The 72,089-nt window shown below is 33.1% G+C and overlaps 2 protein-coding genes, 1 long non-coding RNA gene and 2 pseudogenes across 5 annotated transcripts; all 5 read right to left on the bottom strand.

The window, feature by feature from the left end:
• Positions 1–18,696: 18,696 nt before the first annotated feature.
• Positions 18,697–24,181, bottom strand: LOC132629206 (uncharacterized). Of its 3 annotated transcripts, XR_009578146.1 has the most exons (8): positions 23,984–24,181; positions 22,179–22,259; positions 21,185–21,443; positions 20,686–20,927; positions 20,398–20,603; positions 20,204–20,296; positions 19,997–20,098; positions 18,697–19,300 (listed from the first exon to the last, which is right to left on the bottom strand). XR_009578146.1 is itself a non-coding variant. In XM_060344921.1 (6 exons), the coding sequence occupies exons 3-6, from the start codon at positions 20,401–20,403 to the stop codon at positions 18,857–18,859; spliced, it is 645 nt and encodes a 214-aa protein (XP_060200904.1). In that variant the 5' UTR covers positions 20,404–20,603; positions 20,686–20,927; positions 23,984–24,180; the 3' UTR covers positions 18,697–18,856. The 3 variants fall into 3 exon arrangements, 1 of the variants encoding a protein (XP_060200904.1); XR_009578145.1 differs by lacking the exon at positions 22,179–22,259 and having other exon boundaries at positions 23,984–24,179; XM_060344921.1 differs by lacking the exons at positions 21,185–21,443; positions 22,179–22,259 and having other exon boundaries at positions 23,984–24,180.
• Positions 24,182–41,912: 17,731 nt separating this feature from the next.
• On the bottom strand, positions 41,913–47,063 carry LOC132625818 (uncharacterized). The gene is made up of 2 exons (XR_009577001.1): positions 43,628–47,063; positions 41,913–42,357 (listed from the first exon to the last, which is right to left on the bottom strand). It is a non-coding gene; the product is annotated as an uncharacterized LOC132625818 (long non-coding RNA).
• A 9,361-nt stretch (positions 47,064–56,424) lies between these two features.
• LOC132625816 (receptor-like protein Cf-9) lies at positions 56,425–66,411 on the bottom strand (annotated as a pseudogene).
• On the bottom strand, positions 58,482–60,416 carry LOC132624364 (receptor-like protein Cf-9 homolog; the record flags this gene model as incomplete). The annotated part of the gene is made up of 1 exon (XM_060339158.1): positions 58,482–60,416. A coding segment is annotated over one exon (1,770 nt), but the record flags the coding sequence as incomplete, so codon positions are not given.
• Positions 66,412–67,066: 655 nt separating the features above from the next.
• On the bottom strand, positions 67,067–70,250 carry LOC132625817 (receptor-like protein Cf-9 homolog; annotated as a pseudogene).
• Positions 70,251–72,089: the final 1,839 nt, after the last annotated feature.

Genomic DNA, 72,089 nt, shown 5'->3' with positions numbered 1-72,089 from the left:
TCTCCATTCCAAACAAGTTGGAGTAGATCATAATGTGCAACTGCAGCAGCTAAGCTAGGAGGCGTATGGGAATTCATCCATATAAATCAATTGCTAAGAACTTTCATTGTTTATGTAAAGTTAAAATTATATATAATTTTTTTACCTGACTATTTATACATGTAACATTTTATCAATGTCATTAATTTCACAAAGAAAAAGGGCCAAATGCCCTTGAACTCTTGAAATAAAGTACAAAAATGTCTTATCGTTTGCCAAATGAAGCAGATATACCCTTCTCCACTAATAGACCACATCTAGATTAGCATAAAATAACACTATCACTTTTGCCGAGTTGAAAATCTAGATCGAAATAACGTAATACTGTGTAACAAAATTATCTATCGATGTACTCCCTCGGCTCATAATAAATGTTCATTTAGTTTTTTTTATTTTGATTCAAAATTAGTGTTTATTTACATAATCAAGAAAGAATTAACTTTTTTTTTTCATATTTTCCCTCATTAAGTGCTAAGTGACGGAATCTCAATGTGTCAAGTTAATAATAATTGCAGATTCTAATTAAGGAGAGTTTAGTTAAACTACTTATTTATTTTAGAAATTAATATTCTCTGAAGGGATGTGCTTAAGGCTAAACTAACATTTATTTCGCACGGAGGGAGTAATATTTATTAATTTCTTTGTGGGTTTTTAGCTACTTGTATTTACTGATCCAAGTAAAATTAATTATTGTGACATGCCACTAGCTTTTATGATTTAGTTCAAATCTGTATGATTGTGACTCTCCATTCTAAAAGCAGGGAAGAAACAACTTTGAGTTCCAGCTTTTATTAAGGCAAAGGCTTTGTATTGGTTATTCATTTGATGAAACGAATGTATAACGACAGCTCAACTGTCACTAGGCTTTATTACTGTCGAACACTAGCAAATAGGCCATATATATAGGTTGCAAGATTTAATAATATCTTCTTTTACTTTTAAATTTAAACTTGAATTTGGACGGTTTTGTCTTTTGCTTTTGCTCTGTTTGAATTTGTTTAAAAGATTGTTTTGATTTAGTCTTAAGAACATTATATATACTATCTTATATCTATATAGGAACAGAGTTAGAAGGGCGGAAAGTTATACCATATATATAAAGGTTAATTTTTTTTATGCATATATAGCAGTTAATGAACTCCTTGATAATAAAACTTGCCGCCGCCATTGTGAGCGTATACAAATCTTCTTTTATATAAATTGAAATTTGGACGATTTTGGTTTCGTTTGAAATTTTCTAATAATACAGTCGAAATACCAATAGATATCGGTACCGGAGAAACTTGTAGCAGGGAGCGTTTTTCAGGCTGATTTACATATGTGTCCCTTTTTAGGTCACCATTTAGATTTTGTCCATATTTTTAAAACTTGTGTAAATATAGCCCTTGAGAAATTACCCCAGCTTCAGGATGAAGTTAGACTTGGATCTAATATTTGCTCATATACTGCTCAATCTTACTTTAGCCTAGAGCCCTCTGACTCTGTTTTATATATTTATGTTAATAAATAAAAAGGTGGCGTCACTTACTGGTTAAATTGTACTCCCTCCGTTTCAATTTATGTGAACCTTTTCGGAGTACGAGGGTCAAACTTTATAACTTTGAACATAAATTTTTATATAGTTTTACAAGTTTGTGAAAACAAAATTTATATATTTAGAAACTACATAAAAAATAGTTAAAGTCATGATAATTTATAGTTCAAAATATTTAGAAAAAGACTATGTGTCCATGCTGAAACAATACTTTTATGATCCCAGCCGTGTAATTGTTTGTTGGGGAGATAGGCAGACACTCCCCCGTACGTGTTGCCAGACCCTTATGTACGCAGGACCATTATGTGAAGAATTTTTATTTAGAAAGATTATCTCTTTAAAGATAACTCGGTTTTCAGCTTCAGTTTCAATTATCGGTTTTATAACTCTGTTTTTGTTTAGCTTATAATAGTTTCAGACTTTATGATTCACATGCTTGCTTGTGAACGTGTTTCCTCGTTTATTAAGTTTTTATCCCTGAACGTCTAGCTCCGTCTTTATAGGAGATAGTCTATGAGATTCAGAGGGTATCCTTCAAAGGTACTTAGCCCGTTTGGGCCCGTCACCTTGTGTGGCAAGTCTTGAATACGTAGGGAACAAAGCACGTAGCTAGAGGCAAACGTTCTAGACTCATTTGGTTGGCTTTGTTGACTCATCTAGCGGTAACGGACCTTTGGTCCTTTACATATTTAAAGACATTCATGTTATTCCCGGAGAATGCCACGTTGATTGTGTATTAAATTTCAGTTTCTTAGAGGCTCGTGACTGTTAGTGGGTTATGTTTTAGACAGTATTAGATTAAGTTTATTATTCAGTTTTGTCATTATTAAATAATTCGTTTATTGGCTTTTTCATTAAGGGTTGAGTTCGAATGTGCCTCTTCGTTAGCGAGAACATGGTTCACCCAACAAGTAATAAGGGTTGGGTGCCAATCACGTCCTACTCCAGTTTGGGGGCGTGACAAGACAGTGGTGTAATGTTTGCAATTGTACATAATTTTAAATTGTGATCTAGCATTTTCTCATAAAATTTTCAGGTTGCTCAAAAGTGATTTTTAGACCGTAATCTAAAAGTTCCATATATTGAAAAAGAAATAAAAAGAGGGTCATTTACTAAATAGGCTTCCCAAAAATAGGAAAACTAGCGAAAAATTCACCATTTCTCCCTTATGCGCCTTAATTTACGTGGTATTAGCCGGGCTAGTGATTTTCCAATATAAGTCGGTTCAACAAAAAATTCTATTTCTACTCGAGCATAGAATTATGATGTCTCTAACTTTTGGCATTGTTTAATTAGTAAAGCACTCCATAAAAAATAATCTACCCCATTACTGTGTACAAAATAATATAATGAAAATGTAAAATTTAAAGTATTTTGAATATGCATTAATAGGTACAAATACGCATAAAGAGTTAAATGGTCAATTGCCCAGATAAGTAATTAGTGGTCAAGGACCACTCAAGATTCTGAAATACAGTTTCTGGAATTAATATCCTGTTTATCCAACTTTATTAATGTGACCGCCATTTTGTCGTATCTACTAACAAGAGCAAGGTGATATAAACGTGAATAGATTTTGAAGTCAAATCCTTCTCTTCTTTCAATGAAGCCATATATAGAGCCTTGCTTGCTCAAGAGTTCAAACAAAAATGGTAGGCACAGAATTGCTTTATTTGAGGGCGCTTTATCCTTCAACGTGTATTTTTTTATGCAAATTTAAAATTAATTGAATTTCAATATGAATATTGAGCATCGAAAAAGAGTTGGAAGTAAAATGTTGTCTTCATGTAATTTCATACCATGGTATTTGATTGAGTAGCGAATTGGAGATAAAGTTTTGATTTGTACAATAGCATTTTTGATAGTGAAAGAAAATATTAAAGTAATGATTAAAAATTTAGTTTAATTTTTATCCTTTAAATGGGTTAGTTTTTAACTTTTGCTCTTGAAAATCAAACTTATATACGTAGTGGTGTCTAAGTTTTTTAAAGACACAGAGCATAACTTGTAAGATAATTATTTTATTTCGAAAATATATTGGTCCGCGAAAAAATGATTGTCTCAACGAACAAAAGTTAAAGACTCGCACAAAATTTAGGTTAAAAGTGCAAATGACCCATCCACTAATAGAGGATATCATCACAGGTGGAAAGCCCAATGGGGGGAATCCAGTAACTGGGGCATAGGCACAGGCCTCAAGTAGAGGCTTACACTTTATCAAATAAGTATTTGATAATATTTGTTAAAAAAGTTATTGACGGATAAATCCTATAACTAAATAGCAAAATTCGTCGCTGAATCTATTCATAACTCATTTCAGTTTTTTTCCTTAGTACTGCAATTACTTAAAGTTATAACTTTGTATCCCATACACGTCATATGGAGGATACAGGGATATCTTGGCTTTATGTATGATTAATCATCTTGTAATTAAAGATTGCTGTACCGTGTACATGTGAGAATGCTATATTTCTTTTTTTTCAATCAAGAATACCATGTATGAAAGGTAGCTTTGCTCTGACATTCCTTTTGTCTTGTCTAGCCATCATCCCGGGATAAAAGCAACAGTTCAATAAAACCCACTATATAAAAAATAAAAATTTAATTATTATAATCATTATATAATTAGTATGTAGTTATGTACTTATTATACATTTGTGATACACTAAATATACTACGGCGGTTACAATCTATTACGACTAGACGGGTGAATTTTTTTAGTTGGTTGGCTAAAATTCTTTAAATTGCCCTTTTTGGTAATTATTTGATAGTCTTTACAAAAAAAAAAACTTTATTTTTATATTTGAATTCGAAATTCTGATCGAAAATGAGAGGGATTTCGTTAAGGAAAATTTACAGCTCATAACTACCTCTAAGACTTATTTATTAGTAATAGCTATCTTTTTTTTTAAATTATTTTTGGTAGCTTAATTATTTATCAAAATTATGATTTATAACTTTTTTTTGTAACTGCAGTGTATTTTCCTAAAAAGAAGGTACCTCTCTCCCAATTACCCACAATTTTTTTTTTTTTCAAATACTTTTCTCTCACATCTTCAATTCACAACCGTATTTTACTCCCATTATTCTTCACCATAATTAACACGATTTCTTCTTCTTCCTTATTAGTTACCCAATCTCTATAGGTAACTAATTTTCGTTTTGTTATTTGTTGTATTTCTCTTCAATTGTTCATAAATTTCATCGTCTTTACCTTTACTTTTCATTTTTTTTTATATATATATTTTCAGTCATTGTTAGAGTATCTTCAACAAGCCCTAACTCTCCATTTTAATGGCGGATATTGATACTCCTAAAAAAAATACACTAGTGGCAACGAGAAAAGCAGTGGAGGATCTCCAGCCAATGACCCAAGCTCAGCCATAACAATTCGTTTGCTAAATCTCCATGGATAGGCCGAAATAAAAGGAAAATCTTTCTTATGTTTGCTAATCATGTGGTGTTGCTTATCTTATGAGTAATGAAGAATAGTATTGATTATAGCAATATGATATTGTAGCATCATCTAGCAGCAAGAGAATAGGTTGTTGTTGTAGAAACATCATTGATGAGAGTTGTGGAGCTTCATACCCACCAAGTATTTGATAAAATATTTCTGTGTATCAACAAACAATATATCTAATTTTTCAGTATATTTCAGTGTATTATTTCGCTGTATTTAAATGTATTTATATTTTTTTTGTTTGTTGGTGTAGAGCCTATTTTTACTCCACCTTATTTTCACGATTTTTGTATTTCGCTGTATTTCAATATATTTCTACATTTTGTATTTCTAATTTATAAAATAGTTTCTGATATATTTTCATTGTATTCCATTGTATATACGCATACTACAACTTTATATTTCCTAAACAATCAACCATATTTTATTGTATTCCAGTGTATATTTTTCTATATTTGGAAATTTTCAGATCTTTAGTGTTTTTTGAATTCAAAAAGTTTTGATTGTGATAAAAGTCGAGAGAGATTCGTGAGCTGTTATGGAATGCGTGAAGTATGATTGATTTAATTTAACTTACCATTTAAAAAGAAAAAGAAGAATCTGTTATAAAAATATAGCCTATTTTTACTCAACCCGATTTTGTATTTCATTGTATTTCAAAAAATTTGTTCCATAAATATCTCCTGATTTCACTAGAGCGTGTTTATTGTTCACTGTATTTCTCTATATTTTAAAAAAACCGAAATACACGCGTTTTTAAAGAAAAGTAGCTACGCTTGGTAAGTTTGCATTTTATAGTTATATCTAGTTAGAAGCCAATAAAAGCTAGTTATTTATGTAAATTTCACTTTCGTTAATCCTTTGATGGTTGACGCAAATATAACCTTTCAAGTGATTGGCCCAAGGCTTTCCACATTACTTCTTGAACAATAAAAGACTTACTTAGTATATATTATGCGTCATAACAAAATACAGGATCACACCAAATCAATTAAATTAAAGTACGAAGTCGTGTAGACCACTATTATTACATGCCCAAATATTTCCAAGGACTTTCCACATGACTTCTTCTGGATGTTGCCACAAACGACTTAAATTTAATTCAGGTCAACGATTGGACGGTCTCATTTTAGGTTAATGACGTTTACCCTTTGTATATATTGTAACGTATGATAGTCAACTATTTTTGTCCAAGCAAGACTGTATGACATGTATTTCTTAGCTCTGGTCTTTAACCATTAACACCCGACACTCAAGCTATTTAACTCTTTGTATTAATTAGTTCATTTGCACCTTTATTATGATTTAACTTATACATACATTGGTATTGTACAATAATTTTTGTATTATCAACATAATTTAACATGTTATTGTCAAGAGAGCTAGAGGGTAGAAGGGATTCATTCGAACTCTCTTTGTTGGAAAATCATATTATATATACGAGGTTAAATTTTTTGTGTATAAATATAGTAGATAATGAATCAGTTCTTGATGAAAATCTTGCCTCCGCTATTATCGTATTTTATTCCTTGTTTTATTTTCAGGTATGCAGCTGGATTTTACTTACTACGTACAATTAGTTCTCTTTTAAATGACTTTATAGCTTAACTAATAGCTTAATTTTTTATTTTATTTTTTTATCATACACTCTATCTGCTAGCTACAGTTTATGTGGCAACATTTACTTGCAGTCGTTCAAAGGAGAATGATAGCTTTTTAAGTTTAAAAATAATTTAAATTAAATTTTTCATAACTAGAAATTTTCAGTCACACAATTGTTATAGAATGTTAAAGGCTACAAGATTAAGTTTTTATAACCTCACAAATGTAATGACATATTTATAGTTACAAATCTTAGAAATATTTTTAAATTCTTTAAAGTTGCGTGTCTTTTCAAACTTGGTCATATAAAAGGGAAGGAGAGAGTATAATTTTACAATTTTCTCTTCCACTGACATCCTGAATATAGCTAACCTTATGTGAAAACAAGTAATCTTGAAAATTACGTTGAAACAAGTATAATCTTGAAAATTGATTTTTCTGTCTAAAATACGTTCCTTAAAGAGAATGTAAATCCCAAAGTATAATTTTTTTAAACAAAGGGTAAACAAAAAAAGGTATACCAACAAAACATTGGACAAAAACTAGAATACTTGCCGAAAGAAGAGTCTTAGTTACACTTGCTGATACATTAAATTTTTATATCATACAAAAAAAATTATACCATCAGGACATCTTCAATTGTCATAGCAGGTTATTTATCTTATTTTCAATATTACAAATCTCATATTTTAAGGAGATAATTACTTGTATATATTATTTGAATGACCTGATAATATAAAAAGTTTCTTACACTTACGATAAATTTTAGCTTAAACTATGATACATTTAGTAGCTAGGAAAAGTAGATAAATACTAATTAATTATCTATACAAACATCCTCTACATGATGGAATCAAGTAGTCAGATCCATTATTACACTCACGATATATTTGAGGGGTACATGAAATCGGCACTAAACAAAGTCCTCTGCTACTCAGATCAACTTCTTTTCTCTCAAATCCTCCCCAGTACCTATCCTGAATTATTAACAAACTTTTTTATTAACTTCGCATAATAATAATAATAATAATAATAATAATAATAATAATAATAATAATAATATTTATAGCATTTTATTATTATAGTTGAACCCAATATTTAACTGTAAATATCATCTTAAGAGGTGAGTTTGTCTACTATTAAAATGTATTAATTAACTAAATACTTATCATTTATCCTTATGTTAATTAACCAAAATAATACATTAATTTACAAGATTTTGACCATTCTAATAATTATATTTAAAGTTGTTGGGTACTGAATTAGCTCACCTTGCATGAATTGCTCTTTCATGTAGGCATGGCTCGGAAGCTGCAGAAGTTGCAGGATAAAAAGAAAAGGTCAAATCCATTGACAGACACCTGTGGTCGTCCATTTATTTCACTTGAACACCTCAAGTGCCCCTTGTTCCTGTGGAGCACTTAGACTACCCGAATTTTGTTTCACTTAGGCACTTTTTGCTGAGTTGGCAAGTTGCGTGGGTTTCACATCAAACAAGCACGTGAAGAGCTTCAATTTTACAATTTTTTTATTTTTTTAATCTCTTCCTCCTTCTCGCTCCTTCCACAATTCCTCCACCATAAATCACCACTCTGCCACCGCAACGCCACCAAAATTCAACCTTCCCTTCTTTCTTACTAACATGGCCAACTTTTCAGCAATCCCTTTCTTTTACTCCCGCCATTTTTAGTTTCAAAATTAATGAAGAGAGGAGATGGTGAACAAATTATTGGCCAAATTCAGTTCAACAATGGAGATTTAAAGGGCAATGGTGGTTATGGACGGCAGCAGCAAATTGGTGTTTCTAACGGACTATGGTAGTTCTTATAATTCCAATTGATCCTTACAACCTAAATCTTTAATCCAATACTATTTCCACTAAATTTTACGGATTGGTCCTTTCAAGCAAGGATAATAGTGGCAGTAGCTTCAAAATGCTCACTTAAAAAGAATATGACAAAAATTCAAGCAATACAACACCAACAAGAATGGCCAATTCATGGAACTTCAATTAATTCCTCCCCTTTAAATTGAATAGAGGAAACTCTAAAGTAGGTGTACAACAATAAATCGTTTCAAGCTCGCGAATCCGGACTGGTGACCTCAAATGGTAAATCCCAGAACAGATGCGTCTGGCCTGAATTTAAAAAGGAGATGTCGTCGGATTCGGGTGCTTCTGGTGGTTCTCATAGGGTGGTTGTCAGAGAAGACGTGAGGCAGAAGTAGAGGATAGAAATGGGAACGAGGATGAGGTAGGTGGGGCTGTGGTGGTGCCGTGGTGGGTTTAGAAAATAGTTTTTTTCTTTTTAATGATTTTGCTGGAAAAATAGTTTTTTCTTTTCTTTTTTTCTTATTTTTGCACAAAATGCCACATGTCCTCTTTTAATTAGTCATCATGCCACGTCACCGCGAGTGTCTTTCACACACTTTGTAATATTAGCTGAGTATAAAAAAAGTGCCTAATTGGAACAAAATTCGGATAGTCTAAGTGTTCAATAGGAACAAGGAGCATATGAGGTGTTCAAGTGAAAGAAGTGAACGATTACTGGTGTCTGTCGATGAGTTTGGCCTTAAGAAAACGTTATTTTATGTATGGGCACCTAAAACTTTTCAATATGAATGAAACACAAGTGTAATGAATTGTCTGAAATGTATGACTATCTTATCTAAAAGCTTAGACTATTATTTGATACACCTTTTTGTTAAACTATTACTATTTGATACACCTTTTTGTTGACTTAATTATGTTTTAGGACGCCCCTCATGTGAGACAAGCACAAAGCAATCTTTTTTGATAATAGGTAACAATGAGACCGGTGATGATTTAGAATAACACTAGTGTCACATCTAGAATTTGAACCTATGATTTAAAACAATTTTTAAACCCCCTTTTATTTGTCACTATACTAGAATCTCCATTTTTATCAAGAGAATTCAACATTTCGTATATATAACAAAGAAATCGTTTTTGCCCTATGCAACATGTACAATTTTTCGGAAACGGATTTACTTGAACCGAGCTCCTAATTACCTCCCTTTAGCTTTATCTTGAGTGAACTCAATCTCACCCTATTTTGATACCATGAAAGAGTTTGCTATAATTCGAAAACATAGAGTTAACTGTACTGATTTTGCAAGACTTGTATTAAAAGTGCTTACATAAATATTAAAAAAATAAGATGTAGACTTGTGGGGTTATTTTGATAAAACTAAAGTTTATTCCATTAGCACTGTCAAATCATACCTGTATTTGCTCTTGTAAGAATCTAAAACATAGTTGATAGTTTCCCACAAAACGGATGCCATATCAGTCTAGACAAGTAAGAGAATCTTCCATTAGAGATAATTAATACTCGAGTTGGAATAATGACAAAAGTAATATTATTGATAATAATAATAATAATAATATAAATTAGTATTAGATTGTGTGAGCAATTACATTATTATTACTAGTAGTAGTAATAATGAGCACAAAACTAGCAAAAATTGTAAACGTGCATAAATGGGGTGGAATAAGATGACTTGCGCATGCATTTTACTTTATCAAAAAAGATTCACTAGCACATGATATTGTTTGATAAGACACAAACTTGTAGGACGAATGATTTTTTTTTTAAAATATAATTTTAAACATATTTTTGGAATTTATGTGGTTATTAAATAAAAAATTACATAATTAAGTTGGTAAGAGTAAATATCAATTGGGAAAGACAAAAAAGAGAAGCATTTTAGGCTAACCTTTCCAAAAGGTTAGCCACAATTTGTTGGAGAGCTGTGATTTTGTCTGCAAGCTTCACTTTTGGAACTTGTATCTGTAAATAAAATATATAATCCACATAAAATAAAGTTCCTAAACCAATTGGCTCATACAAATTATTACTCACGCTTTTAGTTGAACGTTAATTTAATCGTTATTGTTATAAGGCAAACTTCAAACTGACTGAATTTATTTTTATATGAAAGATAGGAGTATATATTAATTTCAAAAGGGACGATATTGCTACTATAAATATAAAGGTTTGATCCAAAAAGATACTAATATATAACAGACAACAGTTTCTGACACATAAAGTATGTAATATATTCACTATAAGTACCGTTGCAGAGGAAATTTCACTCTTTTGCCTTTTTGAGTTTGTGTCTGAATTATCTTCTGACCTCCTCTTTTTCCCTTCACTTATCAATTCTTGTGCTCTTCCATTGTTTCTCTTCGAAGTGTTGCATGTTGATATTGTACTTCTAGACTTGGTCTTAGAAAATTATTTTCTTCAGAACAAAGAGATAGTGTTAGTTTGAGTATTTAAAAAGGTAGCTAGAAAGTAAAAGGCTTTCTCAAAATTCCTTGTGTACGCGGGGTTTAAGGGAGAGCTGGACCATATAGAGTTTTAATGTATGTAGATTTAGCTTGTATTTCTGCAAATTGTTGTTTCCGCATTTTAACTTAAATAATTTTTATCTTATTTAAATTTTCAAATTACACTTCAAGAAGAACAGATGAGGATCGAGACCGGAATGTCAACCCCTCCGGATCCTCAGTACGAAGAAGGGTGGGTTTCAGAGGGAATTGCTCCAATCAAAGCTTTACTGCGAGAGTATAGAGTTCGTTCCTTTATACCACAAACTTGTAACACTCTTCTTTAATCCAAATATTTTGTATTTTGTACTCCATCCGTTTAATTTTATGTGTCTTAATTTGATTGAGGACGGAGTTTAAAATGTGTATAATGTACCAAAATATTTTCTTAATCTTGTGATCTTAAATATATCATGTGAAATATCAAAATTAAAGTGTTAATACTAATTATAAGAAACTAAGTAATTAAGATGCATTTATTTCATAATACTCTATCAAAATAGATATCGATATAATAAATCACAACCCACTAGAAAAAGATAAACCTACAATATAGCAAAGTATGTCCTGAATTCCTTCGGCCATTGCAACAAATTTATCTCCCCAGTCACATCCCTTTTTTTTGGGGGGGGGGGGGGGGGGGGAAGGACATACAATGGCCAACACGCCAAAGAATCCAACATTTGACCCACGTTTGGGCCTAATACCGTGAGCTGGCCGGCCTGCCCAAACTATTCTCAAGCGCTGGCTGGTCCAGCAGCCCAAACTCCTTTTTTTTTTTTTTTTTAAAAAAAAGATCAACTTTTTTTTTTCTTTTTTTAGTGGCAAAAGTCTCCAATAAAGGTTAAAATTCATATTGAGGCTTCAACAAATGTTTCAAAACATGTTTAATATGTGTATACTTATACAGTGATTGAACTTTCAAAAAATATTCTAAAACATGTATAATATATGTATATTTATACATTGATTGAGCCTTTAAAGAAAAATCTCAAAACACTTTTGTGGCGACTTTAGAGGTTCGCTGCAAACTATCGCTTATTTTTCTATTTTCTACTAGGGATTAAAAAAGAATAACCAAATAAATAAACTAAAGTAACCATCATCGAAAACTTAACAAACTAAAATATATCGACTGCAAACTAATAAAATTAGTAAGTATACATTAATTATACATTTATTAAACATAACTAAAAGTTAATTATACATAAATTTTACATTTATTATGCACATATTATACAATAATGATACAGTTTCTATATGTATGATACATTTTCTATACATATTCTATACAACAATGATACGGTTTATATACGTATATGTATGATATTTTTTTTATATGTATGATACACTTTCTATACAAGAATGGTACAATTTATATACATATGCTGGAATTATATATACACTTTCTATACAAGAATGATACAGTTTACATACATTTTATATACAAGAATGATACAGTTTATATACATTTTCGATACATATGTGAATCAATAGTGTATAATCAATGTATAATGTACATACTAATGTATAATATATGTATGATTAGTGAGTATACGTTGATGATACATATTATGTATGGAATATGTATAATATGTGAATCATTAGTGTATAATCAATGTATAATGTACATACTAATGCATGTTGATGATACATTTATTATACACAAATTACACAACAATTATAAAAACCTATGATACATTTTCTATACATATACGGTAGGAATACATATTCTATACAACAATGATGCATTTTTTATATGTATGATACATTTTCGATACATTTTCTATACATATTTGATCTTTAGTGGCTTTTACCAAAAAAAAAAAAAAACAATTAGTCCTTTTTTCTTGCAGCGGACTTTTAGTGGCGACTAAAATCGCCACAAAAGATCGCGTTGGTTACACTTTGGGTTTGTTGAAACATGGGCCATTCGGTGCGAATAGTTTGGGCCAGACGGCCCTTTATGTACTTTTCCTTTTTTTTTTCACGAAATAAATAAATTATTAAAAAGATTTTTTCCACTTGAAGTGACGTTTTGAGAAGGAGTTATTTATTTATTTATTACAGAGTCGCCCCTTGGAATTGAGTTTTGGTATTCCAGGTCACTTTATTGAATTCCTAATCAAAAGGAAATGACTCTATTAATTATTGGTCCGCGAAAATAAAAGACCGGGTAAGGAATTCTGTTGATCGGGGAGAAGGTATTAGGCATTCCCCGAGCCTCATGGTTCTAGAGCGGTCGCTTTTATAGACTAATATTCGGCTTAAATTAATCTTGGATAAATCATGCTTGCCTTAATTCTTAATTACGTTTGCCCAATTTATTCGCTTAAACTGTGACTTATATTTTTGGCCTAGGAGCCTAACCGAACACAGAGCCTTTTTATAAGAGTCGACCAAGGAGCGTATCCGCACACGTGGTTGAACTCAAATTGATTTAATTTATTGCTGTCTTCTCTTTTATATATTTTATTATTTTTCTGCGATGAGTGTACAACTCGTCTCACTCCCTCACACATATTCTTTCCGCTCTTTCTTTTTATGTGATAACGTGATTTGAAATAAATTTGCAACCCTTCTCGCTCAAACTCACATTTAATTAATTAATTGAGCCTTAAACTTTGTAGAGACCCGAATTATTCTTTGTGTTTTCTCGTGAAAAGTCTTCAAAATAATCAACCAAACGCTTGAAACGACAGGAATTAAACCAATGAAAATTCAATCCCCAAACTTATGGACGGGCATATAAACTCATTGAATTATTTCTGATTGAAAAAAAGTTTTTCTCATAAAAAATGCTATTCATGGCTTATGAAGAACCCTTTTTAACAAACGTAATTTTAAAAGACCAACTCAAAACGTTCCTTTTAGAATTGATCACTGTTGGCACCCTCGTAAAGAATATTAAAAAAATCACTATCCTAATCATCCCTCCATTTTTAAATATCTAAAACTTACAGATGTCGAGTTTGCAATAAGAATTCTAAACCCAAAATAACTAACACTACTAAAAAAAAATGCTGAAACCGACCTAAAAAAATTGATTTTTCCGACCTCATGAGGTCAATTTTTGAAAAAAAGCGACCTCAAAAGTAGGTCGGGTATGAACATGTCGCAAATATTTAGCGACCTCACGAGGTCAGTAAAAACCGACCTCACCTGGTCAGTACGTGATTCGTCCCAAAAAAAAAAATTAATATACCAACCTCAAGAGGTCGATATATTATTTTTTTTTAGCAAAAGTATTAACGACCACGTGAGGTCAGTAAACCGACCAATTGAGGTCGGTAATTATAAATTTATGAATAATGATAATCAAGAAGCGACTTCATGAGGTCGGTTATGCAAAATGTAATTTATTTATCGATCTCATGTGCTCGTTTTTTTTTTAAATCTGAAAAATGATATGAACAGAACCAACCCCATGAGGTCAGTTTCATTAAAATCTGGAAAATGAAATTAAGATTACTGACCTCATGAGGTCGGTTTTCTGCAAAAAAAATTGGTAGCATTTCGTTACTTTTGCAGCTGCCCACCTACCAAAAATCATAAACAATTCTATATTTTTCCAAAACCAGCTCAAATAGCTGCCAACAATCCAACAAATACACATCATAACATGCTACAAATCGCACTACATCAAAATCAACTCGAAACTACTTCAAAATTGAATCAAAACGTAATTAAACGTTCTCAAAAGACATTAAACTACTTCAACCTTTACAAGCATCCAAAACATTAAACTTGTCTACATTAAGTTAGTCTACAATATCAAACTACTTCAACATTCACAAACAACCACCAAATACTTTTACATTTTTACAAATCCACCAAAAAATTCACAAGTTAGTGAAATACTTAAATTTCAATCATGCCGTTGTGTGTTTGACACGTGCTCCCCATCCTCATCACCACTAGCAGGCTCATCTACAAGATTGTTGTCTTGACCAACCTCTCGATGTCGTGACCTAGATCAAGAATGTGTATTAGTACAATTTTTTTTCCTTATAGATATTTTACATCATACAATTCGTAACCTGCATGATATAAAAATCAGCCTTTTTAAGTTTATTGGATAGTCACGTAATGTTATTGAAATCACTAGCTTGCTTGGATGGTATAGCTAAAAGCAGCATATTATTTAATTACCAATTGGGCTTAAGCAGTGTTGGAAAACACCAACTTTACATGAAAAATAGCAACTTTACACTGAAAAACACCAACTTTACATGATAAGATCACTTACCCAAGTTTTTTTTTTTTTTTGGTCAATAAGTATTAGCAGTAGTAGTTAAACTAGAAATTGAATGACTAACGCACTGCTATACCTGGTCTAATAATGTCAAGTACTGTTTAAATTTTATTGTGCTAAACACCACTAAACTAGCAAAAAATGTAAACATGCATAAATGGGGTGGAAATAAGATGACTTGCTCGTGCATTTTGCTTTATCAAAAAAAGATTCAGCGGCACATGATATTGTTTGATAAGACACGAACTTGTAGGTCGAATGATTTTTTTTTTAAATAATATAATTTTAAACATATTTTAATATTTATGTGGTTATTAAATAAAAAATTACATAATTAATTTGGTAAGAGTAAATATCAATTGGGAAAGACAAGAAAGAGAAGTATTTTAGGCTAACCTTCCAAAAGGCAACACAATTTGTTGGAGAGGCTGATTTTGTCTGTATCTGTAAATTATATGATCCACATAAAGTAAAGTTTCTAAACCAATTGGCTCATACAAATTATTACTCACGCTTTTAGTTTGAACATTAATTTAATCGTTATTGTTATAAGACAAACTTCGAACTGCCTAAATTTATTTTTATATAAAAGATTGGAGTATATATTAATTTCAAAAGGGACAATATTGCTACTATAAATATAAAGGTTTGATACAAAAAGATACTAATATATAACAGACAACAATTTATGACACATAAAGTATGTAATATATTCACTATAAGCACCTTTTCTGAGGAAATTTCATTCTTTTGCCTTTTTGAGTTTGTGTCTGAATTATCTTCTGATCTCTTTTTCCCTTCACTTTGATATTATTGTGCTCTTCCAATGTTTCTCTTCGAAGTGTTGCATGTTGATAATGTACTCCTAGACTTGGTCATAGAAAATTATTTTTTTAAAAACAAAGAGATACTGCTAGTTTGAGTATTTAAAGAGGTAGCTAGAAAGTAAAAGGCTTTCTGAAAATTCCTTCTATACACGGGGTTTAAGGGAGGGTTGGACCATATAGAGTTTTATGTAAGTAGATTTAGCTTGCATTTCGGCAAATTGTTGTTTCCGCATTTTAACTTAAATAATTTTTATCTTATTTAAATTTTCAAGTTACACTTCAAGAAGAATAGATGAGGATCGAGACGGGAATGTCAACCCCTCTGGATCCTCAGTACGAAGAAGGGTGGGTTTTAGAGGGAATTGCTCCAATCAAAGCTGTACTGCGAAAGTATAGAGTTCCTTTATACCACACACTAGTAATACTCTTCTTTAATCCAAATATTGTGTATTGGGTACTCCATCCTTTTCATTTTATGTGTCTTAATTTGATTGAGGACGGAGTTTAAGATGTGTATAATGTACCAAAATTTCTGATGAATCTTGTGATCTTAAATATATCACGTACGTGAAATATCGAAATTAAAGTGTTAATACTAAATATAAGAAACTAAGTAATTAAGATGCATTTATTTCATAATACTCTATCAAAATAGATATCAATATAATAAATCACAACCCGCTAGAAAAAGATAAACCTACAATATAGCAAAATATATCCTGAATTCCTTCGGCCATTGCAACAAATTTACCTCCCTATCACACCCCTTTTTTTCACAAAATAAATAAATTATTAATTATTTATTTAAAAGAGTTTTTCCACTTGAAGTGACATTTTGAGAAGGGGTTATTTATTTGTTACAGAGTCGCCACTTGGAATTGAGTTTTGGTGTTTCAAGTCACCTTTTTGAATCCCTCATCAAAAGGAAATGACTATTTATTACTGGTCCGCGAAAACAAAAGACCGGGTAAGGAATTTTGTTGACTAGGGAGAAGGCATTAGGCATTCCTGAGTCCTATGGTTCTAGCACGGTCGCTTTTATTGACTAATATTCAGCTTAAATTAATCTTCGATAAAATCATGCTTGCCTTAATTCTTAACTACGTTTGCTCAATTTATTCGCTTAAACTATGACTTATATTTTTTGCCTAGGAGCGTAACCGCACACAGAGCCTTTTTATAAGAGTCGACCAAGGAGCATATCCGCACACGTGGTTTAACTCAAATTGATTTAATTTATTGCGGTTTTCTCTTTTATATATATATATATTTTTTTTTGCGATGAGTGTACAAGTAGTCTCACTCCCTCACACATATTCTTTCCGCTCTTTCTTTTTATGTGACAACGTGATTTGAAATAAATTTGCAACCCCTCTCGCTCAAACTCACACTTAATTAATTAATTGGGCCTTAAACTTTATAGAGACCCGAATTATTTTCTGTGTTTGCTCGTGAAAAGTCTTCAAAATAATCAACCAAACACTTGAAACGATAGGAATTAAACCAATGAAAATTCAATCCCCGAACTTATGGACGAGCATAAAAACTCATTGAATTATTTGTGATTGAAAAAAAGTTATTCTCATAAAAAATGCCATTCATGGATCATGAAGAACCCTTTTTAACATACATAGTTTTAAAAAACCAACTCAAAACTTTCTTTTACAATTGATCACTGTTGGTACCCTCATAAAGAATATTAAAAAATATCACTATCCTAATCATCCCTCCATTTTTAAATACCTAAAACTTGCAAATGTAGAGTTTTCAATAAGAATTCTAAAACCAAAATAACTAATGTGACCAATATTAAGCCCTTTTAATGTGAGTTTCTTTAAACGAAAAATGCTAACATCAGGAATTTAAAATAAAAATAAAAATTTAACCAATTGCTATGGTTGAAGTCTAAACCAATACAGGTATAAAGCTACTAAAAAGAATTTGAATATACCCAAATGTACACGTGTTTGGATAACTATTCACCTTTCTATACTGAAAATGTCTCTTTTTTATACTATTATGAGCAATTTTGAAGAAACATGCGATATTTACTCTAAATTTAGCAATATAAAAATTTGACCATACATCATATTATTGATGGAATACAGGCATAAACAGCAGAAGCAAATAGCCAGGATCGAACTTGTGTGTAATATAGATAACACATACACTACAAAAAACGCGGCATTTAGCCACGCGAAAAATCGTGGCTAAAGGGCACCTAAACCGTGGCTACCAGTATCTCGCCACAGTAAGTTAGCCACGGTTACAAGCGTGCCCATCAGGGGCGTCGCTCGCGCATTAGCCACGGTTTTTGCGTCCGTGGTAACCTTTATTTGGCCACGGTTTATTTTATCTTTAGCCACGGTCCAACCATGGCTAAATTTTGCAGCAGAAAAATGAAAATATATTTGGAATTTTTAATTACCCACACGAGAACCGTGGCTAATTTAAGGGATAATGTAAGTAGTATACAAATTCAGTTATACTTTTTAGCCACGGTTGAACCGTGGCAAATGTGCTCAGTTTTTTTTTTTTTTAATAGAATTATTTCCCTACATTTTCCTGGTATCAATACATAATGATAAGCATTCACTAATACATTGGGCATAATACACAAGATCAAAGTTTCAATGTTCTACTTATCATATATCTCAAATTAAACATAAGTTTCAAGCGTTGAATAGACAAAAAAGCCACCACAATTACTAGTGTAATGGAAATACAAAAAGTTATGTACACTACATATTTAGTGGTTCAAAAACATACTATGCACAAAAGGCTAAGAAGAATCTAAGTTGAAACTAGGCAACTCACTACCAAATTTAGCTTGTAAAAACCTATGAAGAGTTGCCAAGTGATTCTCATTTTGCGCAAGCCATTCCTTGGTCTCCACAAGTTGTTCCTTGGTATCCTCAAGTTTTTCTTTGGTCTTTTCATATCCAATGAGCTTCTCTTTCAAGGTTCCTACATGCTTCTCTAGGTCTTCAACACGTAGATGAGACATATTACTAGAACCACCAAGATTCGCATGACTAATTGAATGTTTAGGCATTCCAAAAGCAGTCGAGGGGCAAATATTACCACCCAAACCACGCACACGACCAGAATGTTCAGCTCCATATACTTTTCCAATATCATCATTAGGATGAGCCAATATCTTCAACGGAACACCTAAAGTGGCAGCATGTTCTTGATCTTGAGATAGATGCTCCGATATTTTATCCTACAAGTAAAAGAAAATAAATGAGATATTTCATACCAATGCTGCTAACATCCCAGGGGAAAAGAAAGCATTATCACTAAACTAGAAGTCCAACTACAAACTAGGAGAAAGCAAAGCAATTAGAAGTGTGGGGTGTTCTGGACATTAGAGTTATTAGAACTGTACACTGAATGTTTTCTATATATATTGTAACTGTACACTGAATGTTTTCATAGAAATAGTAAGTATTAAGTTTGTATTGAATCCTATCAGATAGATGGCAAGAGTGTGGCTAAAACCCAAGGACAGACTGGTACTTAACATATTTTAACATTCTAGAGCCTAAAACACAGCTCATGCCTTAAGGACAACAAAAAAAAAGGACAAACACACACTCCCTATACATTTAGCATGTCAAAATGCATAACTGGTGAGATAAAATAGTAGTTGCACCCAAAATCCTACTCCTATTTTTCAAGTTCAGCACTCCACACTCACTTACTTAGTCAGCTATTGAGTTCAGGAGGGAAACCAGAGTTGATGCATTTTTTACACCATTAAGGACTTATAGTTGAGCACTAGAAGGTTCACAAACTCATTGTTCTCATCAGATACACATAATAAAGGGAAACAAATAAAGTCCATTTTTGAGAAAATTATCACCAGAAAACAACATTATAACTGAAATTTGAAAATGGATAAGTGTTTAGAACTTACAGCTATAATCTTCCCTTCTTCATTCACATAGTTGCCATTCTTTTTCAGTAAAGTTGACAAAATAACCTCACTTCGGCACACAGGCCTTCCATGTTTTTTCTCCTATCATTAATCAAGTATAGATTAAAAAACAAAGTAGCATGCAACACATTTTATTTGGTATAATAAAGTGATTTTCAAAACAAAATTCAAGGTAAAGAAACTTACCATTTGACGACCTCTCCTTGCATTGGTTTTGCTACCACCGGCATGCGGGACTTTAAGTTTACTTCGATTTCTTGTATTTTGTTCACTTTGTTTCTGCGATTCTCAAAGATCAATTTAATTAATTATATATATATATTGATTTTATTGGACATGAATTAAGTGAGATAACTAGACTTTTATGAAAGAACAATTACCTTCATCTTCTCTTCTTGATAGTGATGCACAAAAGCAGCCCACTCAATAGAATCCACGATTCCGGAGGATTAGCAAGTATCTCTTCCTTACTTTTGTTAGGGTAGAAGGTTTTATTTCTTAATGTATATTTATAGGCCTTCCATCTATCGCGTAAAGTATGCATCACCCATTTAATTCCAACAGCATAATCAAACTCAAAATTCTCCTTCAAATGAATTTACATTCATGAACCAATATTTAATGAAAAAAGATATACTAATTGAACCTGAAAAAATTAAGATAGTTACCTCAATAAGCTGCCACTGTAGGCGATTTTTCGCGTCTGGCATTCTATCCCATCTCTCAACTGATATTGGACAAATTATTGACTTTTGAGAAAGTTTGCCAAGAAATCTAACAAGCAAGTTTGAACCATTATCACTTCCTTGTCCATCCCCGTTGAGTTCCACCATAATTTTTTTATTTTTTTCCAAGTTCCAAACTCGATCTGCTTGCATCTTTTGAGTTGTAATTTCTCCAGTCGAAATATCTATCATTTAACAAGCAATCATCAACATTAATGAGAAAGCGGAATTGCATTCTTATGTTTCCAGGAAAGTGGAATTCAATTCTTTTGTTAACAACAACATAAGATGAAGAGTTAGAGTCTTCATTTCACACACAAACACACATTCCATACCTAAACAAGAACAAGCAAACAGAAAAACTTCCAAGATATAACAGTTTTAAACAACCAATCAAACTCCATTATTTCAATTCAACAATTGCATTAAGTTTATCTCTAACCTCTGATATTGACAAGTAAGGGATCCTCTTTCTCTTTCTGCTGTGAGTTAGCTTCATTAGAGCTTGAAGAAGAATTTAAGTTGTCATCACTGAGTGTAGGGGTTTCTATGTTCTCATTCTCATGTTGGGCATCAAGTTGATCACCACTAATTTGTTGCTGCAGATTTTGAGAAGTTGGGCTATTATTATCAGCTTGCTGTCCTCTTAGACTTTCCAACAGTGCTTGAGCTGAATTCTTGCGTTTTCTTTTCATGGTCTCCTAGAATATGATAGTTTTCATGCAGAGGTTACTTTAAAGGATACAAAACTTTAAGTTACTTAAATCTATTGAAAAGAGGGAGAAGAGAACACTACAAGGACAACTAGAATAAACTGAAACAAGCCAAGTAGATTAACAGGTCCTAGTTCTATTTCCATGACACAATTTTGTGTGAAGATAATTTCACCAATTAAAACTAGTTTCCTTAGTATGCAACTTGATGATCTTAGAGAAATTTCAAACTAAATGAGTCAAATCCTTGCGCAAATACAGAGCATAAATGGGTGTGACTATCACTGTATTAAACCAATATCAGTACTAACTAGGGAGTGACCAGCAAAGGAAGCTACTAGCACTTGAGAAGACTCACCAGATGTTTTAACCAAAGAAGAAAAGCTAGCTTTTTAACAGTGACTCACCCCTGATGAGCCTTTATAAGCACCTCTTACCCGCACAACAAGGAAAAGAAAAAAACTTCATCAAACTTTACAACACCTATTTCTATTAACACAAATTAAAATCTAGAAATCACTAATCTGCATCCCTCAACAACCAAAAAAAGAACAAAAAGAGAGAAGGAAAAACAATTCATTCATGGTAATGTTTGCCTTCTTCTATACAATACAAAATAATTGAGTTTAAGAAATTTAGGGAGCATTCAAATGATATCAAATGCGTAAACTAAGGCTGAAAACTACAACAAAGGAACTGATATTACATCGATGCGATACTAACCAGTTGAGAAGAAGCAGATTAAGAATAAGAAATCCAGCAACCAATATCCAATAGCAGTTCAAACCGTAACTTCTCGAATCACTATCCAAAACTCGATGAACAGCCAGCAAACAATAAGAAGTAAACAGAGGTATGCTCTTATGAAATATGAATAAATATGCTGCATTCATACTAGGTATACAGATCAACAGTGGAATTAATTAATAACAATAGCTAGACAACAGTAGAATCGCATATTATAACATATAGCGCTAGGAATTCTCTCCGGCATTTCATTTAACTGCAGGATTGCAATTCAAATAACCCATTTAACACAAAATTTCTTCATTCATGACTTGTATGAACATATAAGACATGATACTTTTAATAAGCAAATCTCTGATGCTAAATACACTGCTAAGTGAGGAAAATAAGAAAAAATCAATTTTTATTCCGTTTTGACAATTTGAACTCCCTATAATAATGTTCATAATTAAGGTTTATGGTCTATCACTAGTTCTATTGCTTGCAACTGTGGAGTCTGGTTCTGTTGCTATTAGGAAGAGAGTCTTTCAGGGGAATATTAAGCAACCACTTATCTTTCCAAAACTTTACAGAGGTGCCATTTCCAATCCTAAAGGACACTTCCTGGAAGAAGTCATCCTTCATATTATTAATGTACTTCCAGCGACCAACACCATGAGGGGCTGCATTTTTCTTGGTGCACCAGTTGTCAAGTTTCCTATACTTCATGTTGACCACTTCTTTCCAGAGGCTAGGTGTCTCCTGGCCATACCTCCACCACCATTTCATTAGTAGGCTCTTGTTGTATTTGTTTAGATCTCTTATTCCCAACCCACCCTGATTCTTTGGTAGGATAACCTTTTCCCATTTCACAAGGTGAAATTTGTGGTTCAGAACTTTACACTTCCAATGTATATAGCTTACTTAGAGTACAGTCAAACCTTTCTATAATAACATCGTTTGTTCCGATATATTTTGGCTACTATAGCCAAATGTTGTTATAAAGAACATATATTACAACATAACATAAACAGTCTGTTCTAGAACAACTTGGCCCTTACAGTGAAATGTTGTTATAGAGAATGGATACTATAGAAAGTTCTGACTTTAATCTGTATATCCTTATTTTATGTTTATCAGTTTGCCAGCTAAATAAAAATACACGAGGTAAATTTCTGGAAAATCTTGATTCTTAAAAAAGATCAAAACTTTCTAATGAAATCTTGAATTTTGATTTCCAAAAGTATAAATATTTCATCTTCCATAAACCAAACGGTACAAATTTCAAAATATTTCATCTTCCAGAAACCAAACGGTACAAGCATCGCATAGCACTTACTCAAAGTTCAGCAAAGACTCAGTAGCTAATATAAATCTGTGATCGAATAGTCGAATAGCTTCTTCTAATTATCTAATACCATAATAAAGTCACACTTTCTCAACTCACTTCTCAAACAGTTTCAACATAGGCTACACTTGCCTATAGTTTAAATCCATTGAAATTGAGTTATGAAAACAGAGTTACACTTAATCCATAGTTGGTGTTACATATAGATGCTTCGCTCCCAGTAGTGGTAGTTTTATTAATCAAAAATCACAAAAGCAATTCCACACACAAAAGTACCTCAAAGTAAAACTCACGAACACAAGCGACCAAAGCCAAATTTCTTTCATGCATAGGGAATTTCTTTCCAAAATTGTTCCTTTCCCTAAAAACTTTCAGATTTTGCACAAAAAGAAACCCTAAAAGGAACCCATTGAAGATTGAACAAAAACAATTACCACTTTCAAACATTTGTTACCTGGAAGAAGCGATTCTACAATTTTCCGCTACTATTCGAAGCTATGCACGGTGAATCAGTTGAATTTTCATGAAGCAATCGAATGATTTTGGTGGAGTACGAATTTTGGGTGAAGTTTTTGGGTGGAAAGAGCTTTTGTTGAAAGAGAAAACTAATAAACACCAAAAGAAAAATAAATGGGGGGAAATTAAAATAAAGGGTGGGAGTGAAATTTAGTACCCGCCTTATTTGCCCACGAAATTTTGCCATCGGTTCTAACACCGTAGAAAATTTATCATTTTTTGGTTAGTTTTGCCACGGTTTTTGGAACCGTGGCTAAAAAACCGTGGCTAAAAGGCACTTTTTTGGTAGTGATAATTAAGATATTAATCAAATATAATACTTATCTCTTGAAGCATGACCGCGATCAAGAATCGAATCTTCAACTACGAACACACACCATCCACGAGATGATCATCCTTCAGTTCCACAGTCTTCTGCTGTGTAACCCGAATAATACCAGAATTTGTGAAATTCGTGTGGGCGAATTTCTATGAAAAAAGTGTAGAAACTTGTAAAACCCTTAGCCTCCTTATGGAATAAGACCCCTACTTTATAACTACAAGTTTTAGGGTTTTCACTCTTTTCCAAAACCTGTTGGGTATTTATTTTCCACCAAGAAATAATATTCCATTTAATTCTTTATTATTCGGGCACAACAGGGACCACAAAATTTAATTAACGAGGCTTCCTATTATGAAATTATTTCGAAATATCTGAATTAATTCTACCATAATAAATTACGAATTATTCCACTAAAAAATCGTAACTACACTCCTCAGTTCAATTTCGAAATTTTTCATTAAATCTTATTTAACTCCCCATGTTAAGATTACAGATACCAATCAATTAAATTAAATCATTGACAATTTAATTCATTGACTAATTGAATCCTTTATATTTTCGCTTAACTTATATCATGTGACAGATACAAAATCCACTTGCAGGGTTTTCATATGAGACTTATAAGCATTCATAAAGGGGTATCATCAATCTCAAAGTCGAGACATGGATTCTATCAACTAATTATTATTTCACAAATGTATTTTGCCACTATCCAATTTATCAGGAATACATAGACCCGCAATAATCAAAATATTGAACAAATCACATTGATCATAACAATTATATCAAGATTAAGAGTATAAGTAAGTACATTTAATAAACTAGAGAATTTGTTTTTATATATTCAGTACAAAAACACTTATCTCTACTTGGTTCGTTCAATACATACAAAATGTACTAGCACAAGAAGACGCAACTATACCGTTCCCATAATGAAGATACATTATATTAATTTTGTGCTACAATCATACCGATGGCTTTGTCCAAATTCCATCTTAAATTGTGAACATAAACTTTATATTTATAAGAACCGATGATTTAATCTTCCATGTATAAGCTAAACTCTATACACTAAATCATCTACTATATAAGTAAAGGACACACATACTAGTACGTGATCTATTTAATTCTGTATTAAAAAATGAATAAATAATTGTTCTATAATAAATACTATATCCAAATACATGGTTAATAGTATATATCCCAACAATCTCCCACTTAGACTTTTAACCATGACAATTGTTAGAATATACCATGTCTAAACGCATGGTTAATGGTATATACCCCAACAATCTCCCACTTAGACTTTTAACCATGCATTTACAACTTTCATATGTATTCCTTTTGCACAACTACCAAAAGTCTTAGCCAATAAGTTCTTTGCAACAAAAACTTGATACAACTTCGTCTAGTAGTGCTTCGCGTAATTGACCGGTTCTGTACTAAGATCTTCAGGAATCCTATCATGAAACTCTCCCAGAAGTGTATTTCTCTTCAGGATCCTATCATGAAATTATCTTAAGAGTATACACCGAACCGATCTTTATTATTGTTCTCCCACTACGACTAAGTACTACTACTATTATAGTCACACTATTATATTCCTGAATCTTAATATTTCTTCATTGCCTTTCGGTATTGAAATATTAACTACTTCATATAGTGTTATTTACTCAACATCACTCTCACTACTTAAAAGTAGTGAATTTCCTTACACCTATTAACGTTTCTCCCACTACTTAAATGCAATGGAACGTCAACCCTGACTTGTCGGTTAGATGTTCTTGAACTTTTGAATTTTTAGATGACTTATTTGCTATTTCTTTGCTCAGTTCCTATAAAACTAGTTTACTTCTAGGAACTTGGTTTATTAAATAGCCCTTTCTAGAAATCTAGCAATTGTATTAATAATTACTTTATTTTTTTAGGACAGTAAATAAATCTCCTTTCGTTCTCTTTGGATATCTAATAAACATGTGTACATCCGTTCTTGATTCCCACTTATCTGTTTTTTGCCTTTGAACACATGTGCTAGACAACCTCATATTAGAACATGTTGCAGATTTGGCTTACATCTTATCCGTTGTTCTATGGGTATCAAAGGTACTAACTTAGAAAGAATTAAATTAAGAAAGGTACTAACTTAGAAGGAATTAAATTAAGAATGTAACTCGCAGTTTCTAAGACATATACCAAAACGAAAAAGCAAATATAAATAAGTCAATCATTAATCTTAATGCCTTCAAAAGAGTCATATTTCTTTTCTCTTCCACACCAATCTATTGTAGAATACTTGGTGTATACAATTAAAAATGCAATCCCTCTATCTAATAAGTAACTAATGAACTCTGCAGAGAGGTACTCGCCACTACGATCAAATCGCATGACGCTTTTCATTTTCGCCTTAAATAACTTGAAATTTTCAAAACAATCAGGCCTATAGAGCATCAAATAAATATATTCATATTATGAGTAATCTTCTATGAATGTCACAGAATACTCAAAATCACCTCTTGCCTTGAAGTTCATTACACCACACAAATCAGAATGGATTATCTTAATTTATCATTAACTTTATTTCCTTTTAAGAGAAAAGATCCCTTAGTCATTTTTCCTTCTAAATAAGACTCACAAGTTGGTAGTGCCTCCACTTTCAATGAACCTCAAAAGTTCATCATTTGACCAATTTCGAAATTCTATTCAGATTAAAATGACCTAGACACAAAGTGCCATAGATAAGTTCATTCAATTCACGAAAAAAAAAAATTCTCTTATGGGACAGATTAGCATTATTCAGTTGAGAAGAGTTATTAATTTAAAGTGTCCACGCATCAATGTACCACAAAAGATAAAATGTTTATCAAACTCAATAACAAAGGAGTTACAAGAAAAATAAACTAACTATCCATCTCTCTTTTGGTTAGAACTGAAAATAAATTTTTTCTAACAGAAGTTACATATAATGCATTCTTTAAATTAATGTCTTATCTCTATCAGACGAAGTTCCTGACTAGTAGTAAGTGGGCTGGATAAAGTCTATTGAGAAGTTGAGATATAATCATTAAATATATCATTAGTTATGTAGTAAGAATAATAAAATTCAAAACACACATCACACATACAACCATGCATACAACATACCTAGATTCGATAGGGAAACTTAACTATTCATGCAAACTATATGAGTAATGCCAGATAATTCACCCCATAAATTAAAAAAGGATGGAGAGTAAACTGCTAATTTAAGTTAGGTAAATATTACTTTTAGTAAACCCCAGTTCCATTTAACCAACGTGTAACTCAATTGGAGAGTCAAGACAAGCTATCCACTAACTAGGGACTGAAGCACAGTAATTTACTATAATGAATCTATCCGATGGGGAAGAAGACCTACGTCAACATATAAAATAATTATATCACTGTTATGTACAATGGAGACCATAGAGAATGAACCCTACCACCACTGTTTGAAGAAATAAAATTTTTATTTAACAAAAATTTTTCATAAAACAGAAAAACGACCAAAAAACCCATCTAAACGCCCCTGGATGGCCAAAAAGGGCCTAGTTCACAAGCAGAGCTAGTGAGTATTTCTCAGTGGGTCATTTCTGATGAACCTGCCAAATGTCAAGTCAATCGAAATTCATCAAAAATCAGAATTCCGAAACCATGACCAATTTGGATTTAAAAAAAAAAATCCTTTTTTTTTCTTTTCCAGTCAAAATAGAATTTAAAAAACATATACATTTGTTCATTAGTTTTTATCACATATCATCATTAGCGTACTAATATACATGAATCAACAACAACGAACAAAATTTTCAAATATGTTTACATAATCTCAGTGTGGCTTTCTGGAAATTAGCATGTTTATGTAATCATTGAATATAAAATTCAAAACACACCACATAGATATCCATGCATCTTGAACAACAAATTTCAATATAAAAGAACAATTCATGCAACATATATATATGTGATTTCAGATATTCACTCTATAAATTTAAAACTAGAGCTAACTCAAACGAAGAGTATGCTGCTAATGATTGTCATTATCATTATCTCTAGTTCCATTAACCGAATATGTAACTCAGATGCAGAGTTAATACAAGTTATCAATAAGTAGTGATTATACCTAATGACAACCCATAATAAATCTATCCGATGGGGAGGAAGATCTAAAGTCAACACATAAATTTATTATTTCACTAGTATTTAGTCATGAAAACCATAAGGAAGAATCTCTATCACCATTAGATCATAGCCAAGTAATTTTTCCTAAAAAAATATTTTTTCAAAAAGCGAAAATTGCCCAAAACACCATCTAAACAACCTCGAATTACCGAAAAACAACATGATTCAGTGCAAAGCAGTGAATATTTCTTACTGGGTCGTTTTTGATGAACCTACTGAATTTCAGGTCAATTGGAGTTCGTAAAATTCTTGATCTCCAAAACTATGACCAAATCTGAAAAATAACCAATTCAGGCGATTTAAGGAAAACATAATATGATCTATATCCTTATCATATATCAATTTCATGTTGAATCATCATGTGTAATCATGTTCTAGATTTAACATAAATAAAATTGACATAAAGAGTAGTTTTTCATATTTAAAACACATTTTAATCCGAATGAACAACCTAAAACCCATCTAAACAGCCTCAAAGATTATTTTTTTACTGGGAGTTTTCAATGAACACACCAAATTTCAGGTTAATCACAGATCATGAAGTTCATGACCGCCAAACTATAACCAAATCTGAAAAATAACCGTTTTAGGCATAGCTAAGGATTAAATAATTTGATTTATATTCCTATTCTCCTTTTATAATTATCCCACGAACTCAAGGCATACATTGTGTCCCTTCTTTTGGGTAAGACACACAACACCTAATTACAACAAATTGTGCTCTCGATTAATACACCTAAGAATCAAAGATATTATATTCTCCCTTTCGGGCGAAAAACTCAATACCTCTTCTCATGAATTGATTAAGTGTTGTTGGTAACTAAAAGATAAATTTTCTAGCAGCAAATCAAACACCACCACTAGTATACACGTATTCAAGGACAATTTTCACAATACATTGAGAATATTTCAATGACTCAAATAAATAAATCATATTAGTGAATCCTATTTATTCATCATAACTCTCAATCCATGTGTCAATGTAATCTCGCATGTATAAAACTATTAAGAATTTCATGATTCCAAATAAATAAACCAATTTGACGGTACCTATTTACTAATCACAAAACCTTAATTTATACCCTTATAATAGGAGGAGATAATAATACCCATGAACGCAATATTCAGCTAAATAATCCCTTTAGCTAATTAATTATTCTGACGCTCAATCAAGTCAAAAATAACTTTGAGGAAATAATTAACATGCTAGTCAAATCATTTTGTCACGGTAAAACCGTTAGAAAAATATTATTTTCTATTTAATATCTCAGAAATAGAAGGGCTATTCCTAATGTCTACTTTGAAATAAGAGTATTAATTCTATAGTTTATTAGCCTTAATGACAGATTTCTTAATGAGAGAAATTGAGTGTCCCAAACGTTTTGTAACTGAATTTTGGTCAGCCGTTATGGTTGAAATTGGTCACCTTTTATGGTCTAGATTTATTCCTTAATTCTTTCACCTTTTATGATCTAGATTCATTCCTTAATTCTTTCTTTATGAGTATTTGATATACTAATAATATCAAATATATGTAGCTGTCAACTTTTGAAATAGTAACTGATGGCTAACGTTGATATCCTTGAATAGCATTAAGTGCTGTTATTTGTATTCAATTCCCACGTTATTTGCTGACTATTTTATTAGCTTTGATTAGCCTCTGGCTATCCATTCAAACGTTCAGTGATTTAAATTCTTAAGCCTATAAATTCCAATATCTTTTACTTTATAGGGGACACACAAAAAAGAAAAAAAAAACATTCTTCTACTCCTCACTTTCTTTTGCTGGATTTTATAAAATTATTTAATCTTTGTTAGATTCTGACTCCTAATTTTTTACTAGAAGAGCTTGTTGAATCCTAGAGGAATACATCTTAACCGGGGGAAATATTCTTAACAACAACGTCTTAATTGACAAGCCTCAAGCTACGAATATTTCCGTGATTTCCAAGATATTTTTTCCAACAAAAACACGGCATAAAAACCTTGATGACCAAAAATAAAAATAAAAATGAAACCTCGTTCAAATTCTTTTGTTTAGCCACGTATGTGAATGAAGCAGAAAACTTGTTTCACTTAGAAATCTTCTTGCCATCAGCAGTAGCCTTTAACCTTAGCTTTGTCCGATTTCCCTTTTCTTAAATTAAAAGAACCAAGCAAAGATTGGAATATTTGGCTCCTATGCAAAACCTAATCTACGGCTTTTCTATCCCATAGCCGCCCCCGCCCACTTCTCTTCTTTTAACTTTGCAAAACAATAAGTAATAACTATCATGCAATAACAGATTGCCACGCAGTAAAATTGTATACCACTGCTATAGCCAATCAGTATTCAAATAAATTGATTTCGGCTAGAGAGAAGAACCCAGGTTTATAATTGTGTATTCATTCATGTATATAATCGAACATACATCCAAATATACGTTATGTTATCTAGTTAGATGCAAGTGTGGCTCTTGATGCCAATTGATGAAATACAGGCATAAACAGCGGAAGCAAATAGCCAGGATCAAACTTGCATGTAATATAGACAACACATAATCAAGATATTAATCAAACATAAAATTGATACTTATCTCTTGAAGCGTGGCCGCGACCAAGAATCGAATCTTCAACCACGAACACATGACATCCACGAGATCATCATCCTTTAGTTCCACAGATCTTCTGCTATGTAAACCGAATAATTTCAGAATTTGTGAAATTCGTGTGGGCGAATTTCTATGGAAAAGGTGTAAAACTTGTAAAACCCTTAGCTTCCTTATGGAATAAGACCCCTATTTATAACTACAGGTTTAGGGTTTCCCTTTTCCAAAACCTGTTCAGTCTTTATTTTCCACCAAGAAATAATATTCCATTTAATTCTTTATTATTCAGGCACAGCAAGGACCACAAAATTTAATTAACGAGGCTTCCTATTATGAAATTAATTCAAAATATCTAAATTAATCCTACCATAATAAATTACGAATTATTCCACTAAAAAAATCGTAACTGCACTCCTCAGTTCAATTTCGAAATTTTTCATTAAATTTTATTTAACTCCCCATGTTAAGATTATAGATACCAATCAATTAAATTAAATTACTGACAATTTAATTCATTGACTAATTGAATCCTTTATATTTCCGCTTAACTTATATCATGTGACGGATACAAAATTCACTTGCAGGGTTTTCACATGAGACTTATAAGCATTCATAAAGGGGTATTATCAATCTCAAAGTTGTGATATAGATTCTATCAACTAATTATTATTTCACAAATGTATTTTGCCATTATCCAATTTACCAGGAATACATAGACCCGCAATTGAGTCGTACCTTTTAATAAATCAAAATAATGAACAAATCACATTGATCATAATAATTATATCAAGATTAAGAGTATAAGTACATTTAATGAACTAGAGAATTTGTTTTATATATTCAGTACAAAAAAACTTATCTCTACTTTGGTTCGTTCAATATATGCAAAATGTACTAGCACAAGAAAACGCAACTATACCGTTTCCATGATGAAGATACATTATATTAATCTTGTGCTACAATTATACTGATGACTTTGTCCAAATTCCATCTTAAATGTGAACATAAACTTTATATTTATAAGAACCGATGATTTAATCTTTCATGTATAAGCTAAACTCTATACACTAAATCATCTACTATATAAGTAAAAGACACACATACTAGTACATGATCTATTTAATTCTTTATTAAAAAATGAATAAATAATTGTTTTATAATGAATAGTATATCTAAACACATGGTTAATAGTATATATTCCAATAATTATAACGTCGAAGGATAACAACTGGTTAAACACATGCGAAATTTGAGGAAAACTTCATAACATTGGAATAATGTTTCACAGAATCGTGACATCTAAACTATAAAAAAGAAGATTGAGCGGTTCCTTTTGTGAATATTAATTCACTACAAGAAAATGGCTACAATCTACTGATTTCCAAATTAACAATAACTAACTTTCAGGTGCATGAACTCGAAACCGCAAACGAAAACCTCGAACTCGAACAAAACCTTTCCGAAACTTCTAAATTGCTCTAAGTATTTTTTCCTCTTAGTCTTTTTGCTCACGGTTTTCTTGTGTTTTCTGGATATATTTTTTGTGTACGTGTTTTTTTCTGTTTTTGTCGTTTTGTGTGTCCCCCTGTTTTGTAAGTTGTGCTTGGATAAATATATTATGCTCCCTTTGTTTCAATTTATGTGAACCTGTTTTCTTATTAGTCAGTCTAAAAAAGAATGATCTCTTTCTATATTTGGAAATACTTTACCTTTATGAAATGATTTATAACCATACAAAATATATGTGACTCATTTAGAACTACAAATTTAAAAATGTTCTCTTCTTTTTTAAATTTCGTGTCCAGTCAAATAGGTTCACGTGATTGAAACGGAAGGAGTATATAGATATGCATGTGTGTCGTGTCTTGCGCTTGTGTGTGGGACGTGAGGGAGTAGGATTAAGAAATGGTTTACTGGTTAGTTTAGGATTAGGTAGTAGTGGGACACTTGGGGATCATCGGGGTTGACACGTTAGTTTCTTTAAGTTAGTCGTATTTTCTTTCCAAAATTCCAATTGTAGCTTTTTATCTTTTGTTTATTTTGTCTTTTTCCTCTTTTGTGTTTTCTCTTCCATTCTTTAAAAGATAAACATAAAATATAATCTTAAATGTATTAACTACTTTTAGATTACTAATAAAAAATAAAGATGTTAAATAGAGAGTCCAAAATAAAATGAATACTAAAACCCTAAATTAAAAGAAAACGTATACTTTTTTGTATTTTTTTTCTTTTGAAAATAAAAACAAAACTTATCCTAAAACGTTTCTCTATTTTTGTAGTGTTTTTTTTTCTTCTTTTGGATTTATTAAAATTAAAACATACTAAAAATAAAATAACAATTAAAATATCTAATCTAGATCTAAAAGAATTATTTAAATGCTGGTGTAAAAACTTAAGTTTACTAAAAAATTAGGTCTTCACATCACCAGTTGACTATAGCAGCACCAAAAAGCCAGAATTAGATGGCCTAAACTCAATTATTGATGCCAAATAACAGGCAATTGACCCCTCAATCATTTCTGGTGTTTTTGAAGCTGATTAGGAATTTCATTTTATACATAAATACGTTAAAATCAAACTCCTCCAAAAAATTAAAGCATGGTAAGTGTAAGCCTTAGTGCCAATAGGGATTGGTGGATGACATAATGAAGGGAGCATCCTGGGACCTGTTGAGTTCTTAGGATATTTGGCTTTTGCCATTGCACCCTCTTTCTTCAAAGTGCTCTTTATCCATTTTAGAATAGAATATTTGTCCCAACTTTTCCACCCCCTGCCTATAAATATGTCGACCAAAGGGTGAGCTCTAGAGAGAGTGTAAGAGATTGAAATTTCTTGCTAGAAACATAAACAAAAAGATTGGGCTTTCTCTGCAGAGCACTGGGGTTTTGCTTTTGATGTCCTTGGTAAGTTAACTTTTTTTACTCGCAAAAAATCTATTGGACATTTTGACGTATCAAAAGCCCCTTCTAATGCTAGCTAGTTAAACCCACTTTGTTTATGTGTAAATACTTAAGATTTAGCCATACTATTAGGTCTTGCATAATGTGCATAAATATTTCATGTACGTGATGTGCAATTGCGTCGGTAGTTAAATATAGCGTACTAGCTTATCCTCAATGATTCACCTAAAATTTGTTTAATCATTTGCATGCACCATTCTTCGTTTTTTTTTTCTTTTTTTTTTTTTGGGTGAACACCATTCTTCTTTATTACTCTTGAGTTTAACCCCAATTCGTCATTGCTCGTTTTCTTCTGCAATTTGCAAGTAATATCGTCTCCTTCATCGTGTTCCTTTCTCCAATGTAGGTACCCGCTTTCTTGCATCCTTAAGAGCTTTCACTAATTATTTATGATCATTATATGAAAGTAATACACTTTGACATTTGCAGCGCCACATTTTATAAAATTTGCAAGAAGAAATCAACAGAAGGTTGTCAATCAATTCCATATGTGGTCGCTCTCTTCAGTTTCATGCTTTGGATTTACTATGCATTTCTCAAGACAAACATTGCCCTTATCATCACTATAACTCCTTTGGTGTCTTCATTGAAATTATCTACGTTGGTTTATAGTGGTGATAAGGGCAGTGTTTGTGTTGAGAAATGATGGTAAATCCAAAGCATGGAACTGAAGAGAGCGACCACATATGGAATTGATTGATAACCTTCTGTTGATTTCTTCTTGCAAATTTTATAGGGCCTGCAAATGTCAAAGTGTATTACTTTTAGATAATAATCATAAATAATTAGTGAAAGCTCTTAAGGATGCAAGAAAGCGGTTACCCACTTTGGAGAAAGGAACACGATGAAGGGGACGGTATTACCTGCAAATTGCAGAAGAAAAAGAGAAATGACGAACTGCGGTTAAACTCAAGAGTAATAATGAAGAATGGTGTTTAGCCAAAAAAAAAAAAAAAAAGGAAGAATGGTGCATGCAAATGATTAAAAAAAATTTAGATAAATTATTGAGGATAAGCTAGTACGCTATATTTAACTATTGTCGCAATTGCACGTCATGTACATGAAATATATATATATGCACATTAGGACAAGACTTAATAGTATGGCTAAATCTTAACTATGTACACATAAACAGATTGGGTTTAACTAGCTAGTATTAGAAAGGGCTTTTGATACATCAAAATATCCAATAGATTTTTTGCGAGGAAAAAGAAGTTAAAGAAGTTAATTTGCCAAGGACATCAAAAGTAAAAGCCCAGTGATCTGCAGAGCTACCTATCTTTTTGTTTATGTTTCTAGCAAGAAATTTCAATCTCTCGCTGATACGAACTCAACAAGCACATGACCTTTCACAAGAAGTCAAGCAAGATAACTTCAAGAGTTGCAAGCCTTGTTCATGAAAAAGGATGCCATGGGGGAGATTGGAGAGAAGACTTTGCGGATTTACAACGTTTGAGAGTTGGCATTGGAAAGTTGCAAAGTGGCTAGAAGCGCAAAATGGCTAAAAGTGCAACTATGGGGTTAAGATTGCAATTGGAGGTCATACTTGCAAGTTATGGGGTTAGAATGACAATTGTAGGTCATAATTGCAAGTTATGAGGCTTTGGATGTAATTGAAGACCCATGTGGGTATTTTTGCAAAAGAGCCACTTTAGGGCCTTTTGGTGTAATAGGCATTAGTATAAATAGTTCTTTTCATCAATTTGGAAGACTTAACTTTGATATTGTGTAAACTCAAATATTGAGAGATTTTAGTTAATAGATAGATTGTTAGGTTAGTACACTAAGTGTGATTTCATTGTTGCAAAGTGAATTTGCTTGTCCATTGAATTCATCTAGATTGCTGATTTGTGGTTTCCAATTGAGTCTTCTACTTGATTCAAATTACTTTGGTTCTTTTGGTTGAATTCATAATAGGAGGGTTTAAGTTTAATATACTTAGATTTGCCTATAGAATTCATTACTAATTGGGTCAAGTATCTATCCTCTATTCTCCTTAATATCCAATTCTTCATCTATCTTTTATTTTTCTTTATTTTTATTTACTTCTTAGAGTTTCCGAATCTTATCACTTGCACTCTCTCTATAGCTCACCCACAAAGAAGTGGTAAGAGTTGCAAGTACTTGACAGTGACATGAGGAGAGCTTGGTTGACATATTTATTAGGCAGGGTGTAGAAAGTTGGTACACCAGTGAAAAGTTGGGACAAATATTCTACTCTAAAATGGAAAAAGAGCACTTTGAAGAATGAGGGTGCAATGGCAAAAGCCAAATATCCTAAGAAGTCAAAGGGCCCAAAATGCTCCCTTTATTATGTCATCCACCAATCCTTAGGGGCACTAAGACTTACACTTAACTCATGCTTTAATTTTTTGGAGGGGTTTGATTTTAATGTATTTCTGTACAAAACAAAACTCCTAATCAACTTTAAAAAAAATCCACAAACGATTGAGGGGCCAATTATTGCCTGCCATTTGGCATCAATAATCGAGTTTAGGCCATCCAGTTTTGGCTTTCTGGTGCTGCTATAGTTATTTGGCCAAAAGGCCACAAGTCTTCAAAAATTGGTGTTTTGGCCACCATTTATTACGTCAGCATGTCAGAGCTGTGCTGTGTAAAATTTCAGCCCCAAAGTTTTGAAAACTATACTTTGGCCCCCAACCCCCAATATTTTAATTAAACCCAAAAAAATTTAAAAAATAAATTTTCCCTCCAAAAGCTCCCGATTTATCCACTTTTCAGATCCTGTTTCCGCGAAAATTCCGGCGAAAATTTTGAATTTTCATTGAAAAATCAGTCCCGAACGACTTAGTAGTTAGTATGGCGTCGATTGCAGTCATAGAACATAGTCGTAGTCTATTATGGATTTATTATGGCATCGATTGCAGTCATAAACCATAGCCGTAGTCTATTATAGATTTATTATGGCGCCAATTGCAAAATATATTATAGTAGGTGGTGATTATATGGGTAAATGGGAGGAGACCTCAAAATGTTGGAATTGGATTTCTACGAGTAAGGTCACAGGATGATCCTAATAGTGATGACGAAGAGTGTACGAACAAAAAATAAACCACAAACCCCAAACTCCAAATTGCACAAATCTAAGGGATCATGGATAGGTATACCATAAACCAATCATCGTCAATAGCTAACAGTTATCATTTAGGCTCGACTTCACGCATGATCAATAATTTTCCACATGTTATGTATAGACCAAGGACAATATTTGTCTAAAAACCCATAAGTAAATAAAATAAAATAAATAAAAGTACATGCCACTATTTAAATATTATAATAACACTTTAATACACCATATGAGAGTCCCCATCCATTGAACACATGATCAAAAGAGTTTTAGGACAAGTAATGATACTTAAAAGATCAATATTTGTCTAAATAGCCATAAATATTTTTTTTAAAAAAGGGCATACCACTATTTAAACATTATAATAACACTCTAATACATCATATGGGAGTCCCCATCCATTAAACACATGATCAAAAGAGTTTTAGGACAAGTAATGGTACTTAAAAGACCAATATTTGTCTAAATAGCCATAAATATATTTTTTTAAAAGGACATACTGCTATTTAAACATTATAATAACACTTTAATACATCATATGAGAGTCCCTATCCATTAAACACATGATCAAAAGAGTTTTAGGACAAGTAATGGTACTTAAAAGACCAATATTTGTCTAAATAGCCATAAATAAATTTAAAAAAAGGACATACTACTATTTAAACATTATAATAACACGGTAATACATCATATAAGAGTCTCCATCCATTAAAAACATGACCAAAAGAGTTTTAGAACAAGTAATGACACTTAAAAGGCCAATATTTGTCTAAAAAAGCCATAAATTAATAAAATAAAAAAGGGCATACCACTATTTAAACATTATAATAACACTTTAATAAATCATATGAGAGTCCCCATCCATTGAACACATGATCAAAAGAGTTTTAGGACAAGTAATAATACTTAAAAGGCCAATTTTTATCTAAAAAGGCCATGATAAATAAAAATAAAATAAAATAAATAAAAGGACATGTCACTATTTAAACATTATAATAACACTTTAATACATCATATGAGAGTCCCCATTCATTTAACACGTGATCAAAAGAGTTTTAGGATAAGTAATGATACTTAAAAGATCAATATTTGTCTAACAAAGCCATAAATTAATAAAATAAAATAAAATAAAAAGAGGACATACCGCTGTTTAAACATTATAATAACACTTTGATACATCATATGAGAGTCTTAATCCATTGAACACATGATCAAAAGAGTTTTAGGACAAGTAATGGTAATCATAACACTACTATCCAATTAGTTATTGTTCTCAAAGCATAACCTTGTCTTAAGGATAACCATTACTTGTGCTTAAACTCTTTGGATCATGTGTATGATGGATGGGGATTCTCATATGATATATTAAAGTGTTATTATAATGTTTAAATAGTATCAAGTCTTTTTATTTATTTTATTTTATTTATTTATGGCTTTTTAAACAAATATTGGTCTTTTATGTACCATTACTTGTCCTAAAACTATTTTGATCATGTGTTCAATGGATGGGGACTCTTCTATGATGTATTAAAGTTTTATTATACTGTTTAATATCCTTTTTTTATTTTATTTATTTATTTATGACTTTTTTCTAGACAAATATTAGGCTTTTAAGTACCATTACTTGTCTTAAAACTCTTTTGATCATGTTCTCAATGGATGGAGACTCTCATATAATGTATTAAAGTGTTATTATAATGTTTAAATAATGGCATATCCTTTTATTTATTTATGGATTTTTAGACAAATATTGTCCTTGGTCTATATATAACATGCAGATAATTATTGACAATGCGTGAAGTCAAGCCTAAATGATAACTGTTAACTATTGACGATGGACCTATCCATGATCCCTTAGATTTGTGAAATTTGGGGTTTGGGGTTGGGGTTTGAGGTTTAGCGGGTTTTTTTCCCCTTTAGACTAGTGCAAATTCAGTATGCTTTTCATTGCAACGGTCGCCTTTATTTCTCTGGTTTCTCATCGACCAAAATGGTCTAAGATTGTCCTAAGCAGTGAGTTATTAGGTTTATTTTCGGTTTGGATTAGAATTAATGCAGCACACCTAGCTTTATTTCAACTGACGGCCCACAAATTTCTCTACAACGGTAATAAAGCAAAAAATTCTTAAATTTACAACCTTAACAATACATCCTTCCCTATATAAAATCGACCAAAAGTTTAAACTCCTCCATTGTCTTTTTTCTCGAACAAACTCTTCCATTGTCTCTTTTCTTGATCAAACCCCTCCATTATCTTTCTTGATCAAACACCTCCATTCTTAGATACATAACCATCATTCTCAACTTTACTATCAACTCTATCTCCTTCATCACCATCAACACTACACTCATCAATGTGGTCTGAGTAGGACTCACTCTCAGCTTCTGCACTTCTTTTTCTTTTTACATCTCGGCTAACTTCTTCATCTCTTTTTTTTTTCCATACGATCCATAGTAGAACAGGCTCGAACCATATCACTAGAACGGGGGAGTATTTTTCCTCTTCTTCCTCTACACCTAGGCATCTATACGATCTACATATAAACAATATAAACTTTGTTGAACCACGATATAAGAACCATCACTCTCAACTCTCAACTGTATCTGAACCATCCTGAACGGGGACGTAGCGGTTGTATCTGAACCATCCTCAAATAGGGACTTTATTTTGCCTGTTTTTCAGATAGGGAATAAGAATAATCGACCAAAAGTATATTAATAGAGCATAATTTACAAAAAGCAAAAACACAAAAGAAAGATCGAAACAAGTAAAATAAGTATAAATAACACACATTTTGATGGGAAAAAAGGCAAAACTTCAAAGGTTTTGAAAAAAAACAGAACTTTATGAACACTAGGTTTTTATCAAGATCGAAAAATAATTAATCAAACCATACTTTTAAATAGGCACTATGGATCCTAAAATGCTTCGCCACTGATGCAAAATTAATTAACACACCTGAGGTCGATGATTGAAGAGCTTCTGGGCTCTAGAGAGAAGAAAAATCGACTGGAGAGGATGGTCTTGATAGAGAAGAGAGTGAAGAGAGAGAAGGGGACTTATGCATTATTTAGGAGAAAGAGAGAGGGGCTTTGTATGTTTTATTACAAGTCATCAGGGACTTAAGTGTATAACTTAAAACCTCCAAACTTTTTAAAATTATGAAATATACCTCATTCTCTTTTTTCTAAACCCTAATACCAAAAAATAATTAAAAAGAAATTGAGTGGTCTTATTCCCAATTGAAACTTGAAAGTGGCTTCTTTCACAAATCTTCTCAAGTAAAGTATATATTTATTATCATTATTTTGCGTTAGGTAATTTTCTTTGTTATATACTTTCGTTACACTATAGAAAGGTAAAAGGAAACACAAATTAAAGGCCAATTGGCCGAAGAGGATTTCTCAAACCTAAATCCCTACGGCAGCCGCATACCATTCCCCACTTTCAAGTACCCTTCTTCAACAATTGATTTCTCTTTCCACTGATAAAAGCACATCAATTTAAAGCCCTAGATCGCCCAATGACCACTAGTTCGTGAGAATTTCTAGGTTTATGTTCCGAAAAGTGAACAATGAAAAAGATTAAAAAAAAAAAGGAGCGCTTTTATATTCAAAGTATGCTTATACCTTTATATTTTACGATTTTTAGATCCCGGCTTACACGATTTAAGTTTTTGAGTTCAGTCTTATTCCAGCAATTTTATTAATATTGTGCCTTATTTTTTATTAGTAGTGAGAGGGATTTTGAAGATTTTAAAGTTGTAATAATGCTGACAGAAGCCATAGTTTGTCGATTGCAACAACGTGGCATTACAATATTGGGGAGAAGATCCTTTTAAGAAATTTAAAAAGTCTACAGGTTTGTTTACCGTTTTTGTTGCTTTGCATTTTTTCTTTTTCTCTGTTAAATTTTTTAGTAATAGAATTAAGTTTTTTGGCTTGACATTCTACGTACACATACATATAATTAGTTGTTTTTGCTTCCTAGTGCTAAAATAATTTACCATTATTAACAGGAAGATTTGTGGAATGAGAGCATATAAGTGCAAAACTAAGACAGATGTTGATAAAGCTAAGGTGCAGTTGAAGATCGTGGAAGGAGAGAAAGGGGAAGACTATGTAGCTTTGGACTCAAACAAAGCTATGCAAAAAAACTGTATATTTTCCTAGCGCAAAAAAACTGTATATTTTGACTATGATGAAATTAAAAGATACAATTATATGTAACTTGAAACATCTTTTGGAATTAAAAAAATGACTTCGTTTATAAAATTCTTGTTACTAACAACGCTTGTGGAAAATTCTATAATTTGTAATGATGAAATTGTTGAATGTGCAGCTAAATATAAATAATTGCGCTATAAAATTTCACTTTTCGTAGCAAATGAAGAAACAGTTTAGCTATAATTTTATATATTTCATGGCTAAAAGTATAGATTCTTAGCTACAATTTAAAAATGTTTGTGGCAAATACTTCAAATTATAGCTATGAATTCCTTGATTCGTAACTAAATATCAGTACAATTGCCACGAGACTAGACTGTAAAAATGGCCACAAAATTTGAGTTTGTGTGAAAAATAAATTAAATAGTTTGCTACGCAATACAATACCTTGTGGCTAAAATTTGAAGATAGCTACAAATTTTGTTTGGCGTGGCAAAAGAATAAAATCACTTGCTATAAGTATATTTTTTGTGGCAGAAGGTTTACCATTACAGCTACAACACAAAAACATTCTATAACAATAAATATTAGTCCTTAGCCACGGATCATGTAAAGTTTGCAGCTAACTTTTAGCTACGCTATATTTTGCTACGAATGCTACGGAACAAAAAGTTGTGGCTAAAGTGTTTAGCCATGAAAATTTTCATAATTAGCTACAATGTACTTTGTAGCTATAGATACACAATGTTGTAGTGTGATTGTGATGATGGTGGTGGGCTCCGCCACTAGCGATATTCTTCATGTTGTTGTTGTTGCCTTTGAAATGAAGTACATCTTTGCGATCTGATGAAATTTGTGAATTTATTTTCGAGAGACCCCCTAAACTCATGTTGTTGTTGCTACTTCCATATAAATGACTCCCAATGCTGCTCAAACTTGGTGGATTTCTTGCACTTTCTTGTGCCAATGCATCACAAAATGCTAGGTTCGGAACTTTTTTAACCAAAAAAAAATAATTATGGAACCAAACTAACCCATTAAAAAAAAAAAGAACCAAAGTAGGGTTCACGCGCAGAATCTATGCGTGAAACAGGGTGCCTTTTTTTTTCTTTTCTTTTTTAAGCTATCAAAATCACGTTTTTTTCATACTTTGGGCAAAGATTAGTCATGTTTCAAAATCCCGAAATATCAATATGTTATATAGAACTTAATATATTTTTTTGCGTACAATAACGTCGGCTCATTACATCAAGTATACGGCCGTTTGTCCGCGTAGATATCGAAAAAATACCCTAGTTTAAAAAAAAAATTCGCATAAATCGGATATCCGAGCGCAAAGTTATGACCATTTAAAGTTTCAACAATTTACAACTAGTTTTCTACCTATGCTCATGTCCTTATTTTTTATTTACGTGAGTGAAGAGGCATATGTATACCTGATGTAATGAGCCGATATTATTGTACGCTAAAAAAATATTAAGTTCTATATAAAATATTTATATTCCGAAGTTTTAAAACGTGACTAATCTTCAGTCAAAGTACGAAAAAAAAATTAAAGATAACAAGTTTCCAAACTTACTTCGAGGTACTTTACAACCCCTAAAACGACGATCCAATCATATATGTATACTTGATGTAATGAACCGACATTATTTTACGCTAAAACCAGATGAAGTTCTATATAAAATATTTATATTCCAGTATTTTAAAACGTAACTAATCTTCGGTTAAAGTACGGAAAAAAACTTAATTTTGAGTTTGATTTTCAAAGAACAAAGATGACAAGTTTCCAAGCAAACAAAACTTACTTCGGGGCACTCTACAACCCCTAAAATGACGATCCAAACGTTTAGGTATACTTGATGTAATGAGCCAACGTTATTGTACGCAAAAAAATATATTAAGTTCTATATAACATATTGATATTTCGGGGTTTTAAAACATGACTAATCTTTGCCCAAAGTATGAAAAAAATGTGATTTTAATAGCTTAAAAAAAGAAAAGAAAAAAAAGGCACCCTATTTCACGCACAGAATATGTGCGTGAACCCTATTTCACCAGACCATGCTATATTCTATGGCAACTATAGAGTGCAAGATGTGACAAGAGGTATAGTAACAAAACAAACACAATAAATAGAATGTCTTAACTTAATTTTGTTTAATGTGCAGGCTGCTATTTCTAAAAGATTCAACAAAGTGAATAACAACTGGAACTGGGCAACAACCTGTCAAAAAGCTGAAAACTACAAGGAAAAACTCACCAGCATGATGATATATTAGGATGAACCAGAAGGTGATTCATGGAAGCTGAATACTGATGGCAGCACTATGGGAAGAAGCAGAGCATCTGGTATTTGGGGAATTGTTAAGGAAGGGAAATGGAAGAATGGTTAAGGCATTTGCTAAACACATCCAATTCTCCACTAACAATTCCTGTGAATTACAAGCTGCAATGCATAGAATCAATTGGTATAATGAACAGCAGCCGCAACCTCGGTTAATACTTGAAATGGATTCACTAGTTATAGTGAACATGCTCAAAAGGAAATACCACTCCACCTTGGAGGACCAGGAAGACAATAGAGGCAGCTCAAAAGATCATTCAACAAATTGACATCAAGCATTGCTATAGAGAAGCAAATGTTGTAGCAGACAATTTGGCAAAGAAAGCAGCTTTGAATGTGGCTGAAGACAGTATATTCCTTCGAGAAGATGATTTGCCAGAGAATGCTAGAGGACCTTTGAGAATGGACTTGCTCATTCAGCCTCCTTTAGATGTAAAGCATGTAAATACTCTGGTTGGTATTTTGAACCACTATGAGATCTAGATAGAGGAGGGCAATTTCTGTATAGATCAGAGCGGTCCTCACTTCCCCACCCCCTCCCCCTGCCCTGCGCCCCCCATATGCAATTTTAGAGTATGCTTTTTGCATTAGTCTTGTATAGTAATTGCATATGGGTTTTTGCTCGGCTAGAAGGTTTTTGGCACCAAGTCCCCCTTCTTGTATAATCTTTTATGAATAAATAAGGTAGGGGTTAAAGCCAAACCCCCAACAACTCAGGCCTACACCTGGTTGGTTAGAAATTACATTTAAAAAAAAAAAAAAGGGAGAAGAGGAAAACCATGAAATTTCCCCACATATTAATATTGACAAAAGTTGGTAGTAATTACTCCATTAGTCAGTAATGAAAAGGCTTTATACTTTATACTGACTTCTCTCAAGAAAAAAAAATGAATAAATGCAACAAAGGGAAAATTGGGGGATAAAACATTTTACTGGGACGAGCTGATCAGGTAAGCATCGATTAATAATCTTTGAATCCATTTTTAGCTATATATGGGGGTTAAATACCACATATGATAGTGAACTTTCGTTCAAAATATAGCGGTGACTGTGAATAAAGAGAAAATTCTAGATAATAATTGGTCTAAAACTGTAAAACATTATCATGAAAAGGGGTGGCTAAAAGAAATTCAGAGCTGAACGCTTAAAGCATCTATCCAACTCACAAGAAAACAAAAAAAACAACAAAAAAAGATAAGACATTTTTACATGGCATTGTAACACGTGAATAAGAAGAAACGGTATCAGTAACGGCAAAAGGACGATGGTTCCTATGAAAAAGACTGAACAATTCAGACAAGAAATTTTTAAGAATTACTAATTAGATTGGTACTACAAATTTTTTCCTGGTAATTAATAGTACTAGTACTAGCAAATAAAAGATCCAAAGATAAAAACAAAACCTACCAGAAAACAGACAAAAAGGTTAAAAAATAAAAGAAGTAAAGGAAGAAAAATTTGATAGTCCAAAAAGAATCTGTAACTGTTGGAAAACCTGGAGAGATCTTCTTCCATCATTTCCAGCTTCTTTAGACTAAATAGCAAAATTCGTCGCTAAATCTATTCATAACTCATTTCAGCCTTAGTACTGCAATTACTTAAAATTATAACTTTGTATCACATACACATCATATGGATGATACTGGGATATTTTGGCTTTATGTACGATTAATCATCTTGTAATTAAAGATTGGTGTACATGTGAGAATACTATGATTTTTTTTTTTTCAATCAATAATACCATGTATAAAAGGTATCTTTGCTACGACATTCCTTTTGTCTTGTCTAGCCATCATCCGGGGATTTGGATCAAGACACAAACATATAGATTTTGTTTAAATTTTGTACTTCAAAAGCAGCAGTTCAATAACAACCACTATATAAAAAATAAAAATTTAATAATTATAATCATTATATAATTAGTATGTAGTTATGTACTTATTATACATTTGTGATACACTAAATATACTAGGGCGGTTACAATCTATTACAATTGGACGGGTGAATTTTTTTAGTGTGTTGGCTAAAGTTCTTTAAATTGCCCTTTTTGGTAATTATCCGGTAGTCTTCATCAATTGGCTCAGTTCATTCAAATTCACATCGCGTAAGGTTCATTAAAAATAGCATTGCTCCCTACAAAAAGTTTTCTTTATTTTTAATATTTGAATTCGAAATTTCTGATCGAAAATGAGAGGGATTTCGTTAATCCTTTGATGGTTGACAGAAATATAACCTTTCAAGTGATTGGCCCAAGGCTTTCCACATTACTTCTTGAACAATAAAAGACTTTTATTTTTATTTTATATTAAGCCATCACCATTAGGTTGTGAGCCTAGTGTGGGGAGTCTGGCTTGATCCCTACCATGTTAGATTAATCAGATAAACTTACATTGACTAGAAGGGGACATGGAACCTTGCCCCTAGTCTACAAAAAAATAGTTTGAATAAAGATCAATCTATTGTAACACCTCGTGACTTAGAAAATCAGATGGAGGATGTTGGAGTTGAAATATTTGCTGTAGTTCAGGAGATCAAGTTTTACGCCCAAAGTTATAGGCCTTAAAACAGATTACGGACCGTATCCCGGTCCGTAAAAAGGCTTCAAATCCACTTTGAATTCTGAAAATTTGACATGGAAAATTATGACCAGAATTACCGACCGTAAAATGAATTACGGCTCGTACCAGTGATCGTAATTAAAGAGGTGTTTTACTGGACATTCTGAAAATGGTCCAGCTTTTTACGGACCGTAATTTGGTCCAACTTTGATTACAAGATAAACACTCAATTTGGCCATTCAAGTTGTTTCCCCCAAGATGTAATAGTTCAATGCTGGTGAGATTCCGTATAGGTTTAGGAAAGGGCCCTGTGAGATTGGAAGATCTCAACCACAATATTTGCAATGAAGATAAATAGCTAAATGATTCAGGTATCCTACCAGTAAAATTCACACCACTGAGACCTAACTCCATGAGAGATGCACTGCTATTCCATTTAGTTGTGGGAAACCCAACAGTGAGCTGGGGATTCGATGATAAATAAAGAGATTTCAAGTCAGAAATGTGAAAAACTCTTTCGGGCAATATACCAAATAACTGTGTGTCCGAAAGAAGTAGAGTTGTTAAAAAAGAAGAGAAATTTAGAGGAATGGTGGAAGATATCTTCACATAGGTAAGGTCAAGCTCTCTTAATTGGGTCAAGAGCAATTCAAAATTATGAGGTCCTAATCTAAGCCTAGGTGGATCAAAATTCCGTATACGAAGAATATATAATTTATAAAGATGAGAGATTAGAGAAGGAATTAGACCAGAAAAACCTGAATTCGACAAATCAAGTTGTGTCAAACTAGAAAACTCACCAAATTTAGGCGAAACGAGCGACTCGGAAAAATTATTATAAGACAATTCAATCCTTTTGAGATTGGAGAGTTGAAAGAGGCTATTGTTAGAATGAAGCTTGCCTTGAAGTTGGCTGCAAGTGAGGTTAAGCTCAATCACTTGTCCAGTCAACTCCTCACAACAAACTCCATACCATGAGCAACAATCTGTGCTCTTGTTCCATGATAGTGTTTTTCGGATATGAATTAATCCATTGGCGGTTTATACTATCAAAACAAAAATCAGAAGCAGAAGGATTTATGGTAAATGTGTGCTTGAATTGAAGAAGAGAAAGGGCTTGATTTTTGGGGCATAAATGAGGTAAGGATGAAGAGGAAACAAGTTGACAGAAAAAGGCTATATATAGCAGAAACAATGCAAGTTTTTGATAACTCATTTCTGTACTAAAAATTATAAAAATTAAGTTGGTAGAGAAGAAATCAAGAAATTTTTGCTCTGCTCCTCTATTCAATAATAAAGAGTTATATATAGCAGAAAGAAAAATTTACTACTGTAGCTTTGGAGTAGTCAATTCCAAGAAGGTTACCTAGTCACTTTCAGTAAAATTTAGACTTATTCCATGAAGACTATTATTTCAGAACCAAACAAAAAAAGGAGACTGTTATTTCTAAGATTAATTTGACGTTGTACCGAAATATCTAAACAACCCACCAGGTGGAAAGCTACAAGCATATCTCTAAAGAAAGAAAATTGTGTGGAGAATTGAAACAAACAAAATAAAGAGAAGAGAGAATGTACTGTTGATAGCAGTAAGTTTTCAGATATGGGTCAAGCTTTGACGAAGGTAACTTTATCTTTTTCATCTTGATTTTACTCTCAGCTTGGTGATTAATGGGTTTTTCAGCTTGCTTTTTTGAGCTGGGTTAAGCTTTTGTTTTGCTACTTATGGTTAAAGTTTCCACCTTTTTTATTTGGGTCTGTTGCTTAGTTAAATGTTGTTTCCAGCTTGTTTCTTTTCATTTAATTGCACGGGTTTCCTTTCAAATGGGTTGGCCTTTGATTTTTGTCCTTCAAATGGGTTGATTTTTATTTTTAGGAATAGGTACAAATATACTCCTCAAATAATAGATATATCGCTCGTTAAAAAAGTAATACATGTATACCCTTGCCACTACAGAAATAGTGCAAATATACCCTCTGCCATTGATTGATACTGGTTATATGTTGCTGTCAGTTCCAAAGGTTTGCTTTTGACAAATGATGACATGAGAGACCACTTTCCAGTAATTCACTCCTTTGCTTTACGTTTCTTGATCACTTTTTCAACAATAATTTTTCCTTTATTTCCTTTTCCACATCGTCTCTCCTTATATATTTCACCTTTCAGACAATCAACAGAATTAGAATTTAAAGTTTATGATTCCTACATACTATACAATAATAATTAGGTTCACAATAAAATATTTAGTGAATTTTCTTAATATCTATAGAGTCTTGACAAAATTTATTAAGCATTAACATAAATCTACCCCTGAGCTAATGGAGTTATCAGTTTCGAATGTTAGAAATAGAAGTATTGAATGGAGTTAGGGGTGTACATGGACCGGGTTGGTTCGAATTTTTTAAACACGAAACCAAACCAATTGCATCGGGTTCTTAAATTTATACACCAAACCAAACCAAACCAATAAAATTCGGGGTTTTCAACCTCGGATTTTCTCGGGTTATTCCGGTTTTTTCCGGAATAGTCTTGATACAAAACATATAACTTTTACTTCAAATATTTCTTTAGTCCTAGTAAGATACAACTATGTAATTAAGGCGTTTCATAAGAAAATAACACAAAATGTGAGAAGAGTGAGGACATGGTATTAAAATATTCAATAAAGATAATAAAATCAGTTAAAATAACTATTGCTAAATAAGCCATAAAGAAAATGCCCATAATCTAAAAATAATAAGTCATGCTAAATAAGTACGGTTAATAAAAATTAATTACATGACAAGAAAAAAAAACTTAAGTTATGTATTTTCACTCTCTAAACCAATTATACACAACTAAAGAATAGATATCCAATATTATTGTCATTCCTAGTGGTAAATTGAATTTCTTTTATTAGTATTAGTGTTGAGTTGATTTTGGGTTGGACTTCATATGAGTTACTAATATCCATAGGGTATAAAACTTATTCACATTCAAAATTCTAAGTTCAAGCTTGAATAATATGATAATAGATAAAAAAACTATGAAAAAATTAAGAAATATTTATAAATTAAATTACAAATAAATATTTTTATGTATAAATATTTTAAAAATTGAATACATGTAATGTCGGGTCGGTTTGGTTCGGTTTGATTTTTTTAGCTAAAACTGTTTTTTTTTTCAACACCAAACCAAGTCAAACCAAACCACTTATCGGGTTTTTTTCTCGATTTGACTCGGTTTATCGATTTGGTGCGGATTATCGGTTTACTTTGTACACCCCTAAATGGAGTTATGAGTAACGCATTAAGCCTCATTTTAAAGTTGAGATAAGTTGTACCATTAGGATATGTACTGGAAGATTAAAGTTCAAAACATTGAATATAGGCCGCACTAAATGAGAGTTATGACGTGGGAAGTTCAGTTTTTGGAAAGAAAAAAAAAAGAGATTATAAAAATAGTTTTATGTTAAGGGCGAAAATGGCCATTCAATATTTGAGGGGCATTTTAGTATTTCAACTTTGCACTTTGGATCTTCCCACTTTTGATATAATATGATGAGGTATATATAGCGCAAAGCAAAGAAAATATACTACTGTTGCTTTGCAGTAGTAACTTCCAGGAAACTCACCTAGTCATTAATTTCTGTCAAAATGTAGAGTTGTTAATTTCATGTGCACATGTGCACTAATAAAGCAATTGAACAAAGACATAATAAGATTCTTTGAATTACATACATATGAGTGTTATCAACAAATCACGTGAAAAACGAAGTTTCTCAACTGGTCTAAGAGGAATTTTTGCCTAAGTTTTGTTAAGTTGGAAGATTATAAGTTCAAAAAGATGGTTTGTCCATATTAAGTAATTCACATTAGACTTTAAGAGAGAGAAGCTCTCCCTTCTATCTAAAAACCCATTTGTCAAAAGTTAACGTTACAGCGCCTGAACCACACACTCCGTCCCCATGGGGACGATAACGGCGCCGGAAACGGCGCATGAGCAGCTCTTTACAGATGCCAACAACACTACGAACACATCCACCGAAAAATCCCCATCCAATTCCAACTATGCTAAAGCAATCCAGACCCCTGCTACCCAGAACCCAAATCGATTTGGGAACCCCGATGTTAAAGCTGAATTCACAAATCACAACAGAGTAGTAGCGGTTCTATTCAACTCAAAAGATTACTACGGAGTGATGTATAACGAATGCAGATTTACACTTGTTGGAAAATTCATTAGAACCAGACCACAAATAGAGAAACTTCGAGCAAGATTCGCGGAGAAAATTACTGTCAAAGGTAAAGCTACTATCGGCGTTTATGACTACCGAACTGTCTTTCTTAATTTCTCGATGGAGGAAGATTTTAAGGCTGTGTGGTATAAAAGATCCATTGAAATTGATGAACAAGTAATGTGGTTGGAAAAATGGACATCGGAGTTCAAACCCGATGAGGACTCTCCGATAATCCCTGCTTGGGTATTGTTACCTGGTTTGCCTTTCCATTTGCACACCTGGAATTATGTTAAACAAGTAGTAGCCCCAATAGGAACTCCACTCACCATGGATGCTGCAACAGAAAATCGAACCAGACCAAGCATGGCCAAAGTGAGAGTGGAGGTAAGCTTAACCAAGACCAAGTTAAATTATATTTTTGTTGGAACGGAGGATGAAAATTGCCCTCGAAAAGGTTTCTACCAAAAGATCGAATATGAGAATGTACCAAAATTTTGTACTCATTGCAGAATTTTAGGACATTCTATATTGCAGTGTAGAAGGGTTGAAAAAAAGAAAGTTGAGGAGCTGGTTAACAAAGAAAATAGGAAGATAATGCAGAACAATAAGGTACAGGTTGAGGAAAGTGTTGATGATGATAATGTTGTAGAAAATAATCAGCAGGAAATGCAAACTGCAGCGGAGAAGCAAGGGCTAGATAAGCCGCAAGAAACCACAGATACGAGAATGGAACAGTCTATTGTTGTGGCCAACAAGCCAAAGAATTATACCGAGGCCAAGAGTGGGTCTGTGTTGAAAGAAAAGCTGGATAGGATCAAGAGGAAGAGGAAAAAAAAGCCTCCAAAGAAGAGGAACAAGATTAAGGTCACTGCTGCTTGGAAAAGAATCAGCAACAGATCAGTTGGAAATGGGGAAAATAAGATAGAAAATGCTACTGAAGGGCAACTTTATACCACTGATAATATGTATAACACGACCAGCTTTGAGGAGAGACATCAACACTCGGAAATTAATAAAGAGACAGAGGAGAATGAGGACTTTTAACAAGTTAGTAATACTAACAATTTACAGGATGAAAAGGACGCTAATGAAATCGACAAGAACTCTAACAGTGCAACTGAAGAATATGTCGCTGATTCGCAAGAAGAGGAAAAACAGGACAGTAGTTCACGGGGGTTGGAAGAAGTTGGCTTCATAAACTCTAGTGTTGACACTTACGTCAGGAATCAACCGGGTATTCAGCTATTTGTGGATTTAAATAACGGAAATGGAGATGAAATCAATAACACTATCATCGATAAGAAAGACAGGGGAGAAGAAACAAAAGACAAACCTGGTGATGTGAACTCACCAAGACTTTTCGAACAAGAATTACCTGAACCTTTTCAAGAACATATTGACAATACTCTTGAAGGATTTGAACAGGCTGGAGCCTCGCCTTTAAAGAAAGGAAAAGGCAAAAGCAGGAGAAAATCCAAAAGAAGGAAGGAATTTCAAAATAAATCTACCCTCTTATGTTTATATGATTTGTGCTATTATATGGAACATTAGGGGGGTTAGATCAAAAAAAAGAAAAGCGATTCACAGGTTGAGAAATCTGGTCAAAATGAATAAAAGTCAGTTTGTGGCTATTATGGAACCTATGGTTAGTAAAGACAAAATTGAAGGTTATAAGAGATTTCTTGTCTTTCAACATTGTGTTTCTAACGATAATGGTAAAATTTGGTGTTTTTGGACTGTCCATTATTTGGCTACTGTTATAGCTAACGATGAACAACAAATTACTATAAGATTCAATGATACTGCTAGCAATGAAAAGTACTATATATCCAGTGTTTATGCTAAATGTTCTAAAGCCTAAAGGAAAGATCTCTGGGAGAGCCTTGAGGATATCAATAAGAATATTACAGATCCTTGGTGCATTGCAGGAGACTTCAATGTTATAGTGGATCCCGATGAGAAACTGGGTGGTAAACCTCATAGAGCTTCCAAGAGTTTTGACTTTATCAGCTGTATGGATAATTGTGGGATGGCCGATGCGGGCTTCGTGGGGCCAAAACTTACCTGGTGCAATAATAGAGGGCCAAGAAAGAGGATTTGGAAAAGGTTGGACAGAATCATGATAAACAACCAGTGGGATCAAAATTTCCAAAGTATCTATGTGAGGCATTTAGTGAAAACAGGTTCGGATCACAGACCTCTTCTGTTTAAATGTCATTCTAATCACTTTTATTTTGTTAGTTACTTCAGGTTTCTAAACTTCTGGACTGAGCAGAAGGATTTCATGGATTTGGTTAAGCAAACTTGGAATACCAATATCATTGGTAACCCAATGTGGAGATTACAACAGAAACTGAAAATTATGAGTAAAAAGCTCAGCGGCTGGTCTAGAATAACTATAGGGGATGCTCACAAGAAGGTTGAGGAATGGGAAAATAGAATTCAAATCCTAGAGGAAAGAGATATCCAGGATAACACTGAAGCTACTAGAACAGATCTACTCTTTCTTTACAAGAAACATTGCCAAGTCCAGGGGATCCAAACTCCTTTACTGGATCCACAACCCTGATTGTTAGTTGCCAAAATAAGCAAAGTAAAGCATCAAAAATCTAGACCAGAGGTGAAGAATAGATAATTCTGTAAGCACTTGTAGAACAAACAAGGAACTTATGTGATTGGTTAGCATCTGTTGAATATGTGAGTGGATGGATGAGTTTTGCACCACCGGCAGGTCCAGGAGACGCTATTGAATAGCATTCTGGTGATGCTGCAGACAGTTCCCCAGAAACCTAAAGGTAAGACACCAACAAGCATTCAGTCACTGAACAAATTACTTATACCAGGCAAGACAGTCAAGGAAAGGGGGAAGATAATAATATGAAAAACTAGCAACTGTAAATCATACATCTGTTCCATTATGATGATAAGTACAACAATCTTGCAGGACAATTTTCTGTATGATATAGCTGCAAAGAGGATTTAGAAAGACTCAACATATGTGTCTTTAAGTGCATTATTTAACCAATCATTCTTTTATGAGTACCAGCCACAGTGCCACCTCAGCAGTCACTCACGCATCCAAAACCAGCAGCGTAGGTGAACAATTCAGCAACATTAGGGAAGTTTTATATTGCCTTCAATAACAAGTAAACACTAATAAGTTTTATATGACCTTCAATAGCAAGTAAACGCTAATCAACTATGAACATACAGATACATGAATTGAAATATGGAAAGCTGAGAAGAGCTCTCGGATATATCCAATTGTTTGTGGCATTTTGAAATTCTGAAGTATAAGATTGAGCAGTTAATTTTTTGGTGCATAAAGAGGACACGCCAATACTTTTAAAATCGTATCTTGTATTAAGCTAGAAGCTAAGGACTTTGACACCTACATATAGATCAAGATATTCCAGATTTTGAATCTTTTTACTACAAAAGTAGTTGTATGTCGTATCAAACAAAGGTGCAATAGGATCTGCTGTTAAAGCTAAAGCAGCATTCAGGGCTATCCATCTTATTCTTGGCCAAGCTCATTTAATTTAAAAATTAATCCGCTCAAAGGAGAAGAAAAGAAGAAAAATCTTGTTTACTATGGCAATAAAGAATCCCGCATTCCTTCTCGGAAAGAAATGACAAACCTTATAATTCTTGCTCATACGGTCATACCAGAATGTGAGTTGATGACCAAGAAGAGAAAAAGGTAAAGCAAAAACTTTACAACTACCTTATATGATTATATCTCTAAAGAACAGGGAGAGTAGGTTTTTAGCATTCTCTGTACATGGAACATCATTCTCTGCCATACTCGTACACTGCAAAATGACAAATCCCCAATATGGAAATAATATAAGGATACCGAGTACAGAAAATCTATAAGAATTTTATGCTACTTCGGAGAGAGTGAAACAATAAAACATGAAAAGGGGATAGACATGGACAGTTTCATGGAATCTTTCATGAGGCATACGAAAGCTACTTACACATGCTGAGCTTATAGCACTATTACAGGCATGTCCTTCCAATACCTAAGGAAATGAATCTTGCTTCACTGGAAATGAACCGAAAATATATTCCACATCAATTTGGAGTACGGACGCTGCACTAAATGTTTAAAGCTAGACATGACTTGCAGAAACCACTTTTCCAGCTCACTTGCGATAATTGATAATTTAACACACTATAGTTATTTGTTAATCATCATCTGAACCCTGTCAACCTGAAGCTTCTGAAACCACTTTTTTGCTGAATGTTCCAAGTATTCATTAACTTATGAGTTTATATCCATTTACATATAGTCAAATGTGACATTCTCCAGTAATATGATCAAAGTCGATTACTGCTGGACTCTTATTTAGGAAACACAAACCAAGAAAGGCCACACTATATTGACTGCAATGGGCAATTTATTAAGCATTTAATCACTTAAAGAGTAATTCAACATTCTCATTATGAAACTACTCAATGTAGTACATAGAGTGTACCTCAACTATATCAGGTTCTACCAAGCATACTGCGTGTGTGCCCGAAGCAAGCAATGGAGTTGCAGCTGCTAAACATTTACCAGCAATATATCATATTGTTCGCCTATATCTTCTAAAATCACTGGTTTACATAGTCTCCACTCTATTTACGTGTGACCATGATTTGTTTAGTTCCATATCCCTATTCCGATCCCATTGACATAACATATGAGAAGCTCGAAACTAATGCCAAAAAACACAGAACACATGGAGAAGGAACAAAAAACTAAGCAGATCTTGAAGAAAAAATTAAAGAGCCTAGAAAACTAGGCAGTACCTTTCCAGGTGCCAGTTTAGAAGTCAAAAGTATTGCAGAGCTTATATGTCACCAGCTGCTAAAAAAGGCATGTAAATTAGTTCATACACATAGTCTTTGCTGTCTAAGCTCTGTATTTTTCTGTAATCTCAACATTCAATTTGCAACGGCCATTGACGTGTTTTAATGGATATAGTAGATATAAATAGATCATAAATGCACTATTCTCTAGCTAAAACAGATTTATTCCATGTGTGGGCTAAACAACATTCATGATTCATCACCAATGCAGCCTCAGGAAAAAAATTAAGTAACTTGATTCTGATTACAATGAGAAACTCAATTTCTAATTACATAATGGAGATGCTTCAGGATTTAACTGGATTATTCATTTCAAGTAATTTGAGAGAGGAAGTTATTACGTGCGCTTTCTTTTTCCTCTATTTAACTCACTTGCAACCTTCACCCATATATAAATCAGAAAACAAATATGTATTCTAATACACATATCAAGTATCTTTCCGAAATATCCTAAGCAAAAGGAGCAAAAATACTGACCTGCATGTAAGAATTCACCAAAAGAAAATCCAAGATATGAAGAAAATTAAATCAGATCGGTGAAAATGCCATTACCAAGAAATGGGTGCAACAAAGAAGAAAGAAAGAGAATAAGTAAAACTCACCAAATATCACAAGTACAACAAAGATAAAAAATTACATACCCGTCAACAAAAGAATTTTGAAGTGAAAGATTGAAGTACGGAGAAAACAAAAGAAGGAAGTTGAGATACTCACAGACAGAGATGTGTCTTCGAGTGAATGGGAGCATTGTGTATTCAGAAGTTGAGCAGACTGAATTAGAAAAGAAAGATACACATGTTGAGTTAGGCCCAACCCTATAGTACAATTTGTACTGCTTGTTGTACAATCTTTGAGTGTTGTGTTCGTCCCGCCAAACTGTGGCTTATAATATATACTAGATGGGTACTACCCGTGCAAGCAACGGGCCCAACGTTTACATTTTGCACCGCTTCAATGTGAAACAATTATTACAATAATTGCAGGAAATTCAACTAAATGCAGACACTAAATCTGCATATAAGCTCAATATTACAAATAGTTTCATCATATTGGACTAATTTAGAATATAGAAAAATGAAAGAAAAAAACAAAGATGATGTACTCAACAGCGTTCTGTCCGAAATGAAGCATGTACAAACTGCTGGTCTAGCATGTGAAGTTATTCCAACGATTCATCATTGTCTACCAATCAAAGGATACATAAATTGAAAAAACGTTTCAGTATCCTGTTACTTACCAACAATAAATGACAATAACATGACCAATAATTCCTAATGCTCAAGTCTTAACCATCCAAAATATAAGGATCAACTTTGGGATGTTGGTCTCCCCTCAAGAGGAAAAAGCAATACTTAGCCAACTCTGAAGCTGAACACGCAATTATCATAACAGAGTAAATCTGAAGAAGACAGAAACGATGAAGGAACCAAAATGTCAGTAATGCACAAGCATCTAAAAATCAGAACGTATCAGGAAAAAGCCACTATATGACTCATCAAACAAAATGCATCATTACCAGATTAAGGAAGGGAAAAAAAAAGATTTGATCAAGTATGAGTAGAGTAGCTATATTCGTACATCCACATCAATATACCATGTCAGTATATATTCCAAACTTTACAATCCAATAAAAGTCTTATAGAACAATGTTTGCCTTGTCAATTGAGAGTTCAGAGACATAATATGTTCACCATGAACTTGTGCAGTTAGTAATAAAAAATACAGGTAAATTGCATAATTTCATCTCCAATTAAAAGCTTAAACATTTAAACATTATTGCTCTTTTTTTCCTTATCAATAAGTCAGTCATTGACTTCAAAAATTATGCAGTTATTATCTTGTATAGGAAATTATATTTCTTTTCGTTTCTTTAAATTCTCCAAAATTAATCATCCAAGGCATTATTCTCTCCTCCGTTTATAGCTTAAACTTTGTAGTAACAGAAGTCCTCAGGCAGAGAAAATTCATTACCAAATGAGCAATATTGACTAAAGTTTTCAAGAAACAACTCCTGTAACTTCTGCTTGTCAGTCCCTATACTGTTATAGACCAATGGAAATAATAAAATTCCTACATAAGAGATCAATTTATTTCAACAAAGTATAAAGCTTTGAGCAAACCAAAACTAAAGGCAATTTAAGCATAGTTGATCGCAACTATCTAAAAAAACATACGCTAAATGTGTTCCTTGAAATTTAACAACTTGTTCTTTTATCTAAACAGCACTGATGACATGATGTATGCTACCTGTAAGCCATTCTAGAAAGGGCTCCTAGAGAATTCAATGGAGTAGAAACCACTCCATCCAATCTAAACAGCATTTGAGCTTAGTTAAAGCATCTCCATAAGGTCCTAGCCCCAAGTTACCAATAGCATTGAGTAAAGCTCTTCTCTGCAAGCACCAAAAGCATGCTAAAGCAACTCACTCCAAATGAATGACCAATTTTCTTGAAAGGCATCTTCATGAAAAACTCTTCCTTTTTCCACAAAGGATTGTTACATATACTTTATCTATATAGTTTCTAATGTATTACCAATAGAAGACTGTCATTTGGTCAAAGACATGGAACATAGTTAATCTCATGGTGCACTGTCATGTCTATCATAGAAAGCACTTCATTATATTCTCTAAGGCCTATGAGATTCCACCAGCAAAAATGGTAAAAAAATTTAAACACTCTTGTAAAGCTATACAATAAAAGAATTACACTTAAAAGTGCTTTTGTTCCATCCCCATTTTGGATACCATTCCAAACTAAACATAGAGTCTATGCCACAAAAGCAGCACTGTAATTTCGATTTGAACAAAATTAATATTAGCACCCGACACATATTACTATCAGAGGTCTACAATCTTTGAGTAATAAATTTCAGTAGGATGCGCAATTGCTTCATAAACATTATGGAAAGAAATAAATTGAACATAGAAATTCTAAGGGCTAATTGCAACTTTAAGTTACTGTGCCTTCAGAGCAGGTCAAACAACACACAATATCTACTCCAAACACACCCTGAGGCAGAAACGAAGCTTCGTTGCTTGAATAAAAATTTATTGACGTAGAAGCAACCATGTCGTCGATCCGGTCTCCTAACTGATGTTTCTTTAGAGTAGAAAGATAGAAATACCAAAGGTCAAGATAACCTCAATAAGTTATTAACTGACTTTATCCTTTAGCCCAATTACTCAACTAATTATAATGAGGCTGAATTGTACAAGTTGAGGCCATGAACTCTGCTAATAATCTAATAAAAAAATAACATTTTGAAGGATAGAAATCAAGTTGAACACCTAGCACACTAATTTCTTTTCTTGTGTCTTTTCATTCTCGTAATAATTCTATATTCCAATTCTTCGACCATCCTCGAAAACCATGCTGGATTTTGGGTTGCCAACATTATGTATATTACAGACAATACAATAATTAGACCACAACCATAACCCATGAGAAATGCTTGCCAACTGATCATTGCTGAATCTCCTTCTCCTTGATCTAGCTCAACTGGAGTTGTCGCTTGTGGTACCCCATCATCACCACCACAATCTGTTGAGAGTGCAAAACCTCGTAATCCATCATTCCCTTCGTATGAACTGTTCTCAAACGTATCAAATTGTTTTCCTTTGGGGATGCATCCAACAAGATGATTGTGAGAGAGATTTAAGACTTCAAGTGATGTGAGGGATGCAAGTTGTTGCGGAATTTCTCCGCCAATTTTGTTAGATGAGAGATCCAGTGATTCAAGCACAGACAGTTGCTGTAGTGATGCTGGTATATGACCTTCCAAGCCATTGTGAGATAAGTTCAACGTACGAAGCCCAATGAGATCTCCAATAATACTTGGAATGTAACCTCCAAATTTATTGTTAGAGAGATCGATAATTATGTTTGTTGTCAAAATATAAGGAAGTTCAAAATCCAATCCCATTGTTGTCACTATCAAAGAAGTTGCTACATACTCTCGGGTTCCACTGTTCTCATCAACTCTTTTCATAGCTTGGAAATTCTCAAAAAGGCTCACCGGTAATTCTCCACTAAATCCATTGGATGAGAGATCTATTATTTGAATTTGAGCAAACAAGTTTTCAGCCCTTGATGCTTTTATAGGGCCATGCAACTTATTTGATCTCAAACTTAAAATCTTCAAATCAGGTAGGGCTCCCAACCAATTTGGAAATGTGTCATTCAACTCATTGTTACCTAAATCAAAGAGTTCCAAATGCTTGCAATTGATCAAAGATCGTGGCACTTTCCCCTGTAGCTTATTCCTATCCAATTTAATGATCATGAGTGTGTTTCCAATACTAAAAGTTGTATTAATTATTCCACTTAGACTATTGTTGCTTAAATCCAAAACCAAAAGCTCACTCATCTCACCCAAACATTGGGGGATTGATCCCTCCAAATTATTACTTCCCAGATCTAGCACTTTCACTGTTTTCAGATTGCAGATAGTTGAATCAATCTGTTCGCTGAGATTATTTTGAGAAAGGAGAAGATAAGATAGGCTCTGGTGGTTTAGGAGTGGCTTTGGAATAGGACCTTGCAGCTGATTGTGTTTTAAAACAATTCTATCCAATGTTTTGGACTTGAAATCCGGAATTTTGCCAGTGAAACTATTATTGCTCAAGTCTAAATAAATTAGTGAAGGAAGGGAGAATATACAAGAAGGTATTAGACCAGTTAGGGAATTGGATGAAAAATCTAAGTACCAAAGTTTTGTCAAGCTTTGATTACAAGATAAGCACTCAATTTGGCCATTCAAGTTGTTTCTCCCAAGATATAACAATTGTATGTTGGTGAGATTCCATATGGGTTTAGGAAAGGGCCCTGTGAGATTGGAAGATCCCAACCACAATATTTGCAATGAAGATAAATAGCTAAATGATTCAGGTATCCTACCAGCAAAATTCACACCACTCACACCACTGAGAACTAAATCCATGAGAGATGCACTACTATTCCATTTCGTTGTGGGAAACCCAACAGTGAGCTGGGGATTGTCATATAAATAAAGAGTTTTCAAGTCAGAAAGTGGAAAACTCTTTCGGGCAAGCAACGGGCCCAACGTTTACATTTTGCGCCGCTTCAATGTGAAACAGTTATTACAATAATTGCAGGAAATTCAACTAAATGCAGACACTAAATCTGCATATAAGCTCAATATTACAAATAGTTTCATCATATTGTACTAATTTAGAATATAGAAAAATGAAAGAAAAAAACAAAGATGATGTACTCAACAACGTTCTGCCCGAAATGAAGCATGTACAAACTGCTGGTCTAGCATGTGAAGTTATTCCAACGATTCATCATTGTCAACCACTCAAAGGATACATAAATTGAAAAAAAAAAGTTTCAGTATCCTGTTACTTACCAACAATAAATGACAATAACATGACCAATAATTCCTAATGCTCAAGTCTTAACCATCCAAAATATAAGGATCAACTTTGGGATGTTGGTCTCCCCTCAAGAAGAAAAAGCAATACTTAGCCAACTCTGAAGCTGAACATGCAATTATCATAACAGAGAGTAAATCTGAAGAAGACATAAACAATGAAGGAACCAAAATGTCAGTAATACACAAGCATCTAAAAATCAGAACGTATCAAGAAAAATCCACTAAATGACTCATCAAACAAAATGCATCATAACAGATTAAGGAAGGGAAAAAAAAAAAGATTTGATCAAGTATGAGTAGAGTAGCTATATTCGTACATCCACATCAATATACCATGTCAGTATATATTCCAAACTTTACAATCCAATAAAAGTCTTATAGAACAATGTTTGCCTTGTCAATTGAGAGTTCAGAGACATAATATGTTCACCATGAACTTGTGCAGTTAGTAATAAAAAATACAGGTAAATTGCATAATTTCATCTCCAATTAAAAGCTTAAACATTTAAACATTATTGCTCTTTTTTTCCTTATCAATAAGTCAGTCATTGACTTCAAAAATTATGCAGTTATTATCTTGTATAGGAAATTATATTTCTTTTCGTTTCTTTAAATTCTCCAAAATTAATCATCCAAGGCATTATTCTCTCCTCCGTTTATAGCTTAAACTTTGTAGTAACAGAAGTCCTCAGGCAGAGAAAATTCATTACCAAATAAGCAATACTGACTAAAGTTTTCAAGAAACAACTCCAATAACTTCTGCTTGTCAGTCCCTATACTGTTATAGACCAATGGAAATAATAAAATTCCTACATAAGAGATCAATTTATTTCAACAAAGTATAAAGCTTTGAGCAAACTAAAATTAAAGGCAATTTAAGCATAGTTGATCGCAACTATCTAAAAAAACATAATACGCTAAATGTGTTCCTTGAAATTTAACAACTTGTTCTTTTATCTAAACAACACTGATGACATGATGTATACTACCTGTAAGCCATTCTAGAAAGGGCTCCTAGAGAATTCAATGGAGTAGAAACCACTCCATCCAATCTAAACCGCATTCGAGCTTAGTTAAAGCATCTCCATAAGGTCCTATTAACCCCAAGTTACCAATAGCATTGAGTAAAGCTCTTCTCTGCAAGCACCAAAAGCATGCTAAAGCAACTCACTCCAAATGAATGACCAATTTTCTTGAAAGGCATCTTCATGAAAAACTCTTCCTTTTTCCACAAAGGATTGTTACATATACTTTATCTATATAGTTTCTAATGTATTACCAATAGAATAATGTCATTTGGTCAAAGACATGGAACATAGTTAATCTCATGGTGCACTGTCATGTCTATCATAGAAAGCACTTTATTATATGCCTATGAGATTCCACCGGCAAAAATGGTAAAAAAATTAAACACTCTTGTAAAGCTATACAATAAAAGAATTACACATGAAGAACTCAAAAGATTAATCAATAGCATTAAGATGTCAAGTCAGATACTCCCCTATTGTTGTAGGTCTACAGTATTGAAGGCAAAAATCATTTCTCTTAGAGTAATTTTGATCTTTTGCTCCCCCCCCCCCCCCCCGCCCCCCCGCCCGTAAATATCTGGGGTTGCTTTTTCCAATAAATGTTGGTTTCATTCCTTTATGTTATTTGTACCAGTAATCGATTTATGGATGAGTGCTCTTGGAGCATTGGCATAATCAAGTAAGCAAATTATTACAGCTATTGCATAAACATGTTGTAATAGCATTATAAACAATGTTTTCCAAAAGCACTAACAATATGTAAAATCATACACCTAGTATCTGTTAGCGGAAATGCTATGTGTAATACACTATTTGGAACCCTTTGATTATACATGCCTACCATCTTCTTTTACTAAAAAGTGCTTTTGTTCCATCCCGATTTTGGATACCATTCCAAACTAAACATAGAGTCTATGCCACAAAAGCGGCACTGTAATTTTGATTTGAACAAAATTAATATTAGCACCCGACACATATTACTATCAGAGGTCTACAAACTTTGAGTAATAAATTTCAGTAGGATGCGCAATTGCTTCATAACCATTATGGAAAGAAATAAATTGAACATACAAATTCTAAGAGTTAATTGCAACGTTAAGTTACTGTGCCTTCAGAGCAGGTCAAACAACACACAATATCTACTCCAAACACACCCTGAGGCGGAAACGAAGCTTCGTTGCTTGAATAAAAATTGAATTTAACGCTTTAGAGACAAAGTAGGGCGAAAATCACAAAGATTAAACTAATATGCAAAGCAACAAAAAAAGAAAGACAGAAGAAGGAAAATTCAGAGAACATAGAACTAACCTGAATACTGTAAGAGGTTAGTTCGGCAAAGACAATGATGAACCAGGAGACGGTCCAGCGGTCGGTGAGATGAGTTCAGCGTAAGAAGAAAGTGGTAGCTGGAGGATTCTTTCACGTAAGTTAACCTAAATAAGCCAGAATGTATAACTTACCCTTGATTTTAATTTTTATTGACATGGAAGCAACCATGTCGTCGATCCGGCTTCCTAACTGATGTTTCTTTAGAGTAGAAATATAGAAATACCAAAGGTCAAGATAACCTCAATAATTTATTAACTGACTTTATGCTTGAGCTCAATTACTCAACTAATTATAAGGAGGATGAATTGTACAAGTTGAGGCCATGAACTCTGCTAATAATCTAATAAAAAAATAACATTTTGAAGGATAGAAATCAAGTTGAACAACTAGAGGTTACACACTAATTTCTTTTCTTGTGTCTTTTCATTGTCGTAATAATTCTATATTCCAACTCTTCAACCAATCCTCGAAAACCATGCTGGATTTTGGGATGCCAACATTATGTATATTACAGACAATACAATAATTAGACCACAACCATAACCCATGAGAAATGCTTGCCAACTGATCATTGCTAAATCTCCTTCTCCTTGATCTAGCTCAACTGGAGTTGTCGCTTGTGGTACCCCATCATCACCCCCACAATCTGTTGAGAGTGCAAAACCTCGTAATCCATCATTCCCTTGGTATGAACTGTTCTCAAACGTATCAAATTGTTTTCCTTTGGGGATGCATCCAACAAGATGATTGTAAGAGAGATTTAAGACTTCAAGTGATGTGAGGGATGCAAGTTGTTGCGGAATTTCTCCGCCAATTTTGTTAGGTGAGAGATCCAGTGATTCAAGCACAGACAGTTGCTGTAGTGATGCTGGTATATGACCTTCCAAGCCATTGTGAGATAAGTTCAACGTACGAAGCCCAATGAGATCTCCAATAATACTTGGAATATAACCTCCAAATCTATTGTTAGAGAGATCAATAAATATGTTTGTTGTCAAAAGACGAGGAAGTTCAAAATCCAATCCCTTTGTTGTCACTATCAAAGAACTTGTGTAATAAAAAGTTTCTGCTACATACTCTCGGGTTCCACTTTTCTCATCAACTCTTTTCATAGCTTGGAAATTCTCAAAAAGGCTCACCGGTAATTCTCCACTAAATCCATTGGATGAGAGATCTATTATTCGAATTTGAGCAAACAAGTTTTCAGCCCTTCAATCTATTATAGGGCCATGCAACTTGTTTGATCTCAAACTTAAAATCATCAAATTAGGTAGGGTTCCCAACCAATTTGGAAATGTGTCATTCAACTCATTGTTACCTAAATCAAGGAGTTCCAAATACTTGCAATTGATCAAAGATCGTGGCACTTTCCCTGTAGCTTATTGCCATCCAATTTAATGATCATGAGTGAGTTTCCAATACTAAAAGTTGTATTATTTGCCGAGGGTCTTCCGGAAACAGCCTTCCTATGTAAGGGGGGAGCAAGGTCTGTGTACGCTCTACCCTCCACAGACCTCACGTTGTAGGATTCACTGGGTATGTTGTTGTTGGTGTTGTTGTTATTAATTATCCCACTTAGACTATTGTTGCTTAAATACAAAACCAAAAGCTCACTCATCTCACCCAAACATTGGGGGATTGATCCCTCCAAATTATTACTTCCCAGATCTAGCACTACCACTGTTTTCAAATTGCAGACAGTTGAATCAATCTGTCCACTGAGATTATTTTGAGAAAGGAGAAGAAATGATAGGCTCTGTTGGTTTAGGAGTGACTTTGGAATAGGACCTTGCAGCTGATTTGTTTTAAAAAAACTCTACCCAATGTTTTGGACTTGAAATCCTGAATTTTTCCACTGAAACTATTATTGCTCAAGTTTAAAATACTTAGTAAAGGAAGGGAGAATATACAAGAAGGTATTGGAACAGTTAGGGAATTGGATGAAAACACTAGCTGCTCTAGTTGTGTTTGATTACAAGATAAGCACTCAATTTGGCCATTCAAGTTGTTTTCCCCAAGATCTAACACTTTTATGCTGGTGAGATTCCATATAGGTTTAGGAAAGGGCCCTGTGAGATTGGAAGATCTCAACGACAACATTTGCAATGAAGATAAATAGCTAAATGATTCAGGTATCCTACCAGTAAAATTCACACCATTGAGATCTATCTCCAAGAGAGATGCACTGCTATTCCATTTGGTTGTGGGAAACCCAACAGTGAGCTGGGGATTGTCATATAAATAAAGAGTTTTCAAGTCAGAAAGGTGGAAAACTCTTTCGGGAAATATACCAAATAACTGTGTGTCCCCAAGCTCTAGAGTTGTTAAAAAAAAAGAGAAATTTAGAGGAATAGTGGAAGAGATGTTCACAGAGCTATGGTCAAGCACTCTTAATTGGGTCAAGTTCTTAAGGAGCAGTTCAAAATTGTAAGGTTCAATTCTAAGCTCATATCCCTGGATTTTAAGAACCCGTAATTTAGAAAGATAAGAGATTTCAGAAGGGATTAAACCAGAAAAACCCGAATCCCACAAATCAAGATGCATCAAACTAGAAAACTCACCAAATTTAGGCGAAATGAACGACCCGGAAAAATTATTACAAGACAAGTCAAGCCTTTTGAGATTGGAGAGTTGGAACAGGCTATTGTTAGAATCAAACTTGCCATGAAGTCCGCTGTAAGTGAGGTTAAGCTCAATCACTTGTCCAGTCGTCTCCTCACAATAAACTCCATCCCATGAGCAACAATCTGTGCTCTTGTTCCGTGATAATGTTTTCGGATATGAATAAATCCATTGGCCTTTTATCCGGTCGAAACATACATCAGAAGCATTAGGATTAAGATTTATGGTAAACATGTGCTTGAATTGAAGAAGGGCAAGGGCTTGATCATTGGGGCACAAATGAGGTAAGGATGAAGAGGAAACAAGTTGACAGAGAAAGACTATATATAGCAGAAACAATGCAAGTTTTTGATAACCCATTTCTGCACTAAAATTATAAAAATTAAGTTGGTAGAGAAGAAATCAAGAAATTTTTGTTGTACTCCTCTATTCAATAATATTGAGTTATATATAGCAGAAAGCAAAGAAAAATTTACTACTGCAGCTTTGGAGTACCCAATTCCAAGAAGGTTACCTAGTCATTTTCAGTAAAATCTAGACTTATTCCGTGAAGACTATTATTTCAGAACCAAACAAAAGTCTACACAACCCACCAAGTGGGAGCTACAAGCATATCTCTAAACAAAGAAAATTGTGTGGAGAATTGAAACAAACAAAAATAAATAATAGAGAGATAAAAGAGAAGATAAAGCGTACTGTTGATAGCAGTAAATTTTCAGATATGGGCAAAATTAATATTAGCACCCGACACATATTACTATCAGAGGTCTACAAACTTTGAGTAATAAATTTCAATAGGATGCGCAATTGCTTCATAAACATTATGGAAAGAAATAAATTGAACATCAAAATTCTAAGAGCTAATTGCAACGTTAAGTTACTATGCCTTCAGAGCAGGTCAAACAACACACAATATCTACTCCAAACACACCCTGAGGCGGAAACGAAGCTTCGTTGCTTGAATAAAAATTGAATTTAACGCTTCAGAGACAAAGTAGGGCGAAAATCACAAACATTAAACTAATATGCAAAGCAACAAAAAAAGAAAGAGGAAAGAAGAAGGAAAATTCAGAGAAAATAGAACTAACCTGAATACTGTAAGAGGTTAGTTCGGCAAAGACAACGATGTACCAAGAGACGGTCCAGCGGTCGGTGAGATGAGTTCAGTGTAAGAAGAAAGTGGTAGCTGGAGGATTCTTTCACGTAAGTTAACCTAAATAAGCCAGAATGTATAACTTACCCTTGATTTTAATTTTTATCGACATAGAAGCAACCATGTCGTCAATCCGGCCTCCTAACTGACGTTTCTTTAGAGTAAAAAGATAGAAATACCAAAGGTCAAGATAACCTCAATAATTTATTAACTGACTTTATGCTTGAGCCCAATTACTCAACTAATTATAATGAGGATGAATTGTACAAGTTGAGGCCATGAACTCTGCTAATAATCTAATAAAAAAATAACATTTTGAAGGATAGAAATCAAGTTGAACACATAGAGATTACACACTAATTTCTTTTCTTGTGTCTTTTCATTCTCGTAATAATTCTATATTCCAATTCTTCAAGCATCCTCGAAAACCATGCTGGATTTTGGGTTGCCAACATTATTTATATTACAGACAATACAATAATTAGACCACAACCATAACCCATGAGAAATGCTTGCCAACTGATCATTGTTGAATCTGCTTCTCCTTGATCTAGCTCAACTGGAGTTGTCGCTTGTGGTACCCCATCATCACCACCACAGTCTGTTGAGAGTGCAAAACCTCGTAATCCATCATTCCCTTGGTATGAACTGTTCTCAAACGTATCAAATTGTTTTCCTTTGGGGATGCATCCAACAAGATGATTGTGAGAGAGATTTAAGACTTCAAGTGATGTGAGGGATGCAAGTTGTTGCGGAATTTCTCCGCCAATTTTGTTAGATGAGAGATCCAGTGATTCAAGCACAGACAGTTGTTGTAGTGATGCTGGTATATGACCTTCCAAGCCATTGTGAGATAAGTTCAACGTACGAAGCCCAATGAGATCTCCAATAATACTTGGAATATAACCTCCAAATCTATTGTTAGAGAGATCGATAATTATGTTTGCTGTCAAAATATAAGGAAGTTCAAAATCCAATCCCTTTGTTGTCACTATCAAAGAACTTGTGTAATAAAAAGTTTCTGCTACATACTCTCGGGTTCCACTTTTCTCATCAACTCTTTTCATTGCTTGGAAATTCTCAAAAAGGCTCACCGGTAATTCTCCACTAAATCCATTGGATGAGAGATCTATTATTCGAATTTGAGCAAACAAGTTTTCAGCCCTTGAATCTATTATAGGGCCATGCAACTTGTTTGATCTCAAACTTAAAATCACCAAATTAGGTAGGGTTCCCAACCAATTTGGAAATGTGTCATTCAACTCATTGTTACCTAAATCAAGGATTTCCAAACGCTTGCAATTGATCAAAGATTGCGGCACTTTCCCCTGTAGCTTATTCCCATCAAATTTAATCATCCCGAGTGAGTTTCCAATACTAAAAGTTGTATTAATTATCCCACTTAGACTATTGTTGCTTAAATCCAAAACCAAAAGCTCACTCATCTCACCTAAACATTGGGGGATTGATCCCTCCAAATTATTACTTCCCAGATCTAGCATTATCACTGTTTTCAGATTGCAGATAGTTGAATCAATCTGTCCGCTGAGATTATTTTGAGAAAGGAAAAGAAAAGACAGGCTCTGCCGGTTTAGGAGTGACTTTGGAATAGGACCTTGCAGCTGATTGTGTTTTAAAACAATTCTATCCAATGCTTTGGACGTGAAATCCTGAATTTTGCCAGTGAAACTATTATTGCTCAAGTCTAAATAAATTAGTGAAGGAAGGGAGAATATACAAGAAGGTATTAGACCAGTTAGGGAATTGGATGAAATATCTAAGCACCAAAGTTTTGTCAAGCTTTGATTACAAGATAAGCACTCAATTTGGCCATTCAAGTTGTTTCTCCCAAGATATAACAATTGTATGTTGGTGAGATTCCATATGGGTTTAGGAAAGGGCCCTGTGAGATTGGAAGATCCCAACGACAATGTTTGCAATGAAGATAAATAGCTAAGTGATTCAGGTATCCTACCAGCAAAATTCACACCACCGAGAACTAAATCCATGAGAGATGCACTACTATTCCATTTCGTTGTGGGAAACCCAACAGTGAGCTGGGGATTGTCATATAAATAAAGAGTTTTCAAGTCAGAAAGGTGGAAAACTCTTTCGGGCAATATACCAAATAACTGTGTGTCCCCAAGCTTTAGAGTTGTTAAAAAAGAAGAGAAATTTAGAGGAATAGTGAAAGAGATGTTCACAGAGCTAAGGTCAAGCACTCTTAATTGGGTCAAGTTCTTAAGGAGCAGTTCAAAATTGTGAGGTTCAATTCTACGCTCATATCCCTGGATTTTAAGAAAATCACCGATTCGAAGAACCCGCAATTTAGAAAGATGAGAGATTTCAGAAGGGATTACACCAGAAAAACCCGAACCCCCCAAATCAAGATGCATCAAACTAGAAAACTCACCAAATTTAGGCGAAATGAGCGACCCGAAAAAATCATTATTAGACAAATCAAGCCTTTTGAGATTGGAGAGTAGAAAGAGGCTACTGTTAGAATCAAACTTGCCTTGAAGTTGGCTGCAAGTGAGGTTAAGCTCAATCACTTGCCCAGTCATCTCCTCACAATAAACTCCATCCCAAGAGCAACAATCTGTGCTCTTGTTCTATGATAGCATTTTTGGATAAGAACCATTACAATAATAATTAGCAGAAGCATTTACAGTAAACATGTGCTTGAATTGAAGAAGAGCAAGGGCTTGATCATTGGGGCACAAATGAGGTAAGGATGAAGAGGAAACAAGTTGACTGAGAAAGGCTATATATAGCAGAAACAATGCAAGTTTTTGATAACCCATTTCTGTACTAAAAATTATACAAATTAAGTTGGTAGAGAAGAAATCAAGAAATTTTTGCTTTGCTCCTCTATTCAATAACATTGAGTTATATATAGCAGAAAGCAAAGAAAAATTTACTACTATAGCTTTGGAGTACTCAATTCCAAGAAGGTTACCTAGTCATTTTCAGTAAAATTTAGACTTATTCCGTGAAGACTATTATTTCAGAACCAAACAAATGTCTACACAACCCACCAAGTGGGAGCTACAAGCATATCTCTAAACAAAGAAAATTGTGCGGAGAATTGAAACAAACAAAAATAAATAATAGAGAGATAAAAAAGAAGAGAGAGCGTACTGTTGATAGCAGTAAATTTTCAGATATGGGTCAAGCTTTGATGAAGGTAACTCTATCTTTTTCATCTTGAGTTAATCTTTGGTTTTGTTGTTAATGGTTAAAGTTTTCAGCTTCTTTATTTAGATTTGTTGACTTCGTCAAATACTGGTTTTGCTGTAAATGGTTAAAGGTAACCCCAGGTAACTCTATCTTTTTCATGTTTCTTATCTTTTAATTGCACGTTTGCCCTTCAAATGGGCTGGACTTTGATTTCTACCCCTCAAATGGGCAAAGATCCCTAGTTGCACGGTTTGCCCTTCAAATGGGCTAGACTTTGATTCTTAAGTCAATCTACTTTTTTTAGTAGACTTTTTTTTTTTAAAAGCCACCACATAATTTTTTTTCTAGTGGTTGGGTCTGGTTCATTTAAAAAAGGGGGTAGACTTATTTTTGTTTAAAGCCAAGTAGATATTTTTTGTAGGCAAAAATACATATATATACATGTTAAGGAGAAATATTTACGAAATATGACGATAGTTTTCCTTATTTAAAAAACACAATGATATATTACGAAACATGACGGATTTTCATATATTTTTCGTCTTCTTATTTTTTTCCAAAAAATAAAAAAAAAAATATTTTTAAAAATATTTTTTATATATTTTTTTTTAAAAAAAATTTATCAAAGGCTTAAAAAATTACCTCAATTTTTTGTATATGAAATGTGTATATGTGAGCGAAATTTTTAATATAATTTTCATACACAAAATTATGAGCGGAAACTTTAAGCCTCGAGTATTGTATAAAAGTTGTTACAATGTTGTTGTAGTTGTATTAATTTTCCACAAACCTAATATGAACTTTATATACAAAAAATGTGAATGAAATTCTAAGTCTTGAGCAAGATATACATACTTCATACCATTCTCATGCATAAAGTTTAAAGCGTAATGTTTAAGCCTTGATTGAGATATACACATTTCATACGTTCTTCATACATAAAATTTGAGCGAACTTTTTAAGCCTTGAGCAAGATATACACATTTCATACACAAAAATTTGAGCGATTATTTTAAGTTTTGAATGTTGTATCAAAGTTGTATACAATGTTGTTGTAGTTGTATTAATTTTACAGAAATCTAACATGAACTTTATATACGAAAATATGAGCGAAATTTTAAGACTTGAGCGAGATACAAATTTCATACTGTTTTCATACACATAATTTTGAGTGATTTTTTTAAGCATTGAACGAAATATACACATTGCATACGTTTTTCATACCGTTTTCATACACTAAATTTTGAACAAAATTTTTAAACCTTGAGCGAGATATACACATTACATACAACTTTCATACATAAAGTTTTGAGCGAAAAAAAATATTTTAAAAAAATACTTAAAAAAAATTGAAAAAAAATAAAAAATAACTTTTTTAAAAAAAATGAAAAAATAAAAAAATAATTTTTTTTAAAAAAAGCATGTTTTGTATAGGGTTTGTAATGTTATGTTTTATAAATATAAAACTATCGTCACGTTTCATAAATATTTCTCCTTAAGATGTATATATACGTAATTGACTCTTTCTTTTAAACGAACGAGACAACCCACTAGCAAAAAAAATTGTCTCGTGGGTTTAAAAAATAAGTTCAATATAAAAATAGATAGACTTATTTTTTTTAAAGTCACGTGATAATTTCTTAATTAAAAGATAAGTTAAATGATTTTTTTTAAAATCTGATAGCAAAATGGGTATATTTGCACCATTTGTGTAACGACAGGGGTATATATGCACTATTTTCTTAACGAAGGTATATATGCTCTAAATCGCAAGTGAAACTCCGAAAAAGTGATAGTTCAGATACGTTTTTGAACATTAAATATGTCGAAGTAATTTAATTTATAGAGAGAACTCACAAACTCAAAATCCTAACTCCGCCCTTGCAAACCACTTATTTTAACACTGACCCGAAACAAAAAGAATCGGATCAACTATAAATTTCATATGAGACAAAAGCATCAAGCAAAGAACAAACACAAAAACAGTGGTGAATTTAAACAAGCAAAGGAGCACAGAAAAATAAATAA

The sequence above is a fragment of the Lycium barbarum genome, chromosome 2, assembly GCF_019175385.1.
Source record: "Lycium barbarum isolate Lr01 chromosome 2, ASM1917538v2, whole genome shotgun sequence".
NCBI classification, from domain to species: Eukaryota; Viridiplantae; Streptophyta; class Magnoliopsida; order Solanales; family Solanaceae; genus Lycium; species Lycium barbarum.
The sequence above is the reverse complement of the archived record's forward strand: the minus strand, read 5'-3'. Positions and strand labels throughout refer to the sequence as shown.

Bases quoted from the DNA above. Each gene is read 5' to 3' on its own strand.
- LOC132629206 (XM_060344921.1), bottom strand. The intron at 20,099-20,203 runs GTAAGTTTCTTT...GATTAATGATAG, and splicing joins CAAGGAGAGGTCGTCAAATG to GAGAAAAAACATGGAAGGCC. The intron at 19,301-19,996 runs GTAAGTTCTAAA...TTTTACTTGTAG, and splicing joins AAGAAGGGAAGATTATAGCT to GATAAAATATCGGAGCATCT.